Genomic DNA, 72,089 nt, shown 5'->3' with positions numbered 1-72,089 from the left:
ATCAGAAAGTAATGGGATTATCACAGATAATAAAGTTGGACTTTATGATGGTCTGTACATCTTCATAACTGCTCAACAAGCTTGAATGCTACATGTCATTTTGGCCTTAGACTGAATACCAGCATATCAAATCTCAGGTAGACACTCATTAAACTGATTGTAAACTTACTCAGAGTGAACACTGGGGATTTTTTTTTCTAAAATAAAATTAATTTTTAAAGTTGAAATAATATCTTTCCAGAATTAGGCTGAATTTAGAGTTTTAGCCAAAAATTGCAGAACATTAATGTGGGAATAATTTTTTAAATGTCAGTGTATCTCCCTTTGATATTTTCTAACTGAAACATATCATTTTGAAAATACCAAACTCCTTTGTTTTGACATTTTCTAAGCGAAACTTTTTCACCATTAATTTCAAAACAACATGTTTTTAATTAAAAAAAATGACCTCCTCATAAAAAAATGGCCAGTCTTTTCATGGATTAAGTAACATGCGAAGACAGTCTGAGTACTTCATTTTGAGTACAAAAAATCTTAGATCTCTTTTCCTTTAATAATGAGGTTTTTTTCCACATTGTTTTTTGTTTCAGCTCTCAGGTTTTTAATTGCTCTGTTTATACTTGCAGTACACAGACAGAAGAGAGTGAGAGAATTCTTTCTGTAAGATGGCGTAACAATGCTGAGATTGTCAAGAGCATGATACACAGAAGCCTAATGGATAGGTTCTTATAATTCCAGATCACAGAATCACAGAATGGCTTGGTTTGGAAGGGACCTTAAAGATCATCTAGTCCCCAACAGTCTTTCATGGACAGAGTTGCCAACCACTGGATCAGGCTGCCCAGGGCCCCATCCATCCCAGCTCTGAATGCCTCCAAAGATGGGGTATCCACAATTTCTGTGGGCAACCTGTGCCAGTGCCTCACCACACTCTGAGTAAAGAATTTCTACCTAACATCTAACCTAATTTTCCCCTCTTTTAGTTTAAAGCCATTCCCTCTTGATCTATCACTATACATCGTTTAGGACAGAACCAGGAATAACTGGAGGAGTTGTCAGGATCTTCACCTTCAGCCTTCCCTGAACGTCTGTCAGTGCAGATGAACATCTGAAGTAGTTCTCATTTTGAAGCCAGCTCACCCTCATAATTTTCTCTTTAGGTCTCATTCATATGATAATACCACAGAAGAGGAACTTTGAGATTAATTAGCTCTTGAGGCACCCAGGTAGCAATAACCACTCCTGCTGCATCATCTCTCTGACATCAAGTTTCCTGTTTCTCTGCTCCTATCACAGCTGACTACAGAGTGGGCTACCAACTAATAGGGAGTGACTCTGTTATTATATTTTAACAATCACATGCCTCCTACACCCACCTGACTCACTTTTAAAGGCAGACTGCATCTGCGACAGCGCTTCGTTTCCGGGGGGCTGGACTCTGATGTCAAAACTTCTCCACCATGATGAGTCAGACAGAAGGAAGGGACTGAATTTCTTCCCTTCACCTTCACTTATGGAACAAAACGTCAAAGGAATAGCTGGAAGACACAATTACAGAAATGCATTAGTCATCAAGGGGTGGTTTGTTTAGATGTTTTGCTAGAAAGCACGAGCTATTGAAGTCAAAGCTATCTCTAGGAATTGCTTTTTGCATGATCTCTGAAAGGAGAGAAACAAAACAGTTGCAAAGGCAGCAACCTAGCCAAGAGCTGAGTTTCATAGAATCATAGACTATTTTGGTTGGAAGGGACCCTTAAAAGCCATCTAGTCCAACTCCTTTGCAATAAACAGGTTGCCTACAGCTACATCAGGTTGCCCCATCCAGCCTGATCTTGAATGTCTCCAGGGACAGGGCATCCACTACATCTCTGGGAAACTTGTTCCATGGCCTTATTGTAAAAAATGTTTTGCTTATATTCAGCCTAAATGTCCCCCGTTTTAATTTGAAACCATTTCCCCTTGTCCTAATACTGCTAGCCCCTGCAGTGTAAGCCATTTTTCTCTCCCAGTTTTCCTCTCCCAATGCAAATATAGGGCAGTCTCAAATGCCACTGGTCACTATGACTAAGGTCATCTAGTTCAACCATCAACCCTTCTCCACCATGCCCAAGAAACCACATCCCTCAGTGCCACATTCACTCTTTTCTTGAACATCTCCCGGGACTGTGACTCCACCATTTCCCTGGGCAGCCTGTTTCAGTGCATTACCACTCTTTCTGAGAGGAAATTTTTCCTAACATCCAACACACCCCACATCTCTCTCTTTCATCATTTCTTCAAGTTATATATTTTGTTGGAAGTTAGAAGAATTTTAAGAAATTTTCCACCCTGACAAATTATATTGAAATTATCTGCTGTGTAAGTTATTAAGGAAAAACACATGAACAGGGGAGAAAAATGGAATACAAGGAAGAAAACATACGTTCCATGTGACTATGAATAGCATAAGTTTGGTTGCCTTTAGACTTCAGGAAAGAATAAGCAAATAGCAAAACACTTTTTCTGGAGTATCTAATTGAAATAGTTTAGCTTTTTAAAGTGGAAAAATAAGATAAATATTTCATTCATATTTATATTAATATTTGCTTTATTTTTTAATTACATCTTTTTCCACTTGAAAAAAAAAAACAAGAATAAAAGTGAAAGCAGCAGCACTGGCAAAATGTAATAAAATCCACTTCCACTTCACTCCCTTTTTCTTAAATTTCCATTGCAAAAAGACAGGTGGCATGAAGCGAAAAGTGAGAAAATCAAGCTCTCCAAAAGAAGAGAAAAGGTACAGCTTTTTAAAAGTAAAATAAGCTGAAAAAATCTTCATTACCTTGCTAGTGGAAATGTTTTTCATAAGAAAATGGAAAATGTCACTGAAATGAGTGTGATCTATCTAAATGTTTACATTTGGATGCAACTCACTCTTTTCAATGATACAAGAAAAAATCGATTCCAGCGTTTTCTGTTAGCAAGAGTAATAATAAGACTAAACCTTCTTGAAATCCAAGAGTGGGAGTGGGACAGTCTGCTGCTGAGAAGATTTTACACGCTGGAGGAGGAATTGAGAGGCATTCCTCAAATTATGCCATCTGCAAACTCTGCTTGCTCCTTCTACTTTGCTGACAAAATAAGACTTGTAATGAATCCAGAAGATAAAATGATATTAAAAAATTGATCCTTTTTCTTTTTTTCTGCAGGAAAACAGAATCAAGGAATGCTGCCAAAAACACCAGTGTGTTTTATTAAACATATAATAGAAATTTAAATTGAAGCATCTTGAGGGGAAAGGACCAAATCAGTACGGTTTTGTCACTACAGTATCACATGATACCAAGTTCCTGAACCCAGGCTTAAGCAAACAGGTTTTCTCAGAGAACATTTTGTCTAGGGATGCTCTCAAAAAATATACTTTTCAACTTCTTCATTTTTTTTCATGTGATACCAATAAAGATGGAGTGCTTCAAGTTACATAAGTAAGTATCATTTTATAGTAATTCAGATATAAATCTAAATTATGCAATCAGAGAGGCAGTGGAAAGGTTCATTCAGCTGAGCAGATATAGTTTGTCATTAAATACTGATATCACTAATAACATGTTTTGAAGATCTACATTTTTTGTAACACATCATATTGCTGCAAATCTATAGGGCATCTGAGAAACAAGACCATTAAATCTCCATAGTGATAGAGTTGATTTAAGCCATCACAAAACAAGGCATTCCTTGCTGAGAAGTGTGGGATCTTAACATGATGCTGAGATGCGGTATTTCCTCTCCTAATGAAAGCAGCCCTCAAGTTCTCCATCTCCAGTTATGTACTTCAGTTGAAAGGGCAGAAAAGAGAAGAGCAGATTTGATTTTTCTTTTTGTTTTTTCCCCTCCCAGGAAAACTCTGCCTCGCTCTGTTCTGCTTCAACATTAATATTCCAATGCTAAAACTGAAAAGAAAAAAAAACACATATTTTCATATGTGGCACTTGCAATTGGTGACAGTTCACTCATCAGAGACTTTTGGGTAGAACATTTATTAGAGGAATCAGTCTAGCAATCAGCATGAAGCAGTACTATGACAGTCACGACTGCCTCATCCTCCCTTCCCTTCACCTTGACTACTGACAACATTGTAGTTTATCTGCATTCACCTTCACCTCCAGTAAGGAAAAACATACTACTGCCCTTTTGAATCACAGAATCATTAAAATTGGAAAAGACCACCAAGATCATTAAGCCCAACTATCAACCCATCCCCACCATGCCCACTGAACTATGTCCCTAAGTGCTACATCTCCAGATTTCTTGAACACCTGGACATTGATTCCACCACTTCCCTGGACAGCCTGTTCCAGTACGTTATCACTCTATCTGAGAAGAAATTTTCTTAATATCCAACCTGAATCTCCCCTGATGTCCTTGCTGCAGGGTATCCCCTGTTTGTAGCTTAGCTTCAATGGCATAAGGAATACAGGTGAGTTTAGTATGTTTGCTGGGATATTGGAATTATACATTGTCCTCAGACTCACCTATGCCTGATCCACCCTGTCCTGAGACAGGTCCTGAGACTTGAACTGGTATCACTGGAAGCCAGGGCTGGCTGGAACATCCTTCTCCTACAAAAATTAAGCATAGGAAATGCTCGATTCAAGTGGTTGTTAGCTGAATGCATAAAATTCTGTTGCTATCCATGTTCTGCTTTTCCTCTTGGCAGACACAGACACTAAGCTTCTGGAGACTTCATGTCAGATCCCCATTGAATTGGAAATGAGGGGAAAAGGAAGATTTTTTTTTTCTCAGCTCTTAGATGTGTACAAACTGCTAGAAGAGTCTATTTCTTCAAAATGTAGAAGCAGATTTGGAAGTCATGTGGTAACATGTTAGCTAGATCTGTAATTCATTCAGACAAACCCACCTTGGAACGGAGAACTAGAGAGAAGTGAAGAAAAAGGCTCCAACTTTACACTGGTTCTTCAAAAATTTTAGGGTGATTGCCTGTTTGCCCACCAACCATCAGTATATAACCATGGAAAAAATAACATAATATTGATGTATTCTCCTGTTTATCATCATTAAAATAAATATAAAAATAATTTCCTTTCCTTTTCCTTTCCCTCCCTTTTTTCCCTTTTCCCTTTTTCCCTTTCCCTTTTCCTTCTCTTTCTTTTCCCTTTTTTCTATATTATTTAACTGCCTTTTCTTCCTCATTTGGAAATGCTTGGACAAACAGACATGCTTTGTTAGTGTATATAAACATCTTTTAACATCAGTCCTTTCTTAATTTTCCTTGATGGTTTCTAAACACTATTTAATGTTCCGATATTCCGTGAACAGCAGTGCACTGATTTCCAGTGCAGTTTTGACTCAACACAAAAGAATTTCATGGCCCCTCTGATATCTACTGAACGTAGTACTCACTCAAAAACAGTATTTACAGAGGAAGAAATCAATAAAACTTGCAAATTGTGCTTCCTTGTCAGATGCAGGTGATGGCTTTGCAAATGGTTATTGTTGCGTACATGCGCACAAGAGTTGCATAAGATTGTGAGGAAACAAAGAAGAACATTTATTGAAGTGTCATATACCCTTCAGCCACCATCTTAAAACTTCAAGAGGCATGAATTTCACTGGAGAATAACTGAGATTCTTTAATACTTTCTAAAGCTCATTACTGGGGACTTTTTTTTTTCATTGACCAGGTTATAGAAAGAGCTCTTCTATATACTGGTATTGATGGTCAAGATTAGATATAAGCTGAAGCTAAAAGAAGAAAAGAGTCAGTCAAAAGAAACCTGTTCTGGAAATTAAATATCCTATCATCTCTGTAAATGATATCCATTAAATCTCTGGCCAAGATAGTGGGCAAAATAATAAAAATAGCAATCTTAACATTCTGGGGGGCTCAGTGCAATCCGAAAATCCATCAGAGGAGCTACTTTCTCATCTCCTGCTGTCTTTTTGCACATAAATGCTCATATTTCTTCTGGCTAGACTTACACCATGCCCAGCATCCCTATGCTTGAAGATCAGCAAATGAAACCTTACAGTGTTTTCCTTTCTCTCTGGTACATGCATTGCTGTTTTACTAATTGCTCTTGTTTGAATAGTAGGATGGTTTTTGTAAGAGTTTGTTGGACATGTCCTTTTAATAATTATTTGCTTTTGGAAGAAATTGTTCTTTGGTGGATTTGTGTTTTGTTTTTCAGGATACTGTATTTTCTTCTCACATGGCATTATTTTTTGTCTGCAGCAGACATACTTTCTCGTGAGATGTTTTGCAGACAATGTGCTTAGGAAGAGTAGGATTAGGAAATAGAAAAGTGAGGAAAAATGAAAAACAATGAAAAACAATAGCTTGACATGCTACTAGGCTGTGTGGAGATAGGGTCAGGAAGGCCAAGACCCTATCAGAACTGGACTTGGAAAGGGTGCAGAGAACAATAAGAAACAGGTATGAAAACTATAAAAGGAGAGTCTGCGAGGGCATACCCGCCCTAGTGACCAGTACATGCAGACTATTAACAACAGACAAGGAAAAGACTGAGGTACTCAAAAACTTTTTTGTTTCAATCTTCGTCTGCAACTGCTCTTCACACAGCCCTCAAGAAGATGGTTTGGAAGTGGGGGATGGGGAAGCAACGTCCTTTTCACTGAAAAGCCAGTCATATCTGAGGATGCATTAAAACAAGCATGGCCAGCAGGGTGAGGGAGGTGGTCCTGCCCCTCTACTCTGCAATGGTGAGATCTCACCTGGAGTATTGCATCTGGATGAGGAGTCCTCAGCTCAGGAGAGACATGGATCTGTTGGAGCGCATGAGAGGAGGGCCACAAAAATGATCCACGGGATGGAACACATCCCCTAACAGGATAGGCTGAGAAAGCTGGGGCTGTTCAGCCTGGAGAAGAGAAAGCTCTTGGGAGAGCTGGAAGCAGCCTTTCAGTAACTAAATGGGGACTATAAGAAGGAAGAGGATAGATTCTTTATCAGGGTCTGTTGTTGCAGGACAAGGGGAAATGGTTTCACACTAAAAGAGGGGAGATTTAGCTATTTGGATCTTTGGAGATGGGGCTCTAATCACCCTATCTAGCTGTAGGTGTCCCTGTTCATTGCTGGGGAGTTAGATTAGATGGCCTTGAAGGGTCCCTTCCAACTCAAATGATTCCATGATTCTATGAATTCAAAAGATTCTACAATTCTACAATTCTATGTCTGTGATTAAACATAACTCAGCACCTATACTAGTCAAGAAAAAGGAACTACCAGTATGCCTGCTACTTCAATTGGTGTACAGAAGAAATGCTGCACTGTGGCCAAGGAAACCCACAAATTGTTGCAAAGATGTTGATTTTACTCACGCTCTGTAGGCTGCCAACCCTGCCGCTGACAGAAACACGCTGTTAGGGTAAAAGTGCTGATCACCTGGCCCAGGATGGGAACTCAATCCCCTGCCTAGCAATTATACCTGTCTTGGAAGGACTGTACTCAAGTAATCAAGTATTCAAGCAAATAAGCGTCACGGAGTTATCTCGGCATCTATGTCCACCACAGGGTGAGAGTAGGCCCGCAGGCCCGGAAAAGAAAGAACGGAAAAAAAAATGTCGGCGGTTTAGGGGCCGGCCCCGCCCGGTCCCGTGACTAACGCGGCAGGAGACACGCGGACCCACGCTCTGAGGTAAAAAAAAAAGGGAAAAGAAGAAACGGTAGGGGAATAGTACACGGGTCTAAAACAAAACAGCAGCAACAATCTGAGGAGGAACGTTGATTTACTAAATATGATATCAGAATTGAGGCCAACAAGTCGAATAAAGTGAGAGAGTCCAAAACCCAAGTCTTACTCTGTAAGCTGCAGGGCAACCACGTACTTCTCCGCAGCGAACGAAACAAAGAAACTCCCGGTCCCCCAGGCGGCTTCACCAGCCGCTCCAGGCGCACAGGGCCCTGGGGAGTGCAGCTCCTCCCCTCCAAAACCGAGCACCCAGAAACGGCAGCCCACAGAACCGGAACATTAACACTTTAACTGCCAGTGCTTTACATGATGTTATGATGTGGAATACCGACAACAAAAAAAAATCACAAAACCATGACAATAAACAGGCAGCTTCCCCAGGCAAATGTCTGGCAAAAATCCTTTGTATTTTGATTACATGTTGTTTTTCCTTATAAGAATGATTCTCTGCTGATACAGAGGATAGACAAGAGAATCTTTCCTCTCAGGGAGGACTAAGGAGGAAAAGAGGAAAAGAAAAAGGATATACATTAGATTATTAATTTTTTTTATTTAATATTTTTAATAGTGGATTAAAAAAAGCCCAAACATTAGAGACAAGGAAGGATTGAGGGACTGATACCTCTACCATTCTCTGAGCAGTCACTAGACTTCTCTCTTATACTATGTCCTCTGAATTTGCCCTAACAACCGTGTGAGCCGAGCAAGGAAAAAGGAGCAAGTAAGTTCACAGTAACCTGATCTCAAGTCCAAGTCAACCCCTGTATGCTCAGGAAATATGTACAAGCTGTCACTGTTACTGATATGACACTGATAGTCCTGATCTACCTCTGCAGAGATAAGAAGCTAAGGGTGAAGTTGTCTTCTTTGTTCTTATTCCACATGCACTAACTGATCTTTGACAGAAATCCATGAGCACAGTCAGACTTAATCTGACTCAATCAGACTTGAAAAGATGTGGTGGTTCAGATTTAATGAGCTGCACAGTGATATGCTTTGGTGGAATAAACACTATGGTGGAAGTCTTATTTTGTAACAACTGATGGCTTGAATGCTTCATTGCACCATGATTGATTCTCTCTCCAGAAGTATAGACAAACCTCGCAAGTTAGCATTTGTTTTTTGCCAATACTGAAACTCTCTGAACATCTCAGGTCTACCGAGACAACGTTCATGAGTAACTCACATGTAACTTTTGGGGATCATTTTTGACCCTACTACTGAAAGGATGATAGGAATGCAAGACTTACCATGTTGTTTTGCTATAGTAGATATAAGATCAAGAAAGAAATATTATGAGTGTGAAAAAAGCCAACACGTATGTAGCCCATGGAGGTGGACTTCTACTATTCCATCAAATGTAGTTGAGCTTGGCTAGAAGATGTACAGGTTTTTGGGTTGTGAGAGGGGAATGGGGGTAATGATTTACGGGTTGAGTCACCGTCCCTGGAGGTGTTCAAGAAACATTTAGATGTTGTGTTGAGAGACATGGTTTATTGGGGTTATTGGTGGTAGGTGGATGGTTAGACTGGATGATCTTGTAGGTCTTTTCCAACCTAGCTAATTCTATGATTCTATGAATGATGCAGATAGATTTACAGCAAGACAGTATATTGGGTAAACAGACTAAAGAGGAAGAAATGAAATTATTTGAAGGCACATAAATCTTCATGCTGTGACATAACTGCTGTCCTTCAGTAAAGCATTTTCCTTAGGCGGGGTTCTGTTATTATGGAACTATTTCCAGCACAGTCCTTTCACCTTTTGCTCAGAAATCTGGAACCCAGTCATCAAAGGAAGGGAGATGATGCAAATAACTGGATGGAGTAAATCAATTAATTACTAGGCTCCCAGATTGTACCAGTTTTTAGTCTTACTGCAAGAGCAGGTGAGATGCAAATAGATGCCAAAGGTGACTGTTTCTGTTTACTGTTACTTGAAACTAATATGGGCTGGCTGATAATGAGGACCATCGGCAGATGGTGCTGAATAGCTGTCAGCTGTCTTCTTCCAAGGAAGAAGAACAGATTGAGGCACATCACAAACTATATGCCAGAGTCTCTACACATTCTTAGCATGGCATGGAGTGCTGTGGAGACTAACAGTCTGCTTGCTGGTGGAGAATTACTACCACTTCCATAAACTCCTGCTGCATAAGAAGATGACATTTTTTCTTTCTGTGCTGTGGATTCTCCCAGAGAAGTAACTCTCAGACAATTCTTAATGATTCTTTAAGTGGGCATAGTGGTGATGGGTTGACAGTTGGACTAGGTGATCTTAGAGGTCGGTCATTCCAACATTAACGATTCTATGATTCTGTGATTGTTTTGACATTTGAGAGAAGGAGCCACTTCTCAACACCATCCTTATGGTGCTCCTGTTCTCATTTGACTGTTCCCAAATATGGATTGATTCAGAAAAATGTGCTTTTACAAAAGGAGGGATCAATGACTGTCACTGTAGCCTCAACCTTTTTGAGTAGTCTGACACAGTATCACAGAATCATAGAATCATTAATGTTGGAAAAGAGTACTAAGAATATCTAGTCCAACCACATCCCCATCTACTTTCCATGCTTCACCTGGAGATGCAGAGGTTGCGTGGAAGGTAATCTCTGGATATTGTTCTGCACCAGAGGGAATGAATCACTGTGTAGAAGACGACTTCTTAGCTGTTTGGATTCACTTTCAGAGGACTATGTACTTCACTTCAAGCATTACAGATTTTACTCTCATTGGCTTCAAAATATCTCCATTAATACTCTTTCACCATCACTCTTGAAAAACACCCTTCTAGCCAACATTGAAAATGTTCTTGATACTGCCTGTGTATGGAATTTTGGAGAACACTCATATAAGTCATTTTCAGGGAGTCATGGGTTATCTGAAGAACTAATCTTATTAGAGTGGATCAATTGCTTGTAAAAAATTGTTGGAAGCTTAGCAGTCTTCCCACAAAGCTAGTTTGCCTAGAAAGGACCTATGCACCATAGGTACTGAAAGACAGCTTTAATCTGCAGAATCTTTACAGGATCTATGTATTTTCCTCAGACTATCTTAAGTGACAATGCAGTAAGATTTAGTACTGTTATACTCCTATATAACTAGTAGGACAAGTGAAGGAGATATCAGGGCAAGTTTTTTCAAGAAAACGTGGGTAACTGTATAATGGCACCGCATTGCTGTAGCTCACTGCATGACCATCATGATGAAAAAAAAAAAAAAAGTGCAATGATATATTGAAAAGATCTGGGTCAAAATTACTATTTCAGGAAATGCATTCATTCTGAATGCAATTGTTGTTTATAAGAGATAAATCCTAAATGAAGACTAGATAATGCTGCCCAAAGATTGAGGTCTGTATATCAACATACCCAAAGAGGTGTTCTTCAGACAATTCTATTCAACAAAAGTCTGGCAGGCATTTAAGAATCACAGAATCATAGAATCATCAAGGTTGGAAAAGACCTCCAACATCATCTAGTCCAACCATCCTTCTACCACCAGTATTTCCACATTAAAACATGTCCCTTAGTACAACATCTGAATATTTCCTGAACACCTCCAGGGATGTTAACTCAACCGCCTCCCCGGGCAGCGCTTTCCAGCACCTGACCACTCTTTTGGAGAAGAAAATTTTCCCAACATCCAACCTGAGCCTCCCTTGGTGCAATCTGAGGTCATTCCCTCTAGGCCTATCCCTGTTACATGGGAGAAGAGGCTGGCCTCCATTTTAACACAACTTCATTCAGGGAGCTGTAAAGAGCAATAACGTCTCTCCCATGCCTCCTCTTCTCCACAGTAAACAATCAAAGTTCTCTCAGCTGCTCCTCCTAAGACTTGTGCTCCAGACCCCTCACAACCTTCATTGCCCTTCTATGGATACGCTCTAGGGCCTAGATGTCTTTTTTGTAGCAAGAGGCCCAAAATTGAAAGCAATACTCAGGGTGTGGCTTCACCAGAGGTGAATACAGGGGGACAATCCCCTCTCTGCTCCTGCTGGCCCTACTATTTCTTACACGTGCCAGGATGGCATTGGCCTTCTTAGTTACCTGGGCACACTGCTGGCTCATGTTTAGCTGAGTGTAGACCAACACTCCTAGGTCCATTTTGTCTACAAAGTCTTCCATCTGTAACTTTGTGAAGTGGCACAGGAGCAATGCCATGGATACGTGGCTGAAAGTCAATGCCAACAATCTTCCTCCAGTCCAGTAGCATTTGTTTTTCCAGGCAGTCTGGGGATGAAGCTCCATTGTTCCCACGACATACCCGACTCTTGCCTTGCTGGTGTAGGCACACTTGAAACATGGACAAAACCCATTAGGATAAGGAAATCTTAATCTCTCTTCTGAATGTCCTCAAAATGCCTCATTTTGTTACTGAATTGTTAAACACTTCAATTCACATACTTGTCTTGACTGTATGAAATAATTGCTTAATGTACATGTGCACCTGTGCATATGCATATATAGGAAATCTGGAAGGACAATAACATGAAATGTAATATAGAGTAGGATTCAGGGCAGGGAAAGAAAACTGCCTGAAGTTAAAGATGTTCTTGCTTAAATCATTTTCTATAAGACTACTTATGTTGTTAAGTCCTCATCCAATCAATACATTACTTGACTTAATTTTAAACGATGACAACATTTTTTTTGTATGTTGTTAAGTCTAATTAAAAGGATTTAGTCATGAGAGTGACAAATTTAAAGCTAACTACAAAATTGCCTCACGTTAAACATGGCAAGAATTTTAACCAAACTGGCAAATTCAGCAAAAGTGAAGCCTTGGCATCTAAATTCTTTCTTAAGATTAAGTCATTTATTATGAGGGGTATTCTTTTCTTTTCTCAAATAACTTCTTTTTCTGTACTTTCTTTTTTGTTAGGACTGGAGAATAAAGAAATTGTATAATAGTGAGTAATAAAATCTGTCATTCTTGTGAGTAATGCTTTGTAATTAGAAGAAATAAAAGTAAAGTAAGTACAATGGTGTGTGGTGTGCAGGGCTGGGGGTGTATTGTTGCGTTCAAAGGTTTTTATATTAATAATGATGCTGAACTTTCCACGCTTGAAGGTTCTGCCTGAATTAGCATCAAAAGGTGCAGAGGTTTATCTGTACTTTCAGTTCCATATGCTGCCAGTGCTATATAAATCTTTCACACAGAGAGAGCTGGGTTGAGCCCAAATCTTTCTTCAATAAATTTACAATCTGCTAGTGTGAAAGCTTTGGGAAGAAAACTATCAATTGCTAAAGTCCTGATTGCCTTTGCGAACCAGACGCTAGATGGCTGAATTCCCCTCTCAAAAGCTCAAGCACACGAGGTCATGCTCTGCAACAGGCACCAGAGGGATTTACTATTTCCCTTGTCAGGACTGCCAGTTTAACCTTGCTGTTCCTCTTGTGCTTCTTCTACTGCAGAAGCACCTGGAAATGCTATCCCCTTGGGTTGGAGAGGTTTTGTTGGAAATACTCTCATGAACTTGTATCAAACCCATAGCTGGGTTGTGGTGGACTGGTCAGCAATCAATTCTCAGAGCCATTAATGCTGTTGTTCTGGCAGCACACTGACAGTTTGCAGGGTTTATCCAGAGCCAAGTATCTTGGCCATTGTGCCCTCTCTGGCTCAAGAGCAGATGGCTCTGATGGGGCTGCCCCAGAGTTGGGGATTTGGGAAGATGGATATTTCCCAGCCTGGGGCAGTCAGCTGGAGGATCTGCCCCAGAGATGGATGTGCTGGGAGACACCTGCAGCTGCTCAGTGAAATTAGCATTCTCATTAACTAGCATTTAATGGACTTGCTAATTGCCAGCTAGTAATGAAGTGCACAAGAGTGTCAGATTTGCTGAGCAACTTCAGGGATCTGGGAATTTCTTGTTCCATGGGAATGTGTGTAGTTTTACTTATTTCAACAAAAAATGTCTATTTCAAATAGGCCAATAAAACATAAATCCTAATTTCCACCAAACTCTCCTGTCTATTTCTGCCTTGGACGCTGCAATGAATGTTGAGTCTGCCATCTGCACTCTTGAGTTACCCTGAAACAAAATTACTGCCACTTTTTGGAAACACGATCTTAAGTCAAGGATAATTTTAACTAACTTGAATTTCCAGTTATTTGACTCAGGAATCTTGTAACACTCAAAGCTACCAACTTTCCCCTCAATATCTCAGATGCTTTGTCTACCTGCAAATATTTCTGCACAATAAATGTTCTTCTTAGCAACTTTAATTGACTGATGTGATTTTGCTCCCTAAAGTTCATATCATAAGCCCCCCCCTTTTTTTTTGAAAATTTCAGTTTTTACTATTTTAGCACTTCTGAAATAGCACACAAGTGAGAGTGTGATATTCTTTTTTAGTACCAGAGACATGATTTCAATAAATACTAAATCAAGTAATTTCATTTTGAAGATTGTCTTAGTGCTTTAATTGGAAGATTTCTCCAGGAAATCATAGCACGTGGAATCATAGAATCATTATGTTTGGAAGGGACCACTAAGATCGTGTAGTCCAACCGTCAGTCCATCACCACCATGCCCAAACCATGCTCCTCAGTCTATCTTCATGATTTCTAAGATCGACTCACCTTCCTAATCACTTCAGGTTTTTTTGCTTCCAGAGGTAAAAACCTTTCACTTGGCTGGTTTTAGTGCACTTTGACCACTCAGTGTGGTCTTTGATTACACATGTAATAATAATTTTTCTGTTTTATTACTTATTCATGAGCTGCATGCCAGTTTTCACTAAACAAACAAACAACAAAAAGTATTTTTTGTTTCAGTGAAGAAGTACTTAGTAATAGTGGCTCAATGCGTATTTTTAGGGACATTACAGCAAAAAGTTACAATTCACTAGAAATCCTTCTTTCTCCATCAAAAATATATTTTTGACGTACTGAGACAGTTTTTAATTGGTGTAGGATGAGTCTTTTTGTTTCTTTCTATGGCAGCAGCTCCAATCTGGGAGGCATGTGGTTTAGATCTAGTGAAATCAAAGTAGGTCATATCATCCTCACTTTCTTTATCAACCAGACTTGAAATCCCATCAAAAACATAACAGGTTTATTTAACGAGACCTACTTTCGGTGGAACAATGTCATCTGGTGCAATAGTGATATTTTTAACTTTAAATTTTCTTCTTTTTTTTATGAACTTCTGAATTAACAGAGTTTTACGTGCTGATGATCAGTCTTTGCAGTCTAATGTAATAAGCCTGCAAGCTCTCTAGTCCCTTGAAATTATTCCATTTTTTCAAGATACATCAAAATTAAAGTGATCCCCAAACCTCTTGTGATACTCCATAGATTTTTCTAAAAAATTAGAGTATCAACTTATGTGCTGCAGAGGTTGTCAAATATTTCATTGCAACACCTGTGTTCTCAGTTGGTAGAAATGTTTATAGGTCAGGTTAGCTATATTGAAAAACTTACCGTCACGACACAGCACAAATATGAGATTACTGGTGATGCTGTGGGATGTACTGGGAACGTTTCAATATTCACTCAGCATACAGCTGATGTATTTTGGCTGTGTGCCCAGGGAACGCTAACAGTGGGAGAATTTTGCTGTATCCAGGTGTTATAACCCTCCTTATACACAGAGGTATTCATGGCTACATTTTGTCAGGCCAAATGGGGCATTATTCTGTCTCAAACTGTGGTCCGCACATCACGCCTCATAAAATGTAGAAGATAAAAATATGTTGTTATTTCTGTGATATATTCTCTACAGATGAGTGGCTGAGGGAATACTGCAACCAGAATACTTGAATGTACTCTGCAAAATCAGAAGAGAGTGGTTATTTTCTGCTCCCACCTAACTGTGATCCAGAACGCAGAGTGAAGGTTAACTGCTATGCCCAACTCACCCCTGCTGCTTCAGCACATGCACAGAGGTGCAGTTTTCTTATTGGAGTATTGGAGCTCTGAATTCCTTAAGCTGCTTGTCCTTTCCATTTGGTAAATAGCCTGGGAAAAGGAGCAATGAAAGTAGTGAGGCAAAGAGAAGTTTTTATTAACCTGTTGAAATGTATGAAGGAACTAAAAGATAAGACGGGAAAGAAAAACACTTGGAGAAAAAAAAAGCCCTAGGAGCATTTTTCTTTGTGGCCGTCAGATTAAATAAATTATGAGTAAGCCACAATCTTGAGAGCTACCAGACACTGACACAAACAGAAAGTTACAACGGCACTGCCAATATTACAGGCAGTAACTTTTGATGCTTTACTGCATTTGCAGCCCTGAAAATTGAATTGACACTGTGCTTTCACAGGGACTTTGCTGGTAGACATTTAATATTTTCTTTCATTTACTATTTCAATTATTATTTTAGATTTTGGTGCTGTTTATTCTGACTATACTGGGTATACTGGCTTGGAGAGGATTCCAGAATACTTCTTGCAGATTTGTGATCTGAGAAGGTCACTTTAACACCTGTCGTCTTCTGGGGACATCCACACTGTTTGTTCACAAGAAAATATGGATTTAATCCAAGCTCTGAAATAATAGTGTTGAACTACTACTTGTAGGAGTGTTGTAGATATGTGTCAGTCCATATGAACCTTAATTTTTCCCTATGTGTCCTCCAGAGGATACTGTCATGACATATCCTGCTCCAGTGATGCAACTTTTTCTCTGGTGATAAATTTCCGATCTTCAACAAAAGGTTCTCCTAGGTATACATGCACTCACAGGTGAAGATATAAATCAGATTTAACCTCAGGCTTCTAAATTTAATCTTTCCTTAACTCCTTCAATATTTGGCTAAGGGCTTAACTAGATCTGGTTTTCTTTGCTTGGTCAAGAACAGAGAGCTTGGTATGCTCCAGTACCTTATGCTCCGGTGTCATAGAATCATAGAATTGCTTGAGTTGGAAGGGATCATTAAAGATCATCTAGTTCAACTCCTCTGCAATGAACAGGGAAACCTACTGCTAGATCAAGGTGCTCAGAGTCAGTCCAGCCTGACCTTGAATGTCTCCGGGGATGGGGCATCCACCAACTTTCTGTGCAACCTCTTCCAGTGCTTTACTACCCTTAGCATAAAAAGCCTTTTCCCTATATCTAAATCTCCTCTCTTTTAATTGGAAATCATTTCCACTTGTCCTATCAGTATCTTTTGTCCCTCTGTCCTATCAACGTTACCTCACTTCAAGGTCTTTTTAAATTTGGATATAGCTGTAGAATTACTGAACTCTGACATAGCACAAAGAGAACAAATGAGCTCGTTTATGGATTATAATGCCTTAGCTTAGGCAGCATGTTTGACCTAGGTCTCCAGATTGGTTATATTTGATAATTAGAAATGGTTTCAGGTGGATAAAGAGTATCTTATAGACTTGCTAGTGCAAAGGAACAGATTATTCTTTTTGAACACGGTAGGTATCACAAGAAGCCATGGGTTTATCCTTCAGCAAGAAAGATGTTTGGGAAAAAGCTTCCTAATGTTAAGACTAATGAAGCTCTGAAATAGATTGTCCAGGAATTGTAGTCTTCATCACCAGACATCTTTGAAGTCAAATTAGTCCAACATCTTCCAGAAATCATGGAATCATAGAATCATGGAATATCCTAAGTTGGAAGGGACCCATAAGAATCATCAAGTCCAACAACCCAAAAATCACTACATAGTGACTACAAGCACTGTCCGTATGCTTCTTGAATTCCAGAAAGCTCAGTACAATGACTACTTCCCTGGGGAGCCAGTTCCATTGCGGAAGGCCATTTTGACAAGTAAGAAAAGACAAGTACCTTTATATAGTTTGGCTCTTTTAGGCTATCTTCTTATGAAAACCTCACTGCAAAAGAAAGTTGTATCTCACTTGTTATTTGTTGAAGCTGTACAAAGAGACTAGACCTCTATCTAATAGAACCTTCAAGGTTAAGTTGAGAGTGCCAGTCACCAGTGAGAACAAAATTAGTTTCACTTTTCCATCATTTCTCAGTGCATTATTGGAACAAATTTAATTTTCTGATCTGCAGCACAGAAGAGAAGTTGCCCTTTTGACTATATAATGCTCCTACCCAAGAAAGGAGAAGAAACAAGACTCCTGTCCCCAAAGACTGCTCCCAGTCTTACCCAGAGCAAACAACCCTATCCAGGCAGCCCTTTCCATTAACAAAGTGCTTACCTATTCTTAGGTATAGTCACATACATATTAATATGCAAAAAAAAACCCTTCCCCATCTCCTCAGATGAGATGCTGACATTACCTAGTTTGCCTTTGAAATGTGGATATGTTTTTCTCCCTTGCGTGACGCATGCATAGTATGTGCTCTACTTAGAAGGGAAGCAGAAATAGAGGTGTGCATGCACCCATGCCTGTAAATCTACTTTTAGAAGGCAGAAATCCCAGTTCCCTAAGCACCTCCAGGTCCACTCCATAAATCTCTGCTAGGAATTTTATCTCCGCAGTGCACAGCTTTAAAAATTATGCACATATTGAGAAACTCGCTGAAAAAGTGGGACAACCTAGTGTTATTTTAAAATGTCTTCTCCATACCTTACTGACACGCTATCGTATTTTCTGCAGCTTTCACATCATGCTTGCTGATCAGACAATTTATTAAGGACTGTGTGGGGAATACTGAAATGAACAGCTAGCCACCCTGAATATTGATGTACAAGGGAATAGTAAGCTTCCAAATAATTTTTTTTTGAAGTGGCAAACTTCATCAGAGTGTGTTGTAAAAGAAGCAGGAATTAAATTCATATCCTGCATCTTCTTTTCAGATAAACATATTTTGCAAGATGGCTGTTAACACCCTTAATAAGAAAAATGGGTGGAAAACTGATTCATTTATTTTATTTTCCTTCAGGTCTGCAGCATTTGCAAGAAAGGACATCCACAGCATATTTTGCATTAAGTTTGATCAAACATTATTTTTCTCTGGTAAACTGAAAATATGATAATGCTTTCATTCAAAGAGAATGTTTCCCTTCAGCGCCCAGTTTGTTTTAATTCTGTCAAAAAAAAAAAAAAAAAAAAACCACTTCAAATTGAACAAAAGTCATTTCCAACTAGAAATTCAAAGTATTTTGTGCTATGTTTTCTGTTTATCTATCTGTGTCTCAAATAAACAGGTGAAGCTGGCGAAAACCCAGAAAAGATATTGAATTTTCCAAGTGGGCATTTTTTTGTCTGTTCTCAGACCAAGAATTCAAATCTAGACTTTTTTTTTCTTTTTCTATTTCTTATCTGAATTTAGTGGGAAGAGTGCCCCAGGGCTCGACCTTCATCCTAAGTGTTCTCCATATCTGACCTCTATATCAGTCTGTCTGGTATGTAGTGTTGGAGCTTTAAGAGTAACTATGTTATTAGTATTTAAATAAATAAATACATAAATAAATACAACACTTTTTGTTTCAGTTACAGTATGTCTTGGTTTAATTTCCTACAACATTGAACTGAGGAATGAAAATATGCAGCTGATGCTCTGTCTTTAGTGAATTTGCTCCAGTCTCTCCTTCCTCCACTCATTTCTCTGTTGAGGTTTTATAATTACTATTGATATTAATGTTAATGCTACTAATGAACTTGGACATGTGTAAATGGGCACTCAGTTACTACTCTGCAAGCAATGAGGCAGAGGAATGAGGAAGAAACATAGATAGGACTGTGATTAGCACATACATGATGTCCCAAGGAGCACATATGCTCCTACTGTAGTCCAGATACGAGTCAAGAAGATACCTCCAATTCAGGTTTAAGCCACATGGCTTAGCTCACAGTAACAGGTTGGCTACACTGAATACCGGAATTAGGACTGTGAATAAATAATTTGTATTTCAATTTACTGCAGTTAAAATGTGCAGTTTAAAACTAGATTTTTCAGTTACTTGCTCTTCATATATTGACTTTTTTGCTAAAAGTGCCCTTAGCTCTATCTGTGTCAAATGAGCTAATGCCAAAGAAGGGTCATTTGGAATTTCTTATAAATGCAAATTATATTCCATTCCAGCTTTAATAAATATCCTGTCATCTGAATTAGCAGTTGATTGCATTAAACAGAACGGACTTAATTCCACTGCCCCTTAGCTGAACCTTGGCTATAAATGAAAAGGACATAACAAGTAGAAAAAAGCCCTTGAATTGCCTTGTTGGAATTCTGGGAGCTCTTCCTTTCTATACCCCAGAAAGAATCTTTCCACCAAAGAAAAAGTGATGATTTTTATTTCCAGTTTGTTTTGTAGTGCCTCCTCTGGACAAAGAGGAGTGGTTCTGAAACAGAAGTACTCCCCGTAGAATCACAGAATTGTTTGAGCTGGAAGGAATCTTTTAAAGGTCATTGAGTCCTAATCCCTTGCAATGAACATCTACATCTTTTACCTTTCTACATCTACATCTACCAAGAAAGCCAACCGTATCCTGGGCTGCGTCAAAAAAACTATGGCCAACACATCAAGGGAGGTGATCCTGCCTCTACTCTGCACTGGTGAGACCTCACCTAGAGTATTGTGTCCAGAGACGTCTAGAGTCCTCAGTAGAGGAGAGACATGGATCTGTTGGAGTGTGTCTAGAGGAGGAGTGTGTCTAGAGGAGGGCCACAAAAATGACCCAAGGGATGGAACACCTCTCCTACGAGGACAGGCTGAGAGAGCTGGGACTGTTCAGCCTGGGAAAGAGAAGGCTCTTGAGGTCTATAAGAAGGAAGGGGACAGGCTCTTTTGCAGGGATATGTGCTAATAAATATATAAATACACAAATATGTGTATTTGTGATATGACAAAGGGAAATGATTTTAAGCTTAGAGAGTAGATTTAGATTAGATATAAGGAAAATGTCTTTTACAGTGAGGGTGGTGAGGCACTGGTGAGGCCCAGCGATGTGGTGGATGTCCTGTCCCTGAAGACTTTCAAGGCGAGTCAGGATCAGGCTCTGGGCAACCTGATCTAGCTGTGGATGTCCCTGTTCATTGCAGGGGAGTTGGACTAGATGACCTTTAAATGTCCCTTCCAGTTCTAAGGATTCTGTGATTCTATGATTCTGTGATTCTATTTTGGTGTCCTGAAGTGTGTATAGACTTCTACTGGCAAGTTTGTAACACTAGACTCCTGTCCTGTAACAGGGAAGGCAGCCATAGACCATGCCTACAGTCCTATCATCTGCCTGACAGAAGCTGAGCACACCAAGCAGATCTAAGTGGAGGTGCCCACAGATCAATAGCACTCTGCAGTGAGGATGAATTCATTGCCTATGTGAAGCCATTAAACAATGTTGTGTTTATCCTATGCTGATCACCTGCAGCCTCTGTTGTCAACAGAGAGAAGTTGCTCAAGAAGATGATTAACGCTGTTCTAGCACTGGCATCCAAGCTGACAAGTATTTTCACTTTCTTGGAGCAAGTCTTTACCCATCAAAAGCATTTGCGCATTGATTAAAGAACTCATGGAACCTTTGTTGTCCAAAATAAAGGATTTAGAATCATAGAAACATTGAATAGATTTGTTACGTTTTCAGTTATTTAGACAAAAACTTGGACATGGACACTCAAATCGCTTACTAGAACTTATCCACCTATGATGGGTTAAAGAACACCCTGAACTTAATTTTCCTGTACCTGATGGTTCCCACCAATTAGATTCTTGAGCTGTGCTTGGGATGGGACCTAGAGCTTAATACAAACACAGTAGCTCTAATGAGGAAAAAAAAAAAAAAAAAAGTAACCAAAAAAACCTAGGAGGGGGCAGAAGATGAATGAAGGAGGCAGATGGGGAAAAACTAGCAGCAAAGGCAAAAAGAGTGGCTTAAACTGAAGTTAGTCACGCTATTCTTCCTTCTTTTTTTTTTAATTATGAATATTATGACATAAATCATGAAAGCTTCTCACTCAGTAATGAACTCTTGTTTTCAAGGACTTCAATGCTGTGTGTGCAGCAGTTCTGTATCAGGGCTCAACCAACTGTGACAGATAAGAGAAACAAAGCTGCAAAGGTGCAGATGGTCATATCAGACATTTGCATATCATTGGTTTAATAACCAAGCTACCAAACAGATAACAATAATAGGAAATTGCAAGCATTATCCTCTAGTCGAGAGCTCTAAGCACTTTGGGCTTGGCAGGGGTTCATGACATCCAGCTGAAACTTCGCAGTCCAAGCAGGGTTTTACCTTCCTCAGTCCTGCCTTGGTTTACATAGTGAAATGGTTTATCCCTCTCTGAAAAAAATGAAGAGGCACGTTTATATCTTCAGAGAGGACTATGGCTTTTCTACCGTCTGAGCTCTTTGTGTTTGGACAGTCATACTCTTAGACAGGAACGCCCACATTGATGGAAATCACATAACTGTGAAACTCGCTGCTGCCATCTGAGTCAGCATCCAGCCCCTCCTCAGATGTGCTATTGCCCTTCCTCAGTGCAATGAGAGAACCATGATGGCCTGTGTCCCTGAAAAGTAACTTAACCAGAGATGCTTGAGTTGGGATCCACCTCATTTCACCTTGGAGAACTCCTTCTGAGCTGATCACATGCTTTATAATCATAGCAGATGAGTTTTTAGGGTGTGATTCTTCTGACTTACATTAGCCACCTGCTACAGAAGGGGATGAACTGTGCCTCAGCTTTGTGGCATTGCTCTTTTCAGCTGTGCAGGGAGCTCAGAGTAACTAAGAGACAGAGGAACCCACCCTGGGCTCTTGGCAGAGCCAAGATTTCTCTGCACACAGCTATCTCAGAATTCAGAAGGTGGCAGGGTATAGTCAAGAATAAGTCAAGAGGAATGCATCTGACTTAGCTTGGTAAAGGACATTGATCCTATGACTTTTCATTGACTTAGGAGAGCTAAAATATCTTCAAGAATTCTGACCCGGAGGCCAACTAATGCACCTATGACCTGACTCTACTGTATTGAACTGTAGATGCACTCAAAAGCACAGGTATCCAGATCTGAGCATCTTCTACAGGAGCAATATTTCACCATACAACTATAACCAAAATCCACTTGTAGCCTTCCTATTGCACTGATGCTTTTCTGAATGCATCAGTGGAAGCATTTACCTATGGAAAATTATAGAATTATAGGACCATTTGAGTTGGAAGGGATCCTAAAAAGGTGATCTAATCCAATTCCCCTGTAATGAATCTACATGATGCAATGACATCTATGGCTAGATTAGATTGCTCAGAGCCTGGTGCAGCCTGACCGTGAATGTCTCCAGGGATGGGGCATCCACCACCTCTCTGGAAAGAAGTTCTTCCCTATGATGAATGAGCCTGCTGGCATGCTAAAAATCATATGATCTCCTTAAATCCTGGCCTTTCGATGCTCTTGTCCAGAATAAGCTATAGAAGCCCTCTAGGTGGGGACTAGAAGAAATCCTCCCTCCAGTTTCTTGCCCAGCTATATATTTTATAGAATCATCTCGTTTCTTGTCCTAGCTCACTGGGTGTAATTAGGCAACCCCAGAGCTAACAGTGTCTGCTAGACTTGCTGAAGACGCAGAGGGAAACACTTGTCAGTCACCCACCAGGAAGGCTGCCCTTGCTAAATGAAGCAATGTGCCATGACCTATATCATATGCACCCACCTACACCGTGTGTGGGCTGCATCTTCTCCTGGGGGGAAACCCAGCAGATGTGTGTGGGTATTATTCCAATTAGTTTTCACATTGTCAGTGTGAGTATAATACAGAGACATGCTGGCATGTCCTGCATGACAGCCTTCTGCCAACAAATGAGACTCCTCTTGCTACTGGGAAAATATCATTTATTTGCAAATCTGTCCAAAGCCTTACATATATTCACGCTATTCTGTTGGTTTTTTTTTTTTGTTGTTTTTTTTTTTAGAAATATATATCTGCCTCTAAGCATGTGTATCTTTATCCCTCTCTACATACAATACTTGGCTGGCATTTTCCAAACTCAGCAATTTAAGCAACAGAAGAGCTGGTTTTTTTTAATCCTTATGTGTCATTAGCTAACAGCCTGTATGCTTCTATCCTGGGGAGGAAAATGCCCGCAGCTGAAACCTCAGTCCCTTTCTCACAGGCTGAGTCAGCGGGAGATGCTTATTTTTATCTTGCTGGAAGGCAAGGGGAGGGGAAGAAAGGACTCACATTGCACACACCACTCAGAAGGAATAGGTCACAGAAACACAGACTCACAGAATGGTTAAGGTTGGAAGGGACCTTTGTGTCCATCTGGTCCAGCCTCAGCTCCAGCAGAGACACCTACAGCAGGGTGTCCAGGACCACATCCAACCTCTTTTCCTAGGAGAGATGCTCCAGGCCCTTCAGCATCTTCATGGCCCATTGTTGGCCTCTCTCCAGTATGTCCATGTCCCTCTTGTACTGAGGTCCATCAGCACCACATGCACAGTAAGGTCCTGGGCCAAGGCAGGCCTTTTTCTAATATCACCGAGGAGAGAAAGCAGTTGTTAACTGGAAATCTTGTTCTAAGCTCCTTTTGTTTTGCCCCCCCCCCATGGAAGTAATTGTTCTCACCTTCTCTGAGGCAGATATTTTCAGAGGGTTTTTGCCTTATGATTTTCTCTCTTGGGGCAACTCCATTAACTAAAGCATGTCTGACACAGCTGGCAGTGACAGATGTTGCTGCTACCCAAACTGGGGTTTGGTTACACCCAGGGCATTCAGGTCATTCCTGAAGACAAACCCTATCCCCAGACTGCAGAAGTAAGCAAACAGAGCCTCTGCTTCCCATCTTAGTTCTCATCTGTCTTAAAAAATATCTGACTAATGGTTAATGCTACACATGGTCATAGAAACATAGGATCATCAAGGTTGGAAAAGACCAGTAAGATCATCATGTTACAACTGCTGACCCATCCCCACCATGACCATTAAACTATGTTCCTCGGTGCCAAATCTTCCCTTTTCTTGAACATCTCCAGGGACAGTGACCCACCACTTCCCCTGGGCAGCCTTTTCCAATGCATTACCATTCTTTCAGAGAAGAAATTTTTCCTAATATTCAATCTGAGCCTCCTCCCCAAAGCATCCTCCCTAAATATGGGGAGTCATAGCCAGAGTTGTGGGAATAACGCTTTGATGAGTATGTGGCCTGAAATCCCAAAGTTATTCAGGGTTTGTGGGTTTCATATTTAGGCTCCACCATCCAGGAAAGACAAGAGCTGTTACTGATTACATGACCTGTTAAGTCTTTTGGCTTTCAGGATCCTAATGGATGCTACAGGTACCCCCTCCCACTCACTTTCACTTGCATTAGGGTGGTGGGAAAAGTAAAGGCTTTCTAAATCCTGGAGAGATGTTAAAATAAATAAGCAAAAAAGGCTAGCTAAAAGCAACAACTCTATTTATTTACAGGCAATACTTTGTGTTAGAGTGAAGATTTGTTTCTTAAGTCTACGAGAACAGAGTGAAATGCAGCAGCACACACAGCTCCTTCAACAAAGATGAACAGATGGGGGAAGACTCAGCAAGTAGATAGTTTGCTTTCTTTCAAAACTTTTCAACAGCAATATCTCTTTCCCCTCCCCACCTCTGGTTGTTCCTGAATGACAAATAGTAATGTCTCCAGAATAAGTTCAAAGCCAAATAAACACACAACTATGCAGCTATTCTGATTTTGGGAAATGGTCATTCTTTCCTCTGTCCAGCCCTGTTAGCCATCAGGAGAAAGTTTATTGGGTTTATAACTGGGTTTGCCCTTTAATTTAAGGCAAAACACTTTGCTAACTGAAAATTGGTTGTGGGTTGTGGTAACCCTCAGCTCAAGCATTTTTTTATGTATTTGTTTTACTTCATTTTTATTTAGGAAAGAATTGGAGGTCTGAATCCTCTTGATATATAAAAAAAAACCTTTGCCATCAGGTCTAGGGCATGTCAACAGGGCCATCTCTCATTCCAAACCAGAAATATTAAAGTAGGCATAAGATAAGCCAGGGAACAGCGTTGAAGGGCAGAGGTTATTCCTATGTTGAGTTATATCTATTTGTCTCAATCACTTTCAGCAACGCTGAAACTCTGAAAACTCCCCTTCATGCTGTTCTTGTGTAGAGTGCTGAACCTAGAATCACAGAATATCTTGAGTTGAAAGGAAGCCTCAAGGATCATTGAATTCAAATTCTGAAATTGTTTTGGCATAGGGAAAAGCCTTAGAGGCGTCAGCAGGTCTGACCTATCCTCCATAAATCTGACTGAGGCTTTCAACATCCCCAAAATGACTGAAGATCATAGAATCATAGAATCATAGAGCAGCTAAGGTTTGAAAGGACCTTAAAGCTCATCCAGCTCCTTTGTAACTAAACCTTGTGTTAATGATTAAAAGACTAAATCGCAGAATCATAGATTCATAGACTGGCTTGAGTTGGAAGGGACCTTAAATATCATCTAGTTACAAACTCCTTGCTGCAGACAGGGTTTCCCCCACCAGATCAGTCTGCCCAGGGTCCCATCCAACCTGACCTTGAACACCTCCAGAGATGGGGCATCCACAACTTCTCTGGGCAGTCTATGCCAGTGCCTCACTACTCTCTGAGTAAAGAATTTCTTCCTAATGTCTAACTTCAATTTCCCCTTTCATTTAAAAACCATTCCCCTTTGTCCTGTCACTGTCAGATTGTGTAAAAAGTCAGTCCCCCTCCTGCTTATAAGCTTACAAGCTCCCTTCAAGTGCTGGAAGAATGCAATGAGGTCTCCCTGGAGCCTTCACTTCTCCAAACTAAACAAGCCCAGCTCCCTCAGCCAAGATTGCAGATTTCTCAGAGATATGGGGAGACAAATGGGGATTTCTCCCCATGGTTTCACATATCTGAAAGAGTAGAACTGCAATGAAATATCATCTGAATGTCAGAGGAGCAGAAGCTGGCAGGTGGCTTTGCTTCTTTCCATGGGGTCTCCTGACTCACAGGAATTGCCTTGGGGGCTTTCACTACCACCTCCTCAGCGGAGGACGGCGGGTGGGCAAGGCAGAACCCCAGCTCTGTGGGGAGAGAGATGCTTTCTGCCATGACTCATCCGTGTGCTGCCTTCAGAGGGAGAGGCAGCAGTTTTGGTGAGTGGGAGTCGCTTTGCTATTTTCTGTTTACAGGTTTTTCTCGCCGTCTTTTCCCACGTGGGGGACTGCAATTTTGAAAAACAAAGTGCAATCATTTTGTGGCTGGAACATTTTTTTTTTTTACCTGAAGATTGAAATATTGGTGTTTGCTGAGGAAAATTGTAAATGCAGAAATGAGGAGAGGAATAAAAAATATTTCAGGCAGGGATGGATTATGCATAGGATGCTGTTATTTTACATCCTATCCTCCAGATTGTCCAGAGGGTTTATTAGCACTAAAGGACAGTAACGTGTCAACTGGAGGAATCTGGGGAAAAGGAAAAGTCAAGGATCTTTTGCTTCTAGATCCTAGGTAGACACCACAGTCAATGTCAAAATGTCACTGCTATACAAGATCTATGTAAGACATGAGTCCCTTTAGTCCAGTTTCTCCCCTACCTATTTAAAATGCATCAAACCTGTCAATCATCCCATCAAACTCTGTTGCCACTCCAGCCCATTTCATGCTGGGTGCATTAGCCACAGTGAATCAATTGCATGGCTTGGGGCTGGGTTATTAGCACCATTATCTTGTTTACTGCCTGTGGATCTCCATAGCCTTACAGCGATGCCCTTCTAACACCATAGTAAAAGAGAAGGTCAGTTATCTCCAGGTTTCACGTGGGAAAATGGCTATGGGGAGATGGATTTGCTAAGGATCTTTTCTTGCCGGATTTATGTTGTTTGCAGGGCTCAACCTTATCCACATTCTTCAGGAATGTTCTCTAGCCCAAGCCACTCATTACACATATCTGCGAGAGAAAGAGGCTGTCTCTGGTGCACAACAGTCCAGTGCCAAGATCAAAGCCTTCTTTGCCAGAAAATAAAATAAAATAAAATAAAATAAAATAAAATAAAATAAAATAAAATAAAATAAAATAAAATAAAAGCTCACTTTTTAGAAACCTTTTGAAGAGGTTTCTAAAGAGGGGAGGATATCCTACACTGGTCTGGTATACTTCGCAGAATGTTGAAGCTTGGAAGTAAATGTTGATGGGTTGTCAGGAAGCCCTTATGGGGCTTCCCATTGTGGATGAACACAGATGTCCATGAGACAGGAGTCCCACTATGAGAGCTGAACTTGGAAAGCTCATGAGGTAGATTTGGCCCTAAAGCAATGGTTTGACCATCTCTGGCACCAGGAAAAAGCCCTGTGCAGAAAGCCAGTGTTGAAAGCTTGACTCAAGGAATGGGTGTTCAGTAGCCTTCTCTTCTCCAGGCTGAACAAGCCCAGCTCCCTCAGCCTGTCTTCGTAGGGAAGGTGCTCCAGCCCTCTGATCTTCTTTGTGGCCCTCCTCTGGACCCTCTCCAACAGCTCCCTGTCTTTCTTGTATTGGGACCCCAGACCTGGACGCAGTACTCCAGATGGGGCCTCACAAGGGCAGAGCAGAGAGGGACAGTCACCTCCCTGTCCCTGCTGGCGACTCCTCTTCTGATGGAACCCAGGATACGATTTGCTTTCCAAGCTGCAAGAGCACACTGCTGGCTTGTGTTCAGTTTTTCATCCACCAGGACTCCCAGGTCCTTCTCTGCAGAGCTACTCTCAAGGATATTGCTCTTCCAAGTCTGTATATATGCCTGGGATTCCTCTGGCCCAAGTGCAAAACCCTGCACTTTGCTGTGTTGAACCTCATTAGATTCACCTGGCCCCAAGTCGGACCTGAGTCTTGAACATCCATCTCCTCTCTCTCTTACTGCAAGTGCAATGGACGAATTTACTCCATATATATGATATAATATATCTTATGAAGTAATTCCAGCATGTCTCCTGTTGCAGCACCTTGTGCTGCCATGGCAATTTTGAGTGACATGGTTAGTGGACATGGAGGTGATTGGTTGTTGGTTGGACTAGATGACCTTAGTGGTCCTTTCCAACCCTAATGATTCTATGATTCTTTGATTTTATGACTTATTCTCAAATGCCCCGCTCTCTGCAGAGCAGTTCTGTGGGGGTATGAGAAAGGCACCAAGGACTGAGGATTGCCCCCATGAGAAGATCCTTAAGCTGAGTGCTGCAGCATGAACATGTCGCATCTGAAAACTTTGAGGCACAGAAGGAAATGGAGTTGAAAGCCTTAAAGAGCTATCTGGCTGTCAGCTTTCAGACAAACAAAAGCAAAGCCTGTGGAATTGGATGGCTGGCATGTAAAGTTTCACTTCTTGGCAGAGTATGTTGCATGGCTGTCCAAGCAAGCTCACTTTGCACTTATTGCTGACGTAGCAGCTGGGGCTTAATCACATATGACGATGGAATTTTGAAGAAAAAAGCATGAAAAGATGCAGCATAAACTTTGTCTGTGTAAGGGGTGGGTTCCTGGAGAAGTCCTCCAAGTTCAGAAAAATATTCTCCAGTGCTGAGAAATGGTAGCACCTGCATTTAGCCTTCAGGGGTGGGTCAGAGTTGTGATACCCATGAGGATTCAGATTCTCCCACATCCTCCAGACTACACATTTCATTGCTGCAAGCCATAGTCCCTTTCCATCTTCTATGTCCACTAACTTTTTATTTTTATTTTTTTGTCTTATCATAGAGGTGCCCTGTTTTGCATGGACATGGAATTGAAGCTGGATCATGCATCCAAACTTAGGACTGAGTAAAACTCTGGATCTCATTGTCCAAACACAATCAGACACTAATGGGAAGTTGGAAGTTTGCAAAGGGTGAAGGAGATAAGTGAACTGATGGCCCTAATGGAGTGAAGAGAAGAGGCTCCGGACTTTTACCCCATCCCCACATGTTAGCTCTGCAGCTTTGCAGGACCCTGCTATAAACTTAGGTAAACTTTGTGGCAGCTCTACCTTTCTTCTGGGGCTAAAGACAGCCAAACATATCCAGGGGAGGTCATACCTTGGCTACGTCCATTGCCTACATTACTAAATCCATCTTCACTTTGCATGCAGCATGTTTTTTTGCCAGTGTTTTGAGTGAAGTGCTCTATCCACGTGCCCAATGAAACAGCACCTGCACAAGGGCTGCTCAAGAAGTTGGAGCTGATTTACTGAAACGTAGCATTACCAAAAAACATACACCGTGTTCTTTTCAGTTTTGGAAACTATGATTAAAAGTTAAGTTGCTAGACAATATCACTTAGAATCTTGAATTGTTCCTTTTTATTTTTGTTCTAAATCCTTTACATTTAAGCATAGACATACCCTCCAATCATCTTCAGCTGTCTTTCTATTTAAAACAATTAGAGAAAATTATGTATGACTAGGTGTGTACTGTGGAATATAACTCTTCTATTTATTTAAGAGCGAGCAATGAGCCATACATGCTATGCAATTATATGGAAGATAGCAAGATTACCATGTTTTGGAACAAAAAAACGTGTCAGCATTTGGATCGAAGAGGGATTGCTGGAGGTAATTTATGTAGTTTAGAGTGATTTAAGTCTAGTTAAACAATTGCACATCACGGTACAATATATGACATAATAGGCAAAGAGAATTCAAATGTTTTCCACTCTGTTTTCTATGCCAGCTTCCCAGCTGGTGCTCTGCCAAAGCAATCTGTGGGGCTCTGTCACTTGGGGAGAGGTTTCTCCTGCATAGCTTTATTTTGATGTCTCTTCTCTCTTGCATCGTACTGAGGCTGGTCACTCGACCCTTAGCATGTCCTCCAAGGGTATGAGTGGACTCTGCCCAGTCATTAGAAGTACTGATCCTTGCTGACCATCCCTGCTCAGCTGCTTGAAATATCTGGCCAGCAATCTTTGATTTTCATTTTTACATTGTCCAAGGTTTTTCCTTAGGGGAGAAAATCAGGCCAGACTGCATTTACTATGTTAAATGTACTGGAGGGATATTCAGGAAGAGGCACTGATTTTTAGGGACTTCAGTGTCTATCAGCAGCTGAATCATCTATCTGAGGTGTTTTAAAGGATGGGGTATACCATCCATTTATTGCTTAGACTAGAAAACAGTGAATGAAAATACTGATCTGAGATGTGAGCACTTCCTAGCTGTGGATGCTTGAGAACTGTCAATAGCCTACTAGAGTGGAGAGAAACTTCCTTTATTGATGAGGAAACTGAGGCACAAAGGAAAGCAATGGATTATCTTTTTCCATGTTTGCTTTAATGAACTGCTGTTCAGCACCTGTGGGGGAAGAAAAATGCAGCAAATACCAAACTAGCTCCTGAAAACATATTGGCTTAGTTCAACCATCTGTAGCACTACAAATTTCCATTACAATAGAAGGAGATCCCCTAGCTAAAGTCTGCATCCAGAAAAGGTGAGGAGGTTCACACACCACAGCTTTGACTTTGAAACAGCCAAAAAGTGCCCTCTTGTCAGTATGCAGATTCAGTTCAAGAAGAGAAGGGGAATTAAGCAATGCAGCTCCAAGATGGTTAACTGAGATGGAGAAATGAGACCGCAATTACCCTGCTGTGAGTGACTAATACTGTGATTGCAGCCGAAGAGTGTGACACTGTCTGGTATCATCCTGCCTGAAACAGTAGCTGGAGAGCAGGACAATGGGGTTTGGGCATTTAATGCTAAGTGGATGGAAGTAGGACTTGATACTTTTGGTTCCCTTCCAACTTGTGATAATACATGATTCTATGTTAAAGTCTTCTGAATGTTCTACCTTGATACTCTTAGCTCTGTGGAGAAGGACATGGGTGTCCTGGTAGACCACAGTTTGGCCATGAGCCAGCAGTGTGCCCTTGAGACCAAGGAGACCAGTGGCATCCTGGGGTACATTAGGAAAAGCATGGCCAGCAGGTCGAGGGAGGTGAACTTCCTCCTCTACTCTGCCCTAGTGAGGCTACATCTGGAGTACTGTGTCCAGTTCTGGGCTCCCCAGTTCAAGAAAGACAGGGAACTGATGGAGAGAGTCCAGTGGAAGGCCACAAGCACAATGAGAGGCCTGGAGCATTTCTGATATGAAGAAAAGCTGAGAGACCTGGGGCTGTTTGGCTTGGAGAAGAGAAGACTGAAGGGGGATCTTATCAGTGCTTATAAATGCTTGAAGGATGGGAGTCAAATTAATGGGGCCAGGCTCTTTTCAGTTTTGCCCTATGACAGACAAGGGCAATGGGCACAAACTGGAACATAGGAAATTCTGTACGTACAGAAGGAAAGACTTTTTTACTTTAAAGATTACAGAGCCCTGGAACAGGCTGCCCAGAGAGGTTATAACATCTCCTTCTCTGGAGATATTCAAAACCTGCCTGGATGCTATCCTGTGACATACTGCAACCTGCTGTAGGGAACCTGTTTTAGCTGTGGGGTTGGCACCTAGAGATTCTGTGATGCTGTGACATAGCCTCTTCCTTTACTCTAGAATAGATTCTCGGGTGTGTTTAACAGCCAAATTTTCAAGCAGATACAAACAGACACGTTTCTCCTGTTTCAAACTCCAACTAATGATCCTGCTATCTGATCAAAATCCCAGCTCACTAGACTTGATCAGAGAGCTGGAGCACCTCTCCTATGAAGAAAGGCTGAGGGATCTGGGCTGGTTTAGCTTGGAGAAGAGAAGACTCTGAGCAGATCATGCAGCCTTCCAGTACTTGAAGGGAGCTTATAAGCGGGAGGGAAACTAACTTTTAAGTCATCTAATAGTGATAGGACAAAGGAGAATGGCTTTAAACTGAAAGAGATTTAGATTTAGGTTAGATGTTAGGTAAAAAATATTTACTCAGAGGGTGGTAAGGCACTGGTTCAGGTTGACCAGATTGGTTGTGGATATCCCATCCATTGATGCTTTCAAGGCCAGGTTGGATGGGGTCCTGGGCAGCCTGATCTAGTGGCTGGCAACTCTGCCTGTGGCAAGGGGGTTGGAACTAGATTATCTTTAAGGTCCCTTCCAACCCAAGCCATTCTATGATACTTTGATTCTATGATTCTATGATGCTATGATTCTGTGATGCTATTATTCAATGCACAGTGAAGCATTAAGAAAAAAGAGAGTCTAGCAAGCTAAATTAGAAGCTGAACTTAGCCTTGTATGACTCTTGCATGACTCAATGGTCATTCCTTCACTGCACACTGGGGCTGAGCCCTTTATTGCCCATCTCACAGGGTGCTCCAAGCATCATTCCGTAGAGCCACAGACTTCCCAACTACAACTCTACTACAGATTAACCCCTTTTTGGATTTATTGGCTTCAATTCAAGGGATATGAAAAGGAAAGACACTGGAAATCACCGGAGCTCTGAGGATAATTACTAGTGCCCATACAGCTCTTGCAGGCAGTGCTTCAACCGGCACCACCTGCAGAGTCATCATTACCAGCAGAGCCCAGTTCCCAGCTAGAATTAATGACTCGAGCCTGCTTAACTGCCAGTTTCTCCCCTTTGCCCTAGATGTTAATTCCTTACTCAGCCATGAAATTGCAGTTTTGTTGCGTTGCTACATTACCTGTGAGGATGGTATTTGAGTTCAGTGAGGCACTGAAAGTGGGTCCAGATCCCCCCATAACTTAACTTGCACCCTCTCCCCAAAAACAGGATTAATGTTTGAAGGAACATAACTTTTTTTTTTTTTTTTTTTTTTTTTTTTTTTTTTTTTGCCAGCACTTACAAGCATCTTTGTATCAGGAAGAAAAAAGAAAGATTCTTGAAAATAACTTTTTGACCTTAGAAAATATGAAATAAGGAGCAGCTGACTGAGACGGCTTAGCACACATGATTCACTGATGGCAAAGCAAAGCTGAGATCTGAGAAAGATCAAGACTTGGCTCTAACTGCTGTAACACGCTCCTGTGAAATGACGGCAGCAGGGGTGCCATGGCAAGGAAGATTGCCATGAGGAAATAGCTGTAGCTGCTGGGAAGACAACACAATCAGGGAATAAAATAATCCCCTGAGGCAAGGATAGGCTTTGCAGCCTGTTCCTTCCCACTCCCATGATTATTTATGATGCAAAAGAGGCTGCAGGGGGTTGTGGTGCGGGAACTTCTGTCAGGAAATATTTTTGAGACATTACTGCTTGTTTTGCAGAGCCAAAGTCTGTCTCCAGATATTGCTGAGCTGCAACAGTGTATGGAGGTTGCAACACAGAGAGCCTCTCTCACCTCTGGTTGGCAAAGGAGAAAACCTACAGAAACCTACAGAGTCCCGATCTCTCTCCAACGGCACTTCATTCTCTTATTTATTTTTTGCTTGGCTTTTTGTAACACAAAAGTCTGTGATACTTTCCCCACCAGACAGACTCTGAGCATCAAGAAAGTCAAAAATGCTTCAGTAGCATCCAGGATTGCTGAGAACGGATCAGAGCAGGAAGCGGAATTAATTTTCCAGGGCGGTCTCATGTGTGTAGCTGAGATACTGGGGAAAAGGGAACAGAGTGACGAATGGATGGTCGTAAAGCAGCAAAAAAGAGAGACTTGCATCAGAGCTACTGATTTCCATCTCTACGTCACCTAGCAACACTCCAATTAAGGACTTGACTTCCGAGAAATTGATTCTCTGGGAATTTTCCCATTAGGTGGCACCACTGTCTTGAGAAGTTTCTTCTGCTCTGACACTTTCATTCTCGATAGCCCTAAATCATGCAATCAAGAAATCATTTGTGTTGGAAAGGACTATTAAAGATCAGCTAGTCCAACATTCCTGAAATGAACAGGGATATCTACAGCTAGATCAGGTTCCTGAGAGCCCAGATCCAATGCACAGAGTCACAGAGTTCAGGAATAGCAGGTATCAACATGAGTGTTAGGCAGGGATTTGTTCAGACCCATAATTGACCTGGGCTGTCAGTTCTAATTGATTTTGTAGACAAGCTTTTAATGGGAACAAGTCCATCTTGAGATGAGCATAACACAACTTCTGGAAAACCCCATGGAGTGGCTTATTTGCATAAGAGAATGTTATGGCTTCATTAAAACTGTGCATTATCTTCTGAGCTGATACCTGGTCCCCAAGCCACATACTGTGATCCAGGACAGAGATGTGGTGGATGCCCCACCCCTGGAGATATTCAAGGTCAGCCTGGATGGGGCTCTGAGCAATCTGATCTAGATGTAGGTGCCCCTTTTAACTGTAGAGGAGTTGAATTAGATGGCCTTTAAGGGTCCTTTCCAAGTCAAACAATTCTACAATTCTATGATTCTATTTCTAAGGAAAATCCATTTCGTGAACTCACCACCAATGTTTCCTACTTCTGTTAGAGCTCTTTTAAGTGATTGGTGGGAGAGAGTTTTGCCTTTTTGGCCTTTGAGAAGTCAGGTGAAATAAATCCTACCCCAGGAACATTTTTCTTACCTCTAGGGCTTGCAGAAAAAGTCCTGCAAGGCTCTGGAAAACCCTCCTTCTCTTGTGGTCCTTGTTACCTGTCAGACTGATGTACCCATTTTGCCTTCTAGGAATTTGACAGAGCGGGTCATGGCTATTGCTAATGCTAAATAGCTCACAGCTCTTAAGAAAAGAACAAAGTGGTGCTCAAGGTCTCCTTCAACAGAATCCTAGGCACCCGTGTTTCAGAATAGATCTAGTCTTTAAAGAATAAATAGACCTGGAGCAAATGCACACTCCAAACATTAGTATCCCTTCAAGAGCAAAGTAAACAACTGTGACAGACTCCACAATGATCATCTAACAAATCATCTGGCTATGCAAACCTTTTGCTTTCTGCCTTCAGCATCCAAATGAGTAACAACATTCTAGAAAGAGTTTTCTATTCCTGCAGGCTGTTCCAAACTGTATCTGTACAATCCTTAGTCATCGTGCTGAAGACACTGCTCCCACAAGCATCTTCTGTAGATAAATATACACAGACCTGCTCTGAACCTATGGCCTTTGTTTTATGGAAGTTTTTTTTGTTGGTGGTGGTGCTGTTTATTTTAGAAAAGTAATTTGTATTAATATTTTCTTTGCAGGAAGGTTGCTCTTACCAAAAAGATTTTGCCTGATCCTCTTTCAGGAATAATTGGAACAATGAGGTTCAGCAAAGCCAAGGACAAGGTCCTGGGGCTATAAAAGGAAGGGGGGCTATAAGAAAGAAGGTGACAGTCTCTTTAGCAGGGACTGTTGTGATAGAAAAAGGGAAAATGGTTTCAAACTAAAAGAGGGGAGATTTAGATTGAATAGAAGGAACAAGTTTTTTATGATAAAGATGCTGACGCACAGGAAAAAAAAAAAAAAAAAGCTTTTTTATGTAAGGGTAGTGAAGCACTGGAACAGGTTGCCCAAAGAGGTGGTGGATGCCCCATCCTTGGAGACATTCAAGGTCAGGCTGGACAGGGCTCCGAGGAACTGGATCTAACTATAGATGTCCCTGTCCATTGCAGGGGAGTTGGACCAGATGACATTTAAGGGTCCATTCCAACTCAAACAATTCTGTGTTTCTATGGTTCTATGAAAGGTGATAAACAGTCCGTTCTAGGAGATACAACTTACTCTCTATTAGTAGAGTAAGTTGTTGTGCTGGGTAAACTTCTTTTATAACACTGCATGAATATGCCTGGCTCCCAATCCCCAGATGGAGAAAGACAGATTGATGTGAAAGAATTAGCCAGGCTCTGTGAATAACCCCCATGCTACAGTGGGGTCAGCAAGAAGATACTAAAAATACCTGTTCCATGGTAATGGTCTCAAATGGGCCTCTAATCAGGTTGCTGTTTTACTCCAGATTTTTTGCTGAATTTTATGACATAGATCTTTGTCTTTAGGCCACAGAAAGGAGCTCCATGTTCTTATTTCTTACCAGCATGCCCAAATCTCTCCCTTTAGAGAAGGATCTGAGATACTACTGTTCTTCTTTTGCTGTTTTGGATATATACAACCAGTTCGGAAATATAATTAGCACATTTTCTCTGGTACTGTTGTTTGATTATTGCCAGAATTGCAAACACCCTTGTGCTCCATCCAGTTCTGATCTTTGTTCTGCAATTAGCAGCATGTGCTGTGGACCATGGAGCAGAAGTGGTATTGCAGACAAGTCTAACCCTACAGATGATAATGAAATTAGGCAGCACAACTAATATCTAAATCCAATCCTAAACAGCATGACAAAGAATTAGTATATGAGGAAGGGGACAAAGAGCCTTTTCAAAAGCAGAAGCAGACAGAGAGCAATCTATGCTTGAATGTCCTTTTTATTCTTTTTATATTCGCACTCATTTGTTGAGATCTTCCTACAAATAATTTGTCATTCTCTTCATTCTGTGGATGATGCTAAGCTGAGTGGTGCAGTTTATATAAGAGAAAGAAGGGATACCATCCAGAGAGACCTGGACAGACTTGAGAAGTGGGCTAATGAGAACTTAATGAGGTTCAAGGCCAAGTGTAAGGTTTTACACCTGGATTGGGGCAATCTCGGATATGTGTACAGACTGGGAGAAGAACTCATTATGAGCAGCAGTGCAGAGAAGGACTTGGGGGACCTTCTTCCCAAGCCATTCTATGATTCTATGTTCCTCTATCACCCTTGTCATCTGACGTTTAGCTGCCTTGCCTGTAGCTTCATAATTATAGAGACCTAGCTCCATCTCCATTTTCTTGAAATGATTTGCAAGTGATTGTTCCCTTCTCTAATCTAAAGGTAAATGTACTCTTTTTTCAGCCCTTCAGGAAGAGAATCTTTGTTTCCCTGCTTGTCTACTATACATCACCCAGAACCATGCTGTTATTAAAGGCTCACACACAGAACCTCTGTACGTAGAGAGGTGACTTACAATGACAAGGATCCGGTATTGATGCAGTTGGGAAGACCATTGCTTTTGAGCCGTCTGTTCCCTGAAATGACTTCTTTGACTCGCAAGCTAGTGTAAAGAAAGCTAGTCTGAATAGGGCTGAAATATAATTACACCTCATCAGGTTTTGCAAATAACCACACCAAGGCAGGGCTGAAGTAGCTCAGCTGGGAGAGCGTTAGACTGAAGATCTAAAGGTCCCTGGTTCAATCCCGGGCTTCAGCAGTGTTCTGTAGAAGTTTTGGGTGTTCCAGTTCTGGGCTCACCAATACTAGACAGACGTAGCATGGAGAAACTGTAGAAAATGCAGCAAAGGGCCAGGAAGATGTTTAAGGGACTGGAGCATCCATCACACAAGGAGATGTTGAGAGGCTTGGTACTGATTCCCCAGATACTGTAGAATTCATCCTTGGAGGAATTTGAAAGCCATCTGGCCAAAGTGCTGGGCAATCAGCTCAAGGCAGCCCCATTCAAGCTGAGTGTTTGGAGCAGATGACCTCAAGAGACCTTCCAGCCTCAACTATTATGTCATTCTGTGGGTAGAGAGATAGACACAAGTTTATGGATGCAGCTGGAAATGCAATCCCCGTATATTTCCATTAGCAGTGGCCACATGGCCAATCAGCACAAACATATGGGCTGACTAACCAGCCAACAACAGTTGTGATTGATATTGGAGTATTAGTAAACGGGACATAAACATACATTAAAAGTTTATACGTACATATTCTTACAGAACCATTTTTTGGTTTCTACATCTATTTCTTCTTCTTCTTCTTCTCCTTCTCCTTATTCTCCTTCGATTTTAATTTATTTTATACAAGCCAATAGCTCTGCGGAGAGAGACTGCTTCGAAATTATCTCATCACCAGCTCTGAAATCTTAGTCTGTCATCTGTTGAAAGAGCTGCAGTGCTACGTCATGTGCAGAGCCCCCAAATAAACTTCCGTTCTCATTTAAGATACCATCTGTGTCCCATTTCTGCAGCACTTGGCAGAGCCTGCTTCCCTTCTATGGTATGTTTGTTCCTCTCACAGAGATGCAGCCTTCTTTGGAGGTGGGAAAGTCAGCTGGAATGAATGCCACCTCCGTGCCAATGGAGATCACTTTGCTCTGAGTCTTTTCAGGTAGCAGGGTGTCCTTAGTGTTCAATCTCAGCTGGGGGGTCCTCAAAAACAGCTCCATGGAAGACACAGAGGAAATATTAGGTCATATTTAGCTGCAAGATGAGGAAGAAGCTTCATTGGGTTGTTGGCTATTAATGAGGAAAAATGCAGTGAGATGAGGAAGTGCTAAGATAAGGCATTATGGACAGGCCCAAACATATAATGGAGCATTCAATAGATCTGAGTTCTTTACCTGGTAATTGGTGGAGTTCATAGCCTTGTCCTTCTTCAGTGCAATTAAATTAAGCTTTATTACATAACTCTGACAGCTACAACCCACTCCAAAGGAAAAACAGCATTAGCTTATGTTCTCCATCAAAACAACGGAATGTTCTGTGCAAATCACATTACTGTGCCTCAGTTTTCCTAGCTGCAGCACCAGAACATGCCTAGATGTGGTGAAGAGTTAAACTGCAGGTGAATGTACTCTGTGTTCTCAACTTGTTTTTGTGTGTTATCCCAGCACGTGTCCCCACGGATGATGTTGTATTACTCACACACCTCTTGAGTCCTCATTTTTTTCTAATTCTTTTTATTTGCAAGAGCTGCAGTCAGCTATCCAGGAAAACACAGCCTTCATAATGCTGGCATCAGCGTCATTGAACTGTGCTCAGGAGATTGTTTCTTATGAATTCCTGTGACTTACAAGTGAATTTACTTCAAACTTCAAAAAAGAGGAGGGATAGAGATAGAGAAAAAAAAAGAGACTGCTCATCTCAGAAGAAGAGAGAAAAAGATGAGGTAAATAATAAAGAAACAGTGTAGGAATGAGGATGACAAAGTTAAGATGATGTAAGAGAATAAAGAGGCCTGGGTCATCAACCATTTTAAGTGGCTGAGAAGGACTTTGGAAAAAGAAGAACTATCATATAAATGGAGAAGATAAAAAGTTGGTTTTGCTTATAATGGATAAGACTAGGACAGATTCATTGTATCTGAGATAAACACCAAGGATGGAGAACATGTGGTCAAGTTAGAAGGCAACATAAGAGGAATGGAGATAAACTGATTAAGGACAACTTGGCTGTAAATTCTAAGTTTCCTATCAGAATAAAGCAGCTTTCGGCCAGCTCTTTGCTGCCCTTTCTGAGTTTCTTGGGTAATGTGAAAACCTTGCTCAGGAGATAAGCAATGCTAAACCTCTCATGTCATCAACCTTTCTCTCTCCCTGGCAGAGCTGAAGGATCTGGGGACCAACAACAGGCACAGAGGTTATGGATCTTGGCTGTAATATTTTCATCTTATTAACATTATTGGCATCAGCCCATGACCATGGCAGTGATACGGGATGCTGATGTGGGTTACGTAAATGGATCTCCATCCCTATAGAATAGGTATAATTCTGGTTACAATGAGATGTCAGGAGGGAGTTAGACCTCATGAGCACATGGATTAGGGAAAGAGAGAGTTCCTTACCCCGACCTCCAGATAGATATTTATTGGGAGGGCAAAATTGCTCATTCCCTAAGGAACAAGCTCTTCTTGCAGTTTTGCTTTTCAGTCATTCCAACCCTTCATCAGATAATAAGACATTAACAGAGACAACTTTGACTCTGCATCATGGCTGCGGAGACAATTTCAGCTAGGTCAGCGGAACAACAGGGTGGTGGCATGGAGTAAAGCCGTAATCCACCGAGCACCGTCTGTAAGCAGAGGGTGATTTGAGTAAAGCTCTGATACAGAAAGCTGTGGAACTTCTTTTCCTTTGCTTATCCCAGTTCCTAGAACTAGGAGTGCAGGAACTTCTTCACCTGCCAGTTTCCTTGGTATTAACATATTTAAAAGTTCTTATAGATCTGTCCAAAAGGATTGGGACAACAATTGAAGCATCACTGCCATTTCTATCATTAGTAAGTTCTGTTACTGTTCACAGATATTTCTAGTGCCCTTGCTCATTTTGGCAAGAGAAGAGGCCATCACACAATGCAGGGACGATGCAGTGTCTGAGGTGCCCTCTAACCAGTCTCCAGAACCTGGACTGATTTAAGGTCCTCTTTCTTCCCCACCTTGTATACACACTGTGACCCACATTCATTCACATGAGTCCCAGTTCTTTGCATTCATCTCAGATCAGCTTGCAGACACTCTCATAAAAAGACATGGAAGAGAAGAAGGGAGAACTTTAACTTCATTTTTCAGCTTTCCACATATTGTACACTGAACACTCCTTCTCCACTCTCTTCCCAACATTTTTTTTTCCCTGTCCCTCACACCCATAAAATGTGCTAGCAAAGGTGGCTGTCAAAGGGGGTGGACATGGGAGGGAAGTCATGGTCTCTTGGGAGTGACAACAGAAACCCTCCAGCAAAGAACAGGAATAACTAGTAACACATTTCCAGAGCACAGACCTGCTCGCTGTCTGTGCCGCCCACCTGCTCAGCTCCAGGCTGAGTACACCCACCTGCAAGAGGGAACCAGACTGAGCAGCAGCAAGGGAAAAGTTCACCTGGAGGGGAAAGCAAGCACTCCCTAATGAAGGTGGGAAGAAAAGAGGGGATCCTGCAAAATACTGTGGCTATGAGGGAAGCTTTCTAGAGTAAACCTGATCTGGGGATATGAAATATGGGACAAAGGAAAGGCACGGGAAGATCAAATTGGTATTTTAGCATCCTCACAATGTGGTATGGAGGGGAATGGATTATTCAGAAAGTTTAGCTCTACCATTAATTTATAATGTTTTCCTTGGAAAATCTCTCCGTCCCCATTTGTAAGCATTGCTTGAGTTGTCAACAGTGTGTGAAATCATTTTGTAACTATTTATCTTGACAGTCACTAGGCCTGAAGTGGGATAAACTCCCCAGCACTGCTAGAGGATTAATGCTGCAGATGGCTATGGGATTGCTACCAAGTGTTGAGATATTTGTAGTGTTTGTCTCATTTTTCTGACAACTCCTGACACACTTTCTTGTCATGTTTATATTTGGTCTCCAACATGTATAACCCACCCGGGAAATCACAGAATCATTAAGGTTGGACCTAGTCCAAATGTCCACTTACCACCAATACTCCACGCTAAACCATGTCCCTAAGAACCACATCTATACATGTCTTGAACACCTCCAGGGATGGTAATTCAACCATCTCTCTGGGCAGCCTGTTCTAGTGCCCAACCACTCTTTTGGAGAAAAAAATTTTCCTAATACCCAACTGAACCTCCCCTGGTGCAACTTGAGGCCATTCCCTCTCATCCTATTGCTGTTACCTGGGAGAAGAGACCAACTCCCACCTCACTACGACATCCTTTTATAAAGCTGTAGAGAGCAATAAGGTCTCCCCTGAGCCTCCTCTTCTCCAGACTGAACAATTCCCGTTCCCTCCGCTGCTCCTTATAAGACTTGTGCTCCAGACCCTTTACAAACACAGGGGTGAACCCCATCCCTGGGAGGTGTGGACAGTCCCCCCCAACATCCGTAGCTGTGGCTCTCATGGGTCACACTGGGGATGCTTAAACTTGATTTCCATGTGTTTCACTTGGATTCTTTATCGGTACATGCATAAACTGGTAAATTGTGTTTCTTGAAGTAAGGTTTCATAGAATCAGAGTCATTTGAGTTGGAAGGGAAGCTTAAAGGCCATCTAGTCCAACTCCCCTGCAATGAACTGGGACAACTACAGCTAGATCAGACTGCTCAGAGCCCCATCCAGTTTGACCTTGAATTTCTCCAGGGGTGGGGCATCCACCACTAATCTGGGCAACTAGTTCCAAAGCCTCGCCACCCTTACTGTAAAAACCATTTTTCTTACATCCAATCTTAATCTCCCTTAATGGAGCTTTCATGATGTTGAGTCCTGCTCAGCCTTTAGGAAGGTCCTAGCTTGCAACTCCAGACTCCAGCAGCTCTACTGAACTGCGCCAATGTGTTTTCCAGAATAAGATTACAGGGCTGGCAGAAAAAAAGTGTTTCTACATTTTGTGAAGGGCTGAGAGGCCTTGGAGTTCTGAGAAATCACCAACTGAATGAACTTAAACAAGAGCAAGTGTCAAATTTTGCACCTGGGGTACGACAGACCTGGCTGTATGTACAGACTGGAGGATGAGAGGCTGGAGAGCAGTCCTGCAAAAGAGATCTGGGAGTTTGGGTTGATCTGTGTCTGAAAGCACTGTCCCAAAGCTCCATGGGGTTTGGATTTTGGATGATCCTGCATGGAGCCAAGAGTTGGACTCAGTGATCTTTGTGGGTTCCTTCCAACTCACTTCTCAACTAGCCACAACTGAGCAGACTGGCAGGAATGAAAGCTCCTTCATCTTGTTGGGTAACCACGTGCTCCCCATGAATTTGGTAATGGTTGTATATTTACACCTACGCCAGATTTACAAACCAAATGCTCAGACGCATGAGCTTAGCTGGAAAAACTGCCTATGAACAGCAGTCTGATAGACACCTACAATTTCTTAGAATCATAGAATTGTAGAATGGCTTAGGTTGGAAGGCTCCCTAAAGATCATCTAGTTCCAACCCTCTTGCCATGGGCAGGGCTGCCACTCACTAGATCAGGCTGCCTAGCGACTTTGTGCTGCCCAAGAACATAACTGGTTTGAGGTTATATGCAGCACCTCACATTTGCTCCAGAAGCATCAGGCAGCTGAGACATGTCAGTCTATTTAGCCAAGAAAACCAATTGCAAAACCTGAGCTAACATGTCTTTCCTCAGTGAATCACTGAAATAACAATGTTGACTGACTTTTCAAGGGAACTTATGAAAAAAAGCAGTGTTAACATAGAAGATTTAAAGTCTTAAAGCTACAGGTGATGGCCTGGGACCTTAATGACTGAAATTCTTTGGGCTGAAGGAAAATGCATTCCCAGTGGCTTTGCAGACCCTCCAATCCTGGATTTATTTGCATATGCTTTTTTTCTTTTTTTTTCTTTTTTTCTTTTTCTTTTTCTTCTTCTTTTTCTCTTTTTCTTTTTCTCTTTTTCTTTCCCCTTTTCTTTTTCTTTCTTTCTTTTTCCTTCTTTCTTTCTTTCTTTCTTTTTTTTGGCTCTAACACTAGTGATCTTGTAAAGCTTTTTGCAAGATTTCAGGTTGGGACTGTAGCTGCAAAGCTAGCTTCCCTGAAGCAAAAGGCAATCCAGCACATCTGTGGACACCCATCAGGATCTGTAATAGAGTGGCTTCAAAATCAGCAGGCAACTGTACTGCCTCTCACTCAGTCCGAGTTAAGAAAAGCTGCCGCCGTTTTCTATGCTAATTTTATGGTTTTTCAAAAGCCCATTTCATGTCTCCTCCTCCTCCATATACTTCTTTCTCTCTCTCTCTCTTTCGCTCCTTGTGGAGGTGCCAAAGCCTCCTCCGTCAATTTGTGAGAACTTCTGCTTGAAAACTAGAGCAGAGAATCACCCACGTAACCAGGCTGGCAGGAAAATATTGGAGGCAGAGACACTGACTCAAAATGACTCGAGGAGTTTCCCCGTGTCAGGGTGAAAGCAATGGAAGTCTGAGCCTAGAGTCAACTCCACCGAAATCCCAGGAGGATGAAAAGTCTGCCCATCATCTCCTGAATAAGGCTAGTGAATTTGTTCATTGAGGAGATATTCTTGCATTTCTTTCTACCATATGTTATTTTCATATTTTATCTGTTTTCTGCTTGCCTAGGAATTGTGACGTTCCCTTTCTTTTTCCCCTAACAAAACTCAGTAGGACAAACTTTCTTTTAGACATTTCCTATTGCTTACAAGGAGGGATTATGGGACACAACTGAATTTCTGCAGGTGGAAGCGGAAAAAAAAAAAAAAAGAGGTCTCCAACCCTCGTGTCATAACACACGTAGCTTAAAAAGCTGATTTATGTGTAGTTTCATAGAGTCATAGGACCATAGGATGGCTTGGGTTGGAAGAGACCTCAAAGATCATCTAGTTCCAACCCCCCTGATACAGGCAGGGTTGCGAACCTCTAGATCAAGTGCTAGACCAGGCTCCCCAGGACCCCATCCAACCTGGCCTTGAACACCTCCAGAGATGGGGCATCCATAACCTCTCTGGGTAGCCTGTGTCGGTTCCTCACTACCCTCTCTGTAAAAAACTTCCCTGACATCTAATCTAAATCTCCCCTCCGTTAGTTCAAAACCATTTCCCCTTGTCCTATCAATTTTCGCTTGTCCTAGCAAAGGTTAAAACCCTAAAAGCTATTGAGGAATTGAAATCAATCCTGTATTGGATTCTTATATGTTTTACATTAACTGTGTGAATTTAGAGCTTTGATAAGGATTTTTTATGTGCTAGAGATGATTGTTGAGAACCAAAGTGCAATCCACCCACCCTTCCTCATGGACTACCCAATCTGTCACCTCCTATGTGCTCCCAAAGGATGGCACAGTATCACTCACTCATGCCCTGGCCTGAATTCCACCTTGGGGAAGGAAATGAAATAGTCCTTATCTCAGAAGCAACAGCAGGAGCTCCACAACCCTCTTTCTCTGAGCGTTTTTCGAAAACAGTTTGCATATTTAAATAGCCTACTTCCACTTGTAATGAGCAGTGCTTCATGTTCTTTCCTTTTCCTCCGCTAGCTCCCTGCAGTCACAAATAAAATTAGACTTTGCTATTCAAACTGAAAATAAAAGATAGCCCATTGCCCCAAAAGTTAACAGCCCAAACACTTAACAGACCAAATAACAATCTAAACTGCGATTAATTAATCAGCCATAGATACTAAAGCTAAGACCCTTCAAAAGTGCTTCAGCTGACTATTTTAGTACTTCTGAAGATCTGAGCTGGGTCCAAAGTCTATTCTTTTACTCTCCATTTTTGGCACTGGATATTCAGATCAGGTCCTGGACAGCTGAAAGAGGTGTTTATTTAAAAAAAAATTTATTCTTATTTTAGCATGGTTCATAACCTAACCATGCATTCAGATGCTCCTTAGGCAGGGATAAATAATCTTAACCTGAAATTTCTCAGGACCTTACTGGATGACCTGAATGAACAAATCGCCCACATCATATCTCCCATCTAAAGGTCGGTGCTGGGTAAGTCATGTGCAACACGAGTTCACCAGGTGAACTAAGACCCTGTGCTTTTCAAAATCCAAGCAGCTTAAAAAGACAGGTCTTGATTTCCAGAGGAACTGGAATATTGGAACAGGCTGCATGGTGGAGTCTTTGTCCTGGGAAGTGTCCAAAAGATGTGGAGATGTGGCACTGAGGGGGTCATGGTTTAGTGGGCATGGTGTGGTTGGGTTGATGGTTAGACTAGGTGATCTTAGTGGTCATTTCTGACCTTAATCATTCTATGATTCTATGATTCTAGGAATTCAAAGCTATTCATCCATCAGATGGTCTGTGTTGCATCTTCTGCATCACTGCAACTAGGACAGCATCTCTTAATGCAAGCATGTGTGGTCTTCATCGTAATCTAGGTTCTACACAGTTGCATGAGAAGCACAAATGCGTGTGGATACCTTTAGGGCCTCACACAAGCTGTCCGTTCACAGCACAGTGCTGCTACCCCTCCACGAGCTCTGCACTGCAGCACAAACCAAACCTTAATGTCTTTATGCCTGGAATAGTCATCATAGCATTATTGCTCCCATGGCATGCAAATAATAATCCTTTCCTTTCCTCATCTTGTAGCTCCTGTGTAATTTAGTAAATTAATCTTCAGACTTGGAAATGTCTTTTATTGTCTATGTGTTCTTTGTGCCTAGCTCTCCCTGTCAGACCTCAGAGCATTTTCCATGCCCACTGGACAATTTTGCTCCATTTTCTGATCGGGGAAACTGAGGCATTAGTAAAGTAATTGCCTTCTCATGTTAGCTATTGACAAAGAAACAAAGCAGATGTGCTGCCACTTAGCCTAATTTGCCTGATGAGTCCATATATTACAGTAGTTCCTACAAGAATGCAGGATGGAAGAAACAGCTCAAACACTCTGTGAGAATGCAGTCACAAAGATAACAAAACAGAAAAAGCAACGATAGGAAGATAATGCTTCTCCACGTGAAGGTATTGTCAGGGCAGCTGTATTGACACTGCAGCAGTGTTTCACAGTGATTGCTGAACAGAAGGATGGAATTTTCTGCCTGATCCCATAAAGCAGAACTACATATGCAATACAATCTGCATTCAGTAGTTTTAATGTGAACTTTCCCAAATGGACTAATGGATTCAGCCAGGACCAAATGAATTGAGAGAAAGAAGGGGAAATAGGAAGTGCATAAATTTTGAGCTGAACGACATCGGCAGAGCCGTGAGAATTTGTGGGGAGGGAGGAGCGTGGAGCAGCAGCGCACAAAAGGACTCAGAAGGAGGTGGTTGTGGGGGTCTCAGTGCAGGCTGATGGATCTCTGTGTGTGGGCTGGGCGAAGGCACTGGCAGGTCAGCTGCCCCCGCACTGCCTGCCGCCCACTGCCTTAATCATCCTGCACCTTCCTGTTAATCATTCCACACCTTTTCCGTTATTCATGCTGCACCTTCCCTCGCTGCCTCCCAGTGAGCAAGAACAGGGCCATTGTTAACCCTTCTTTGAGCTAAAGGCAGAGAAATGTGGGAACTTAAAGCACTGAGGCTTGAGCTGGAGCTGTTTCAGGGAAGAGTGAAGCCAGCATCGGATATTGCTAGTTCTATTGTTACCGCATTATGGTCTCTAGGGATTTCTTTGCATCCTGCAGTGTGCAACGTCTGTTGCAAGCAGAGTCTTTCTTTTGCCTTCCCACAGCTGTGGATCGGGATTCAAAGCAATTTGTTTAGGGGTATTTCCTTGCACTGGGCTGCAGCTATGTTGGGGGTGAGCAGTTGTCACCAGCGCATCCATTGTGGTGGCTTAGATCATGAATCCTCCAATACTGTCTGTAAAGATATGAGGGAGAAACAAGAATAGGGCAAATGCATGTGATAGCTCCCCCAAAATTTTTCCACTTCTTAGAATTATAGTTCTACATGGTTGAGGTTGGAAGGGACCTTAAAGATCATCTAGTTCTAATCTCTGCCATGGACAGAGTTGCCACCCACTGGATGAGGCTGCCTGGGGCACCATCCAACCTGGCCTTGACCTGGTCTTCTGACAACTTTCAGCTCATGGGATTCATTCAACTGTCTGTGATTCATCTGTTCAGTAACCCATAATAAGACTCCACTCCAAACCCTTTTCTTCAGTGTGGCTAGCACTTCCAAATTGTCTGAGATAAGGGTGGAAGTGACCCACCATGGAGAGAAACGGTGGAAAACACCAAGTCCTCTTTGGTCTGTTGTGCTCAGTGGCACTAAAATCACCTCCCTTGTCCTGCTGGCCACGCTATTTTTAATGCACGCCAGGATACCACTGGTCTTCTTGGCCATGAGACCACAATGCTGGTTCATGGTCAACCTGTTGTCTACCAGGACACCCAGGTCCTTCTTTGCAGAGCTCCTTTCCAGCAGCTCAGGCCCTAACTTGTATGTATGCATGTGGTTATTCATCCCCAGGTGTAGAACTCTGCATTTGCCCACGTTGAACCTTATAATGAACCTTTCCACCTAAGTCTCCAGCCTGACCACATCTTGCTGAAGAGCAGCACAGCCTTCTGCTGTTTCATACTGGTAAAATCTTTTCTCCTACTGCCCCAGCTGATACTGATTCCCTATGTCCAAACTTCGTCTTGGGTTTGGTCCCTGCTCCATATTATTCCTGAAGCACAGCTGGGCATTGCTTGGGAGGACCCAAGTGAGCACATTCAAGCATTGTGGAGGGGCAATGGGCAGTACTGATGTTAAACCGAGAGTCTAGCATCGAGTCGAAATATTGTTTAGTTGGACTGCTTGAACTCTAAGCTTCTGCGAGCTCACTGCTCTCTGTCTGACTCATGATCGGTGCATCTGCTATCTGATTTCCTTCTGTCCTTAGGGTCCAAGGCTTCACTTATGTAGTGTGGTAGATGAAGTCAGAGAAGTTCAGCATATACGGTGTGCAAGGTGTTCCTAAACCTGTGGGCACAGACTGGGATGCGCACACACCTACCTAAGTTCTGATGTAGGCATAGAAAATAAAAGTAAAGCATCAGAGGAAATGCATTTTCTACTTGATGTATCCTTGGCCTAGAGAACTCTGCCCTAATGAGTCAGATCAGCAAAAGGCTGTGCTGGGTGAGCAGCTGCTAGATTTGCTGAGCTGTGAAGGAGGGTAATGCATGTTCTGGCCCTACCTGCTAGTGGATGGTGGTTGCTGACAGAGAGATCAGCCCAGAAGACTCAAGATATCTCTTCAAGGATATTCACTATTTGTTATTCAGTAATCAGTATTCACCAAGCACTGCATGGTCTGATAGTGTTATGTCCAGAGGTTAAATAGCACCACTAGACTGAAAAGAAGAAATAAGATGCCTTTGCCCTATTTTGGAAGAGACCTTAGAAATGTTTTCATTGATTTTTACATAATTTTTCAGAGAACTTGAAGTTGAGGTCTTGTCTCCACTATTTGCCTGAAGGTCTCCACAGATCAGTAGTTAGTTAGAAAGAAACACTGAGAAAAACTGAAAACACAGTTACTCACTTGCAGAACATTTGGGGTGCTTGCACATTAGTGCTATCATCTCCAAAAGGTTGGTCTAGGAATAGAAGAGTTTTGAGAAAGGGTAGAAAGGTTCATCAGAGATCTGAAGCTGTTTCCCTATGGCAGCAATTAGATGTACTGAAACTTTTCCACCTGGAATAAAGGCAAATTTTAGGGAATTTTCTTCAAGATCAGTTGTAATTCAGACTGAAGTCAACCCTTCCTTACATGGTAATCTTTTCTTTTCCAGATCACAGTCTGATGTTCGGGTGTTTACGTATGCTGATGAGATCCCCCTATGTTCCTGTTCTCCAGGCTGAGCAGTACCAATTCGCTTAGCTTTTCTTCACAGGAGAAGTGTTCTAGGCCATTTTTGTGGTCCTTCACAGCATCTTCTCCAGTATATCCAAGCCATGTCTGTCTTGTATCGGTGAGCCCAGAACTGGAACACCCAAAACTACTGCAAAACACTGCTGAAGCCCGGGATTGAACCAGGGACCTTTAGATCTTCAGTCTAACGCTCTCCCAGCTGAGCTACTTCAGCCCTGCCCTAGCATGAATATTTGCAAAACTTGATGTAACATAATTATAATTTAGACCTATAGCATTCAGATCAGCTTTGCAGACATTTGACTCTTGTCCTATTACTGGAAATGTTTGAGAAGACCATAACTCCATCTTCTTTACATTCTCTCTTCAGATATTTATATACATTGATGAGATCCCTCAAGTCCTCTCTTCCAGGTTAACTTCTCATCTCCAGACATTCGATGTACATGGATTAACTACAAAGGGCTTCAGAAGCCAAGCTGTCCCACAGCTCCCACTCCAGGTGACTATAGATTTTCTTCATGCCCCACCTCCTCTTTCAGCCTCATATGTCTCATAGCATTCACTCATGTAACAGGTTGCCCAGAGAGGTTGTGGATGCCCTTCCCTGGAGGCATTCAAGGCAAGGCTGGATGTGGCTCTGGGCAGCCTGGTCTAGTGGCTGGCAACCCTGCCCACAGCAGGGAGTTGAAACTAGATGACCTTTAAGGTCCCTTTCAACCCAGGCCACTCTATGATTCTATGATTCAGCCCTGGCCTGGACATTCTTGGGACTCTTAAAAACACCAGACACCTAAGAACATAAAATGTCCCCTTGTAGGTCATGTCTGTTTCAGTTCTCTGTCTCTGGAAATGGCACAGAGAGAAAGATCCATTGTGTAAGCACAGGAGCATGGCCATTACATGCATTCCATTCTGCTTGAGTCATATTCAAGAAGTTGGAATGAATATATCCACCTTGTCTTTCAGCACCTATTTAGGGATCTATAACCAGTGCTTAAATCTATTCTGAAATACATGGCCCAAACATCAATTATCAGAGACCTATAGGAGTGATAACAATATCTGGGGTCTATGAGAACGAAGAGGGCAGGCTCTTTAGCAGGGTCTGGTATGATAAGACAAGGGGAAATGGTTTAAAACTAAAAGAGGGGAGATTTAGATTGGATATAAGGAAAAACTTTTTTATGGTAAGGGTAGTGAAGCACTGGAACAAATTGCCCAGAGAGGTGGTGGATGCCCTACCTCTGGAGACATTCAAGGTCAGGCTGGATGGGGCTCTGAGCAACCTGATCTAGCTGTAGGCGTCCCTGTTCATTGCAGGGGAGCTGGACTACATGACTTTTCAAGGTCCCTTCCAACTCAACCAATTCTATGATTCTGTGATTCTTACACTGGTAACTTCAAACACATTTTCTCAGAGGCTGGGCTAAGGTGTCATTCCATAGAGCCTACATCATGCACACCCTGCTGGCAAGGCATTCATTCCTCTGTGAGTGAATATCTGGCAAGGAGTCACCTTCAGGTTTCCCTCTAGGAAAAGGAGACCTGCCAGGTGAGCATCTGTGGAAGCCTGTCTCACCTGTGACTCAGCTGTGCCCTTTCATTTATACCATTTTTGCTTCACCAGCTTTCTCCTTGCAAAGGAAACTGACTGCAGAAGCCCAGAAAGAAAAAAATATATATCTATTTCTTACCAGCTTTCCTCAGACAGGAAGAAATGATCCCAACATGGGAACTGTGATATTTGGCAACCCACTCTGCATTGCTGGAAATACTCAGGCATCAGCTGGTTACAAAATTCCTTCTGAAAGATAAGCTATGCTAGCAAATGCTAGCAGCGCTGGATAAAATGAGGAAGTGAAGCACCTGATAAAGAACAAGCCTTGAAGTCAGTGCTACACTGCAGTTAAATTAGAAATTTCTTGCTGTGAAGTTGACTCATTCAAGATGGCGAAACATCACAACTGAAAGTCTATGAGCAAAGTGATCAGAAAGCAGAGTGGTGTTGCCAGTTTATCATGTCAGACTAGGAAGACTTGGAAGCTCTGACTTTCCCTCAGTGAAAAGAAAGAAATTCAGCTTGACCCTCCAGTTTTTTAGACCTAAGGGCTGGATCTCTGTAGAGAGCTCTTCTAAGGAAAGTGAGAGAGGTGTAAGAAGTTGCGCTCACTGTTCTAGCTGCATTGTGGGCAGGTCAGAATCTCTACTTATAGCAGATACTGCTTTTTGAGCCAGAGCTATGGACACCTCTCTGCCACAAACAAGTCCAGCTTGCTGCTGCACTGTACAAATGCAGAGATTTGAGAAAACTGCTTTACACCTTACCCACTGTCATTAAAAAGAGACAGACAATCACTATGACCTCTTAATTGAAAAATATCCTCTCCGTGTGTCATTTTTTCTGTGAATGAGGCTGTCTTCCTATTTATCTCTGTCTCTGCTTTGCTGTCTGTGCCTTAAGGTTTCTGATAGGTAGACTCATACATTTTTGATTTTAATTTGGTGCTCTACTTAGGTCACTTGAGTCTCCCTTGCACAAGATCCATAGAGCGTGAGCTCCTCTGGACTATACAAGAAGTTCTTCTCTTACCTGTCCTCATTCCTACTGCAAAAATCCCATTTCATTCTCACAGAATCATAAAATTATAGATCCATTAAGATCGGAAAAAAACTCTAAGATCATCTAGTCCAACTGTCGTCCCATCCCCACCATGCCCACTAAACCATGTCTCTCAGTGCCACATCTCCACATTTCTTAAAACCCCCAGAGACGATGACTCTACTATCTCCCTGGGCAGCCTGTTCCAATACCTCACCACTCTTTCTGAGAATAATTTTTTCCCAGTATCCAACATCTTGAATATTATTTGCAGTTTTAGTATCCCTTTACAATAAAGGATATGAAAAATACTAACAATTTGAAAAGTACAATTAAGTCACTTCTGTACTGGGAATGGCTGTATAAGGTGTGATTATTCAGTGTGAAAAAAAAAAAAGAAAGAAAATAGGAAGGATATTACCGGATGTAGGAAGAAGTCATAAGGGTTTGATTGCTTATTGTCTTTTTTGTCGTAGCAACTAGGGTTTATCAGTTAAAATTATTAAATGCCAAATCCTTAACAAAGAAAAAGGAAGAATGGCTTCACACAATATCTATTTATATGTTCAATTCACCGCTGTAGGACCTTGTAGACTGCCAAAGCATTCAGGCAATCAGAAAGTGACAAGCTAAATTAATGGAATGAAAAAAATCCATGAAGAGTATGTAGATATGAAACTACATACTTTGGCTCATCTGGTACCTGAGCCATAAATCTCTGGAGACTGGGAGTGTCTGATGATATAACACCAGATGCTCTTTCTATTATTGCACCCTCCTGTAGGCATTAACTCATGGATAGTGTTTGAGATTGAGTTTTGAGCTAGATGTTCTGTATAACTTCTCTCGCACCTTCCTATCCTCATGCCTGGGCTTTCTGAGACATCTAGATAGCATCAGCCTGTTAAACCATGTTGTCATGAAGGGCAGAATGGAGACGCGTTGGAGGTGTTAATTTAAGCTATCAGCCAACTGTTGGATCTACCACTCCCACATGGGTGTTTGAGGCTTCAGCCATGTCAAACAGTTGACAGGAGATCCCTCTGTTCCCACTTTCCCTCCTTCTATTCTTCCAGTCTTCCTATCACTCAAGGCTGATCTGCCTGTGCTTTTTAAAATATCCATCTGGCATCCACCAGATGCAGCTTTCAAAAGTTATCACTTCACATCTAGGGAGAAAGAAGTCTTTGAATGCTTTTCTCCAGATCTGATGTGCCTGACCATAAGGGGAGGCTGGAAGCTGGCCTTTGTGAGTCAACATGAGTTCATCACCCCTTGCTGAGTGCACCGTTTTTTGATGGGGGTCAATGCATCAAGCAGATTGAGGTACAGAGAACTGACCTTTCCTACCCGGCTCAGCACATAAGATTTGTCATAAATCTTCATTTTCACTGCAGATTTCCTGGCACCAAACTATACCACTGATCAGATTTAGCCCTATTTCTCCATTCCTAACACAGCTATCTGTACCAGGGGAGGAACAGACAATGGCAGGTTCAAGATGCTATAGCTTTTCACATACTGACTTGGCTCTGATGTGTCAAATAAAGCACATGTTCCCCCTTTAGGTTTCATGATTTTTTTTTTCTGTCTCATTACACCAACTGGGTTTCTGGTTAACTTGAAAAGCATTTTCAGTGATTATCTCTATTTTTCTGTCACTATTTTCTCTTCTTTCTTTTCTTCCAGACTTTTCTGAAAATGATCTCATTAAGAACACCAAAACTGTTGTTTCTGAAAATGGTTTCTTGAGGTTTGCAAAGGTCTCCCAGCAGGAGAGCTGCTTGTCCCCAATTTCCCTGCAGTTATACAAACCCCTCAAGTGAGCCCATTAGCAAAAATGGACTGCCCCCCAAAAAATCTACAAAATACGCAACAGCAGCAGCAATAGCTCCAAAATGTAAGGCTCCAGTAGGCAACAAACTATATCTGCAAACCTCTTCTCTGATGGCAGTTTAATTTTAGGGAAAGGATGAGCTAATGTCTCAAAGGCGACTATGGGTGCTTGCTACCACCTGCAGTAGCTGTGAGGGGACATACTAAAGGGGTTAGAATATGGTGCCCAAGACAACTCAGTCATTATTCTTGAGAGATAAATACATCTTTGAAAAACAGAATTAATGAAGCTTAGCTGCCTAACTATGCCTGTCACATAGCCTTTTTCTCCTCTCCTTCCATCAGTCTGATGTCTAAAAAATGCTGAGTTCATTAACCTACCCTTTGCGGGGATGACAATACTAGGGCTTATTTAAAATTTTAATTTTAGGTTTAGCTCTTAAAAATCCAGGGTATGCATAATGGGACTGGTGTCCTTATGTACAATATCCCCATGCTTGAAGCATATGCTTTGAATGGAAGGATGCAGGTTGTATTTCTGTTATTGCCTAAGCGAAATGATCCGATTCTGGGTGAAAATTTGTAATCTTCCCTGTTGTAAAGTAACCAGACAGAATCATAGAATCAAAGAATCATAGAATGGTGTAGGTTGAAAGGGAACTTAAAGACCATCTAATTCCAACCCCTGTGCCATAGGCAGGGTTGCCACCCACCAGATCAGGTTGCCCAGGGCCCCATTCTACCTGGCCTTGAACACCTCTAGAGATGGGGCAATCTGAATCTTTGGGCAATCTGAAACATATCCATTGGCGATAAAAAGCACCAGACCTGGTATTTAAGTTCTCCCTTGGTCTGAATCACTCTTTTGCTGAGAAAATGTTATACACGGAGAGACGTCCAAGATCTCGGATGCATTTTGTTTAGAATAATTGGCCAGTTTTGGAAAAATAGAGGTCTGTGTTCAACAAATCCTCATTCCCAATCAAGCAGAAGGTATTTAGGGCAGAAGTTGTCGAGCTTTATTGGAATGCAAAAAAGAGAGGGCAATGGCCATCCCCTGGTTGTGTCTTGTATAGGTCCAGGCTGATGAGGCAATGGGGGAACACCTGAGACTTGTTTTGGAGCTGAGCACGGAGACAAACAAATCTCTGTGAATTCAGCCTAAATTTATTTTGCATCAATTACTGGATATTGCAATTCTGCAATTGTGCTCAGCGTACAAGTCCTGTTGCTTTTGACAGGCATAATAACATTTGCAGATCCCTCTCTGCCTCCACAAACTCACAGAGCGCTATGCTTTCCCCAGATCTTTCTTTCAAGATGGATCGCCCACTGCCACTTCAATCCATCAAAACTTCATTTTCAGAAGGATAAACCTGATGTGTTTAGGAATCACTTTTTTTTTTTTTTAATAAGAGTTAATAGACCAGAACAATAAAATGGATACTAAGAAAAACAGAAAAACAACACCAAGAAATCCCTTGTAAAAATAACAGGTGCATTAAATTGTGTGGGGATATGTAGGTATGTATGTAAGACAATATATGAACCAGGTGGCCTGCTGCTTCATTAGCAATCCACTTGCTCCTGCTAAACAGCTATGGTGAGATTCCCTGAGAGGTTTCCCAGAAAGTCATAAAATTAGTAGTAAACATCACTTCTTGGAGTTTGGGAAATATTGTCTGACTCTGCCTATCATCCCAACCTCCCTTCTGAAGTTTTCTCTGTCTTGCAAAGTCTTGGGAGCAAAATTAGGGAACAAAGAAAGGGGAGTAAGAAGAGTATAAGCAGAATCCATGGTAATCGGCTTCACACTGAAGACTTAAGAATGATTGCTTGGACAGTAATGTTATCTTGATATATAAATGGGCTTGTTACTTAACTCTGGTGATTCACGCTGTCAAGCACAGGGATGAGGCAGTTGCCAAATTGGATGCCAGGAAGGAATTTTCTCTCCCATAACAGATTGGCAGGGAATTTACAAAGATCAGGCTGCCTGTGCCCCCAACCAACCTAGCCATGAACACCTCCAGGGATGGGACATCCACAGCTTCTTTATCAATAAAAGGGGTTGGCTGTAGTTATGACAATCATATGGACAGGCAGGGAGTATATTTCAGAGTAGAGCAGTATCATGCTCTTACCTCATGGTACCAAACATGCTCCCAGTATCAGTGCACAGGCCTTTAGTCTTTTCCCCCACGGTTCCAGTAAGCCTATCTGCAAAGGAATGACTTTGGTGGATCAGATGAATAGATGACAACTAGCTCAGTGGCTCTTTTAATATTTTTCACATCGTCTCTTTCACGCACATTCCTAAATAGAGTCTAATTGAAGCTGTGAGAGCTAGTTGTCGGCTGTTTGGAGCCGGTGCTTTTTAATGGTTGCTGTTTTTTCTTTCACCCTGTTTTTAAAAAGTGCTTAAAGAATGTGTTCCAGCTGCTGGAAAAGTAAGGGCCAGAAAGAAGAAGAACAAAGGAAAGCAGTGGAGATATTTAATTGAGATAATTTTAGCTGTTCTGAACGGCACAAGCAATGTACACAAATATTTAGAGAGAAAAGAGATAAAAAAGGAAGAGGGAAGAAGTTCCTTGTTACTTAATGAGTCCCCAAATTAAGGGCCGGGAAGTGCCCTGTCAGAGGCTGAGGAGGATCCTACCTGGTAGCTCTTAGGTAATTGACTTTAGAGCCTCCACTGTCTCCTCTGTATTCTACTATGCCATAGTACAGACTCATCAAGGCCTTTCGTGATCAGAAATCAGAAATCATCTGGTTATGGGAAATAGGCACTCGAGATGGGTGAAATGAGGTTGATGTGTCACATCCCTTCTTGATTTGAACCTTTGTGTCCTAGATGAGCACCCCTCCTGCATGGGGAGAAGACTTGGTTGCTCCTTGTGAGATCCATATGCTTTGTGTGTGATTGAACAGAAAAATGCAGAGAGATGGTATTAGCTTTCCTGTGGGAAATACAGACTTGGGTTTACATCCTGAAATTTGAGGCTGCCAGGCCTCTACCTCAGCCTGGCTTGATGGAAGTTTAGTGAGTTAACCAAAACACCTTCCAGACGGTGCTGGGCTTAGCAATGTGGAGGTTGGAGCGCTCTGTATGTGAATAAGTCACAGTTTATGTCCTAGTTAAAAGAGAGACTTTTAGATCCTGGTTTTCCACAGCATCTGGAAGGCTGCCCTACCCCTAGACTATTCTGCACAATAAAAAACTCCTTGTTAACAATGTGAGGGATAAACGTGTTTTTAAAACCCCTTGTGTCCAGAACTAGGGCATTGGGCAGAGGATCATAGAATCACAGAATCAAATAATGGCTTAGGTTGAAGGGGACCATAAATATCATGAAGTTCCAACTCCCCTGCAGTAGGCCAAGTTGTCAACCACCAGATCGGGCTGCCCAAGTCCCCATCCAGCTTGGACTTGAACACCTCCAGGGATGGGGCATCCACAGCTTCTTTGGGCAGCCTATTCCAGTGCCTCACCACTCTCTGAGTAAAAAATTTCTTCACAACATCTAACCTAATATTTTCCTCTTTTTATTTAAAACCATCTCTGCTTGTCTTATCACTATCAAACTGTGCCAAAAGTTGGTTTGTCTCCTGATTATTAGCTCACTTCAAGTACTGGAAGGCCACAAGGAGTTCTCCCGAGAGCCTTCTCTTCTCCAAGATAAACACGTCCAACTCCTCCAGGAGAGGTGCTCCGGCCCTCTGAGCATCTTCATGGCCCTCCTCTGGCCCCACTCCAACAGCTCTGCATCCTTCCTGTACTGGAGACCCCAGAGCTGGACAGAGTACTCCAGATGGGGCCTCACAAGGACAGAGCACAGGGGGACAATCCCCTCCCTCTCCCTCCTGCCACTCCTCTTTTGATGCAGCTTAGAATGCTGTTGGCCTTCTGGGTTGCAAGTTCACAGTGCTGGCTCATGTCCAGTTTTTTGTCCACTAGAACCTCCAAGCCCTTCTCCCCAGCACTGCTCTCAATGAGTTCTTCTCCCAGTCTGTACACATATCTGGGATTGCCCTGACCCAGGTGCAGCACCTTGCACTTGGCCTTGTTGAACCTCATTAGGTTCACATGGGTCCACTTTTCAAGGCTGTTAAGGTCCATCTGGATAGCATCCCTCCCTTCTATTGTGTCAACAATAGGATGGTGCTTCTTGTATGATTACTGACAGAAACACAGATATCTTTGCCCTCATAATGCCTGATGTAACAGACAAGCAGTGTCTTTCATATCACATACAAACACTGGGGAGGGGATTGGTTTAGGATTTTGGAGAGCAAGCAGTGCATAGGAAGGAAGGGGATGCATCTGTTCATTGTAGGGACAGAAAAATCCAAATCTCAGGGTTTCCCCCTCCTTCACAAGCTCCAAAATCGCCTACCATCCCTGCAGAAAGCTTTGCTGCCTTAGAGCAAAGTGATGAAGTGATGTAATGGGGACCTTGCCCCAGCCCCCCCTCCCCCCATCCCCCTCCCACCCCGATGCAGAGCCTGGGGAGAAGGAAAAAAGGCTGTAACCCACTCAGTGTCAGGCACAGTGCATGGGGAGCCATACCCACAGGCATCCCCATTTCAGCAATGCCCCAGAGGTGCCACCCTGGTCCACTTACTCCCTCTGACAGCTCACCTAGCAGCCTGTCTCCCTTCCCTCCTTGCAGGGAGGTAGGGGAAAGGCAGAAGTGTGCTGCAGAGCCCATCTCCCTCGCATCCGTGCTGTTCATCCCTTTTGTCTGCCCCTCTGCTTGCTCCCACTCTTTCTCCCCCACACTCCCACCCACTCCCATGTCTCATCCAGGGACCGCTCAGGATGCCTCAGGCAGCCACAGGGATGGATACTAACCTCTGCCAGGCTGCTCTTTAAGGAACCCATTAATATGGAGCTGCTGCCTTTCCCTCCCCTTCCTTCCCGCAGCCAACCTCAGCTGCTGAATAAGCCGACAGAAAAAAAGGGGGTGCGAGGTGAGAAATCCAGGCCACTGCATCCTCCTCCACAGCGTGGGTTGGGTTTTTTGGGAGAAGGTCAGCAGTAAGACTGTCAAACGTGTCAAGTAAGGAGAAACGGTGACAATCAGCCGAGGAGCAGTGGCACAATTTGCTGGACACCTCTGCTTCTCCCCCCAGATCCTTTCTTCTCTCTGTTGCAACATTCCGTGGAGGGCTGAATCCTATTGTGCTGGGAGTGAGCTGCCATTCCATCCCCAGCATCCTCCAGTGTGCACCCAGGAGCCCTGGATGGGAGCAGCCCCTTGTCCCAGCCCCATAGTCCTGCAGCTGGACTGCCTCTCCCCAAGCCATGGCTGAGAAATATTCACCCTCCCTGAAAAATCAGCCTCCAGGACTTAGGGATCTTTCCTTAAAGTCAAACATAAGTAAAGCAGGCTGTTTTTTTCTTTTTTTTTTCTTTAATATTTATTCTTTTTCTTTTTTCTTCTTTTTTTCTTAATTTTAGTCATTCATATATCGAGCTGATATCTATGAGGGCAAATCTTTAGAGCATTACTCCTCAGCAGTCTTTCCAGATGGAATGAGCCTTCCACTGAGGAAGGACAACCTGCATAAGAAGAAGGAAGGTTGAATAAGTTGAAATGAGGAGACAGTAACAAGGAAATTGGTGCTACGATCACCTCAGTCCCACACATCTTCCTATTCCTCTGTACTTAAAGAGTACTCCCTTCCAAGGCAGTGGTAGAGTAACCATCTCTGGAGGTTTTTAAGAAATGTGTAGGTATGGCACCGAGGGACATGGTTTAGTGTGCATGGGGGGGATGGATTGATGGTTGGACTCCAGATGATCCTGGAGGTCTTTTCCAACCTTAACAGTTCTATGTTGCTATGATTCCCTGTCACTGTCATCTTCACGTGGTCTTGGAGCACAGAGCACTTTATTCTGGCCATGCTACCCTTCCCCTTTGAATTTCTAGGTCTTGATCTCTAAATATGGCCTACATGTGCACCTTCAGGCAATGCTCCCTTCATTTAAATGCTCCCAAATGCTCACCATTCTCAGTGTAGAGATGTGAAGTCACTGCATTTCTTAGTTCCCATGCACCTGGTTATCTCCATCCTGAGATCAACAAGGAGTTGTATCCGCTGGGGGGTAGTGGTGGGAGATTTTTTTAGCCAAAAAGAGGGGAGATTTAGATTAGATGTTAGGAGAATATTTTTTACTCAGAGAGAGATGAAGCACTGGAACAGACCCCCCAGAGAAGCTGTGGATGCTCCATCCCTAAAGGTGCCCAAGGCCAAACTGGATGGGGCTTAGGGCTACCTAAACTGGTGGAAGGTGTCCTTGCCCATGGCAAGGGGGTGGGTACTGGAGTATCTTTAAAGTTTCTTCCTTTCCAAGCCATTATGTGATTCTCTGATTCTATGATCTGGCACTGTGCCAGCATTTTGGGAGGATGGAAATCTCCAAGAGAGCCTTATCTAGCAGCTTGCTCCCCAGCTACTGCTAGTCCTGATCTAACACCTCTTTTAGTGATATTTGGGGCCTCATATATTTGAAAATGAGTACAGTCTGCTCCTTGCTGCTCACATTTCCTCCTCCTCCCCTGAGCCTCCCTGCTGTCCTTGATGATCTGTCTCTTCTTTGCAGGAATTTAAAGAATGGAAATGGAAAAACTGGTTGAATTAGTCTGGGGTGAGGATGCACTCAGTGGGGCTCGATTCCCATCAGAAGAGACCTAACGTTACCTTTTCTTTTATTAGTGACACAAGCTCCGCAGTACTACACAAAGCAGCTGCCCTGTTGTTATCCTGAGTCAAGGGAACACAACTCATGCACTGACTCAAACAGTGGCTCCCTGTGCCTAGGACAGATTAGCAGCTGAAAGCAAGGATGCTGAAGGGAAAGCCTTTGTTAACAATGATGTCTGGGGGAGCAGAAAATAAGAGAAGTAGCCTAGAAGAAGAAAAGCAACTGGAGAACAAGATTAAAAAGAGACAAATCAAGAAATTACTGAGAGATATAATTGCTGAAAACAGGTAAGTGGTGGTCTAGTTGATGACCTCACAGTGATGATGGCTGTAAGAGCTACTAGCTGTGAACCAACTTACGTCAGTACACACAGCACTGAAGTTTGGGTTTGGTTGGGAACAGCAGCCTTATGTCCTGCTGCAACCATGTCCACAAAATGGATTAAAATAATGCATTTACCTTTCTTTTAGTTTTAAGAATGTTCTAGCACTGAGGATACCTGAGTAGATACCTTAGTAGAGCTTTGAACTTGTCCAGGGTGCTGTCTAAACACATCTATGTGGTGAAGCTCTGCACTGGCTGGGGTAAAGCAGATTTGAAAATGCTTTGGGATTTCAATCTGAGTGAAAGCAAATAAAGCACTTAGGGGAGATTATGTGTGTTTGAAGAGAAAACCTGTCTATTCCATGAGCCAACAACAGATTCATGATTCAGTAAGATAACAGAAGACACATGGTTCAGACAGATAAGAGTATTTTTGGATGAGTAGGAGATCCTGCTTAATGGACCCCTCATATTAATCTAGAGTTCTCTAGCACAGGTTAGAAACATCAACCAGAGGGAAGTTAATAAGGGATTTGAAAAGGGGAATAGCATGCATGTGTCCAAGGGACTGTGGCTTTTGTTGCCATCTTGGAGGATTCCTGCAACTGAATGTCCAGTAGCTCTGTGTCCTCCCCAAATCTGGACCTGTGATGGGAAAAAGGTGTTCTGGTAGATTCTCTGTGGGACTAGCTGATAACAACCACATCAAGGAAATATCCTGTTTGCAGACACCCAGGGGGACCCAGTGGCTGAGTGTTGGGATCATGTGGAGGAGAGAGGACGGCAGTAATTGAAATCAATCTTGTCTGAAAAATCTCCCATATCTCATAGCTGTAAGTCAGCGGCTTGGTAATCTTCCATTGCAACAGTCCAGATTCACTGGTGGAAAACCAGGCTCCTATTAACCCCAATGCCCTTTCCACATGATCAAATGAAGGAGGAATAACCCATGAAGGTGGTGAGAAGGTCAAATAGAAGCTTATCATAGAATCATAACAGGATCATAGAATGGCTTAGGTTAGAAGAGACCATAAAGATCATCCAGTTCCAACCCCCGCTGTAGGCTGGTTGCCACCTACCATATCAGGCTGCCCAGGGCTCCATCCAGCCTGGCCTTGAACACCCCAATGGATGAGCTATCCACAGCTTCTCTGGGCAGCCTGTGCCTGTGCATCACCCTCTTCTGTGTAAGAAATTTCCTTCTAGAATCTAATCTAAATCTTTCCTCTTTAAGTTTAAAAACGTTCCCCCATATCCTTTCACTGTCTGTGTAAAAAGTCAGTCTCCCTTCTGTTTATAAGCTCCCTTTGTGTACTGGATGATCACAATGAGGTCTCCCCAAAGCCTTCTCTTCTCCGGAGCAAAACATTCCAGCTCCTTAAGCTATTTTTAACTGCTTAATGCAGTTTCTCCCCATGGGAATCATGTCTCTAAGGGAGCTGGAATGGGAGCAGGTAAGATACGGGGCAATCTGAGCCACACTCTCCTCCTCACAAGAGCAGCTGGTGCTTCAAAAGCCATGCGGCTGCACTGCTTCCCATGCCTCACCAGAGGACCAAGAGTATGGTTTGAAAGCTCAACCATCTGCTGTCAAAAAGAATTATGTCCCATTTTCCCTGTGTGTGACCTCCCAGTGCTCTCCTATAATCGCCATGAGTCCTCATTTGAACCTGCCACCTAGACAGAAATGTTAAAGAGCCAAAGTTGCAGGAGAGGATGGGACTGGTTCCCTGGACCATAGATAACCCTTTGTAAGCTACATTGTCCTGGCAGATGGTGAGGAGCACAGCTTTCTCAGGCTCTTGGGATGCTGTGCTTTGAGGAGAACCAGGGCTGTGCTCTTCACAGCCACCCCAACACTTTTCCTTATTTAGCAGACCTCTGATTTGCAGTGTTTACTGCTGAGGAGGAGTGAAGAAGCACTAAATTCAGAAACTTCTACTAGAACACTTAGAGGGGCACCGTGAAGGGGGACAGGTTGGGGAAGAATCAAGAGTGAGACCAAATGTGGTCCAGATTCAGCTCTTAGCTGTTTAGCATAAAGGCAGCTGAGGTTTCCCCAGGTTTCCATCATAGATCAGATCTGAATTAGGCCTTTAAATATGGGGATTGCTTGTTTTGCTACCAACAGACATACTCATCAGTGATTTGCATGGGTGGAAAATGAAGTTCATTTGAAAATGTCTGTTTGTGTTGACCTTATGAGGATCATAACAACCAACACCAAAGTTCAGGTTTGTGCAGAGAAAATACTTGATGCTACCCTTGACTTTCTTGATTTAGCTTCAGGCAGTCTTGAGGAGGCAAATGAAGTACTCAGAGGCACTCAGTAATGTTTTCTCTGCCCAGAGAGAATGCAAAAATAACAAAGTTCCCATTAAATAAAGGGGAAAAAAAAGAGGTAGAAGATATTTTTAGTCCAAAAACAAAATACTCTATCATCCCCAGGAAGCAGAGCTTTTCAGAGGAAAAGAAAAAAGAGAGAACTTGCATGCTCCTCCACACCAGAAGGAGTGGCACTAATAATAAGAGTAATTGCTATGATTATTGTTAATACTGACAGCAGACTGCCCTCAGCTCCCTGCTTGTTTCCCAACCTTCCCAGCATGTGACGTGTGGGCCCCAGGCGTGGAGGACAATGGGTGGCCGTGCCAGGCAGGCAGGAACAATGAAGCCACTGACGCGAACTGTGCATTGAATGTGGAGTTCTATGTTGTGAGTGCCAACTTCAATGCAATAAAGTGTTCCAGGGATGGAGGTGGTTGAATAGAGACATGTGGTGTAAATAAAACGTGTTATTATTATTGTTTATATATATATATAACAAAGCCCAACACTCTGGATTATCGTTTCCTTCCCTTCTTGAGGACTTTGCTACAAGAGAAATAAATGATTGGCTAGCTTTCTGCAGCATCCTATAGGAGGATCAGTAGGGGAAGGATTGTGGTTCCTTTCTTTATTATTTTTTTTCTTTTTTCCTTCTAGAAGGAGGATGTATTTCTGGAGTTGAAGGAGAAAATTCTAGCACAGCAGCTATAGGATAAAACAGAAAACTCCTTGTTCAACAGTAGAAGAAATTAGTCCCTGGAAAAGGAATGGGGTTCATTGCACATTTGCATTCAGACTTCTAACTTGAGCCTCTTCACACAGTGCTTGGTGAAGGATGGGGACCTCCAGACAGTTATTCAGAGAAGGAACGCTGTGCACATCACAGTGAATAATTGGAGTATTGGCATTGCATAACACAGAACCCAGCAGAGCTCTTCTGAGCATGGAATACTAAAAGACTGTATGACTGCTGCCCCTTAAACGTCTCCATGTCTAGAAATCTTCCCTTCCCACTGACCCACCAGGCTCATCTGGCTCACAGATCAGACTCATCCTCAGAAAGTGTCATGTCCTGTCATGAGATAGAACTGGGAAGGAAAAATCATAGAATCATAGAGTGGCTTGAGTTGGAAGGGACCTCAAGGATCATCCAGTTCCAACCCTGCTGTCATAGGCAGGGCTGTCAGCTGCTAGATCAAGTACTAGATCAGACTGCCGAGGACCCCATCCAGCCTGGCCCTAAACACCTCCAGGGATGGGGCATCATCCTCCATACATGAGTGAGATGGGTCCTCAGCAAAGAACATTACCTCACCAGGGAGATTCCAGTGCTGGCTATATGGCTCAGTTATCCTGTCTTTTGCCCTCCTTCCCTGCAGTGGGGTTTTCTGTTACTTCTTGCTGCCATACAATTAGGCTGTCAGCTTTTCTCTCTCTCTCTCCTCATGTTTTGGGCCTGATCCTAATTTCCTGTGCTTTACACTGTTGGGAAGCTCTATAGAGACAGCCCACATTGACAGCATCCCTGCTGAGCTGAGATGTGGCTTTTACTATTTTCTCTCCCTTCCTTCTTTCTGCTCAGCTGCTTTGGAGGAATTTATTCCTGCTCAGTGCTCTCCCATTTCCTTTCTCACTTCAAACCTCTCTTTCTCTTCTTCTTGTCCCATCTTGTCTCTCTGTGAAGCCATGGATAAAGATGCTGTGGCAATGAAAGTCTCCTTCTCAGACTGTCCCATATCTCCTGTCCCTCCATACCCATCATTCTGTGTGTGCCACAGTATTATCTATCTGCCTCAAATTGCCATTCCTTGTCAACTCTCAGTGCTCTACCTCACCGTCATCCCTTCTCTTCCGGCTCCCCTCTCTCCTCCTCCTCTACCCACGCACCTTACTTTAATTAGAAATACAATGAAAATTCTTATCACTGTGTATTAATCAGACATTTCTCAGCTGGTCCAGAAGGAAAACCCCCCTTTCCTCCTCCTCCTCAGTCTCCCCCACCACCCCTTCTGCAGAAGAAGAGCACACAGATTAGGAGGAGAGCTCAGTGAGAAAGGTGCAGAAGGAGGTGAACCTAGAGACCTGGTCAAGCTGGAGGAACGGACCAACAGAACCTTTCCAGCATTCCATAAGGATATGATATTCAGGGGCAGCTTCCTATGCCTGGGAAGAAAGAGTTTCTGGCAGTGACTGACTGACTGGGGCCAAGAAATGGATCTGAGAGTGCTGGGAGACAATGAATTGAGCATGATCCATCAGTGTGTCCTGGCAGCAAAAAAAAAGATGACCTGGACTGAGATAGTATGAGTACACCCAGGAGAACAATAGAAATCATTAATCTCCTCTGTTCAGGATGTATTAGACTATATCCAGCTTTGGGCTCCTCAGACAAGACATTGTTCAGTTGGTTCAAGTTCAGTAAAGGATGTCAAGGTGGTCAGGGCTGGAATGCTTGATATTGCTTGTTGTGGGACCAAGGCTTGTTCCTCCTGGAGAAGGGATGGCTTTAGTGGACCAAAAAGTGGTCCCCTGTACCTGTGTGCAGGTTATCATGGAGAAAACAGAGATCAGTGGTGAGAAGACAAGAGATACCAGGCATAAAGAGAGATGAGACACTCAATCTGGATATAAGGAGAAATATTTTCCATCTGAGGACAGGTTGTCCAAAGAGAGCTATCTTATCCCCATCCCTGGGGCTTTCAGGATCTGTCAGGATAAGGCCCTGAACAACCTCATCTGATGCTGAAGTGACTGACCCTACTTGGAACAGGAGGTTGGTCCAGAATCCTCCTGAGGTCCCTTTCAACGTTAATTATCTTGTTTGGACAGGGCTCTCAGACACAGGGTTTGAATTTTGGGTGGACCTGTGTGGAGCCAGGAGTTGGACTCGGTAATCCTGGTTGTTCCCTTCTAACTCAGGATGCTCTGTGATTCTATGATTCTAAGTGACAAAAGATGCCATTCAGCCCCTGATGAATCCTCCCACTCTGAAAACTAAAGGAAAATGAAAGAGAGCTAGGAGGGGCTGGAATACTATTCACTAATATTCTCTTAAGGGTCATTTCTGAGGATCCCAGTTTAAAATCTTTCCAGAGAATAATCTTACTCTAATCCAGAGGTACATAGATTGCATAGAATCTCCCAGTTCCTGTGATATTTTATAGGCAAGACAGGTTTAAGGGCAATTCTCTAGGGTATAGAAATTTCAGAAAAAAAAAAAAAAAAACCCTATTGATCTGTCCCACATCCTCAGATCATCTCATTTTGACCCTCTCTAAACACAAGCACAGTTATACAAACATCTCATGTCCAGGAAAGCCTGGTGAATGTGGAAAAATAAGGAAGACAGATGGCATAGCAGCCTGTCAGTCATACCCCTATTATGATATGTGTGGGATAAAGTGTCATTAGGAGGGTCTGCTGGATTAGGAATCCTGGGTTTCTACCCTCAGACTTTTGTGCCTTTCCCTTCTCACTGGCACCTTAACTCAACCATACAGCCCCAAATAACCCTCCTGTTTACCCCAATAGTCGGAATCATTTGTTCATGTGCCAATACTGCATCATCTGGTAGGGAACAGATGCATTTTCACAGAGCATGTGGATATTGTGGGGAGGGATGTCCTGACCCCTGTCCCTCGTGGCATTCATCCCAACATGCTGTTTAACCACCACCACTTTTCTCCTGGGGGACTTGACCAAATGCATGGGATCACTGAGATCCCCTTTCAGGACCATCACCTGTGCATTTTGCTCTGACCAAAAGAAAACATGTGGCAAGGAGCCAAGGGAGCAGGGACCCATTCTAAGCCTGCCTGGCACACTGCCCACCATCTCGAGCAGAGGCAAGGCACCTCCTCGATGGCAACAAGCTTTAACCCCCTTTTTAGGTAATATTCATGAATCAGCATCCCATTGCCTCCGGTCACTGTCATCAGGAGGGGACGAGAAGCCCCGGATGTCCTCAGAACCTCTCCGGGGAGGTTCCGGCGGGGAACTCTCACGGATTAGGGAATCCTTTATCTTTGGCTTACATAAGTCCCCGGGTCTCCTTTTATGGTTGGCTTTTCCTGCTTTGTCAGGAGCAAAGAACAAATGTAGCTTCATCTGCGCTTGTGGGTTGGCTAACTGATTAAGCATCTGATTCAATCTAAGTACGGAACAGGCTTTTGATGGGTGGATTTAATTTGGTGTAAAAACCAGGATGCCGTCCCCCTCCCTGACTGAATATTCCCAAGATAGCGGTTGGTCTTGTGCAATTAAGCAGTGGGGATGACTCCCACCTGCCAGTGCTTTAGAAAAGTCCAGAGTGCTGCAGTGTGTACTGAAGTGGCTCCTTTGAGTATTTCCCCCTTTTCCTTCCCCCCCTCCTTTTCTTTTCTTTTTGTCTCTCTCGCTCTCCTTTTTTTTTTTTTTTCCCTTGCTGAATTGTCACCATTTCCAAGCATGTGCACTAGGAGTGAGCAGCTCTGTGTGTGTGTGTGTGTGTGTGTGCATGTGAGGGTGTGTGGGGGGACCGTGGGCATCTGCCTTGGTGTGACACACTGAATTCCTCCTCATCTCTCCCTCTGAGAGCCCTGCCAGGAGAAGCATGCTAATGATGACCTTGCTGAGTAAATAGTTGTGGCATGAATAAGTATTTTTCCTGCAATCTGAAAGGCGGAAGGTGCGATTACTCATCCATCTATCCAACTGTCTCCAGCACCTTTCAAGAGCTTCTCGCGTCGAGTCTGGGGGCGTAGGCGAGGGGGTGGGAAGCAAGGGGAGGCTGCCAAGATCTGGGTTGCCACAGACACCGGCCTCGCTTTTCCTCCAATGAATGCTGTGCTGAGAGTGCGAGAGGAGGCAGGGCAACACCCACATGTTGAGCTGTGTGGGGTATAAGTAGATGGAAGTGCCTGGACTAGTGGCAGTTCAGACAGGGAAGAGAAGCGGCTCTTTGCATCTCTACCAAAAGCAATTTTGTCTCGACAACTTTACCGGAGAAGAAATCATCAGGATTTTTTTTTTTTTTTTTTTTGCAGCACTAACAGCTTCCAGCTTCTGTGAGCATCGCTCTGTATTTCAACAAGCGGGGACTCTGCATTGTTCAAGATTCTCAGCTGCAGACGAGCAGGTAGCGGGCACGCGTCTGGGGTCCGAAGCCTTAGCCAACTCCTCTTCTTGTGCTCCTGAAGGATCCTGCCTCTCTCGGGACACCCTGAGCACGTGAGACCGGCATTTCCAGGAGGAGAAATTTGCCTCCAACTCTCTCCGGGATCCACGGGGACTGAACAGCTCGCTCTGTGGTGATATCTGATTTGGTTGTGTTTGTGTCTCAAAGTGCTTTGAGGGGGGTTTAGAAGTCTCTGTGTGTTGTTTGGGAAGTGCTGTGTTGAGGTTTTTAGGAGCAGGCTCTAGGGCCAGGGCTTAAACCCAGTTCTGTCCGTCTTCTGTACTCATACAGTAGGAGCCATGCAGCTGGACAATGTCACTAATGCGGGCATCCACTCCTACCAGGGGCACCGTGGAGTGGCCAACAAGCCCAATGTGATCCTACAGATAGGGAAATGCAGGGCAGAAATGTTGGAGCATGTCAGGAGGACCCACCGGCACCTCCTGTCTGAAGTGTCCAAGCAGGTGGAGCGTGAGCTGAAAGGTTTGCAGAAATCAGTGGGGAAGTTAGAGAATAACTTAGAGGACCATGTGCCAACTGATAATCAGAGATGGAAGAAGTCCATCAAGGCCTGCCTGGCCAGATGTCAGGAAACCATTGCCCATCTGGAGAGATGGGTTAAGAGAGAGATGAATGTTTGGAAGGAGGTCTTTTTTCGTCTGGAGAAGTGGGCGGACCGTCTGGAGTCCATGGGAGGCAAATATTGCCCTGGGGAGCATGGCAAGCAGACCGTGTCGGTTGGGGTCGGAGGCCCAGAGATAAGGCCAAGTGAGGGTGAAATATATGATTATGCCCTTGATATGAGCCAAATGTATGCACTGACCCCTGCACCTGGGGAGGTGCCCAGCATCCCCCATGATTCCTACCAGTGGGTCTCTGTGTCAGAGGATGCTCCAGCATCCCCAGTGGAGACTCAGATCTTTGAGGATCCCCATGAGTTTCTGAGCCACTTGGAGGAGTACTTGAAGCAGGTGGGTGGAACAGAGGAGTACTGGCTGTCTCAGATCCAAAACCATATGAACGGTCCAGCTAAAAAGTGGTGGGAGTACAAGCAGGACTCTGTCAAGAACTGGGTTGAGTTCAAGAAAGAGTTCCTGCAGTACAGTGAGGGGACTCTGACAAGGGATGCTATCAAAAGAGAGCTGGATCTACCCCAGAAAGAGGGAGAGCCCCTGGACCAGTTTCTCTGGCGCAAGAGAGACCTGTATCAGACCCTCTATGTTGATGCAGATGAGGAAGAGATTATTCAGTATGTGGTAGGAACCCTCCAGCCCAAACTGAAGCGCTTCTTGAGCTATCCCTTGCCCAAAACCTTAGAGCAGCTGATTCAGAGAGGGAAGGAAGTTCAAGGCAATATGGACCACTCGGAAGAGCCCAGCCCTCAGAGGACCCCTGAGATTCAGTCAGGGGACTCTGTAGAGAGCGTGCCTCCCTCCACCACTGCCAGTCCTGTGCCAAGCAATGGGACACAACCCGAGCCCCCTAGCCCACCAGCTACTGTCATATGAGCTAGCTGGATGGAGACGGCAATCTGGGTTACATGAAAGGGAGAAAGGGGCATATTTAGGAAGCTTCTGCTCAAAGAGAGGTTCCAGCTGAGACATGACATGAGGTGTGCTCAGTCCAACAGCCCATAGCAAAGGAATTAACTTTGCTTGTGGGGGGAGGGTGGTGAAGGGGGAGAGGCACCTTAGGATGTGGTTGCCCACCTCACTTGAGCCACACAATCCAGTGGTGCTGGAGATGCTACTTGCACCACAGCAGGGAATGGACTATTTTATAAGACCCATGACAAGAAACTAGAGACAATTCCCCAAATTCAGAAGCAGTTGCTTGGCACTGGCGGCTTTCAAGGACTTCATACGAGCGCAGCTATTGGCTGAGGGTTCCTACCCATCTGGATCTCTTCTCCTTCTCCCCTCCCTCGTCTGAAGAGGTATCCTTGTTCTGAGAGGACGTCCTTCTTTTGACCCTTGCCCATTTCTAGTTTACCACTGGGCTTCTGTTTACTTGACAATCTCCTATTCTATCTTAATCAAAAAGAGTAAGGGATTTTTTATTTTTTAAAATTTGTTTATTTAAGGAGAAATCCTATAACATCATGAAGTGAAAACTTTAAGAATCTGGATAATTTTTAGTGGTTTTAATTCTACTGCACCTAACACCTGCTTTAGTGCTTTTGCTCCCAAGAGGACAGTTTACTCTTTATCTTAGTTTCTGTTCACTCAAATCAAGGTCACTGCAGTGCAGAAGCAAATTTCATCCTTTCTCTGCACATTACACTGTGCATTCAGCAGTAAATAGAGTTTCAGATTAAATTCTGAGTTCATTTATTGAAAGGAGAATGTGTCTCCCTTCAGAGAAGAGAGAGTGTCAAGGTGGAGAGAGAAAACACTAGAGAGATTTTTAGGGGATGGGGAGGGGGGTATGGGAAATAAATTCTTATATTTTGAATGAAACAAACAAACACATCCTAAATCCAGAGCAAAATATCCCCAGAGCAGCAAATCATGTCCATGCTGATGTGTGGAGACAACGGGAACTTTTGCCATATAAAAGCAAAACAAAGTGAAAAGAGGAGTTGTGTGTCCCAGCACAGGCTCAACCTGTGCATCATAAAGAACTTCTGCTTTAACAGACAGACTCAAAATACTCTTGGAAAGTCTAGCACCTCTGTCCTGGAGCACCTGAGGACAAAGCATTGTTTGCTCACACAGAACTTCTACAACAATCCCTTTGTCATGGATGGAGACAGGTTTGGACTTGGTGACATTTTCCATGTTGAGACAGTAATGCTCAGCCTTCACCTTGCTTTGACTGATGCCTGATGATAGGAATTAGAGATGAAATTGCTGTGAGAATGATGAAATTTGGCTCTTTGAAGCTTCTCAAGGTGGGACTCATCTTGAGCATCATCTGCATTCATCACCAGACCAAATAAGAAACATCTCTGCGAGGAGATACAGCAGGGATGCAGCAACAGGAGTGTCCCTGGGATGTTCCTGGCACTGCAACATCAGCAATAGTGGCTTGGAAGACCTTTGGCTTGCTTCCTTCCAAGAGGCTGAAGGTAGGACAACTTTCTAACATTGTTCTGTCTGCACTCCTTAGACCTAAGTTAGCCTGTCCAGTGGTAGCCTTACACTGGGATAAATGGGACATAGAGCACTATAGATGGCAGGCTGGAGCTTGGAAGAAAAGAAGGGAGGGACAACCAGAGGGAAATAAAGGACAGTGAAAAGGAAGTTTCCAAACACAACAGTATCTTACACATTCCTATTAATATGGGGAGGGGGTGGGAAGGATCTGCCCAATGAAGTTCTGGGCTTGAGTGCCCAGCTGGGACAACATGTCACAGGTCCATGCACAGCCCAAAGTGGATGCATATCTGTTCTGCACATTTGCCTAGATGTGAGTCTGCGTTAGAAGGAGTGAGGGCTCTCTTCTCACTTGTTTAGAGTGAGTTAGTCTGCAGTGGCTGTGTCTGCAGAGAGAAATGAGCAGTTCTCACTAATGACCTGGAATGGGTGGTGGAGGAGTGGGTGTCACTGCTGAGGATGAGCTGGCCATGCATTACAAGCGTTATCTTCTCTTGATTACAGTGACTCATTCAGATCCTCCTCTGAGAAAAAAAATCACAGTGCTCGAGACTTGGAAGGAAAGCCAAAGGGAAAAGACTTCAAAACCAATGATTCAACATGGGATCTGCTGCCAGGATCCCCAGCCACCCGGTGCCAGATCCGCTGTCTGAATGAAAGCCTGGCACAGGTAATTACCTCTCCTTTTATCCTTATAGGCCTTTCTTA

At 42.9% G+C, this 72,089-nt stretch overlaps 1 protein-coding gene, 2 long non-coding RNA genes and 2 other non-coding genes across 11 annotated transcripts in view; 3 read left to right on the top strand and 2 right to left on the bottom strand.

Moving 5' to 3' along the window:
* The window catches only part of LOC110394294, a 156,204-nt gene extending 148,594 nt beyond the window's left edge, over positions 1-7,610 (bottom strand). For 2 of the 7 annotated variants that reach the window (XR_002435533.1, XR_002435528.1), the window contains exons 1-3: positions 7,339-7,426; positions 4,512-4,598; positions 1,386-1,538 (exon numbers count right to left, since the gene is read on the bottom strand). This is a non-coding gene — a long non-coding RNA (uncharacterized LOC110394294). Of the gene's footprint in view, positions 1-1,376; positions 1,539-4,511; positions 4,599-7,338 lie in introns of all 7 variants that reach the window. The other 5 variants (XR_002435531.1, XR_002435530.1, XR_002435532.1 and 2 more) reach the window with 5 other exon arrangements.
* On the top strand, positions 7,585-21,055 carry LOC110394295. The gene is made up of 3 exons (XR_002435535.1): positions 7,585-7,655; positions 18,917-18,989; positions 20,777-21,055. It is a non-coding gene; the product is annotated as an uncharacterized LOC110394295 (long non-coding RNA).
* TRNAF-GAA lies at positions 37,517-37,589 on the top strand. Its single transcript has one exon. It is a non-coding gene; the product is annotated as a tRNA-Phe (tRNA).
* TRNAF-GAA lies at positions 49,468-49,540 on the bottom strand. The gene has a single exon. It is a non-coding gene; the product is annotated as a tRNA-Phe (tRNA).
* ARC (activity regulated cytoskeleton associated protein) overlaps positions 68,049-72,089 on the top strand; it is a 6,146-nt gene continuing 2,105 nt past the window's right edge. Inside the window, exons 1-2 of the mRNA XM_021388739.1 lie at positions 68,049-71,353; positions 71,886-72,051. Of these exons, the coding sequence (XP_021244414.1) occupies positions 68,583-69,791 (1,209 nt within the window). The 5' untranslated portion in view covers positions 68,049-68,582 and the 3' untranslated portion in view covers positions 69,792-71,353; positions 71,886-72,051. The remainder of the gene's footprint in view (positions 71,354-71,885; positions 72,052-72,089) is intronic.

The sequence above is a fragment of the Numida meleagris genome, chromosome 2, assembly GCF_002078875.1.
Source record: "Numida meleagris isolate 19003 breed g44 Domestic line chromosome 2, NumMel1.0, whole genome shotgun sequence".
Classification (NCBI taxonomy): domain Eukaryota; kingdom Metazoa; phylum Chordata; class Aves; order Galliformes; family Numididae; genus Numida; species Numida meleagris.
Note: the sequence above shows the minus strand (reverse complement) of the source record. Positions and strands in the feature narration are given on the sequence as shown.